The 72089-nt window shown below is 34.5% G+C and overlaps 7 protein-coding genes across 7 annotated transcripts; all 7 read left to right on the top strand.

Moving 5' to 3' along the window:
• The first annotated feature begins 25198 nt into the window (after window positions 1–25198).
• Window positions 25199–26065, top strand: LOC131599708 (disease resistance response protein Pi49-like). The gene is made up of 2 exons (XM_058871980.1): window positions 25199–25463; window positions 25584–26065. Exons 1-2 carry the CDS (start codon window positions 25283–25285, stop codon window positions 25877–25879), a joined length of 477 nt encoding a protein of 158 aa, XP_058727963.1. The 5' UTR covers window positions 25199–25282; the 3' UTR covers window positions 25880–26065.
• An 8038-nt stretch (window positions 26066–34103) lies between these two features.
• On the top strand, window positions 34104–34939 carry LOC131595243 (disease resistance response protein Pi49-like). The gene is made up of 2 exons (XM_058867546.1): window positions 34104–34368; window positions 34463–34939. Exons 1-2 carry the CDS (start codon window positions 34188–34190, stop codon window positions 34756–34758), a joined length of 477 nt encoding a protein of 158 aa, XP_058723529.1. The 5' UTR covers window positions 34104–34187; the 3' UTR covers window positions 34759–34939.
• A 70-nt stretch (window positions 34940–35009) lies between these two features.
• Window positions 35010–38522, top strand: LOC131597901 (uncharacterized). The gene is made up of 4 exons (XM_058870561.1): window positions 35010–35081; window positions 36030–36188; window positions 36311–36382; window positions 37743–38522. The coding sequence occupies exons 1-4, from the start codon at window positions 35010–35012 to the stop codon at window positions 38265–38267; spliced, it is 828 nt and encodes a 275-aa protein (XP_058726544.1). The 3' UTR covers window positions 38268–38522.
• A 426-nt stretch (window positions 38523–38948) lies between these two features.
• Window positions 38949–43621, top strand: LOC131595242 (pto-interacting protein 1-like). The gene is made up of 5 exons (XM_058867545.1): window positions 38949–39200; window positions 39950–40161; window positions 42755–42859; window positions 42938–43126; window positions 43232–43621. The coding sequence occupies exons 1-4, from the start codon at window positions 39124–39126 to the stop codon at window positions 43093–43095; spliced, it is 552 nt and encodes a 183-aa protein (XP_058723528.1). The 5' UTR covers window positions 38949–39123; the 3' UTR covers window positions 43096–43126; window positions 43232–43621.
• A 3971-nt stretch (window positions 43622–47592) lies between these two features.
• Window positions 47593–48558, top strand: LOC131597900 (uncharacterized). The gene has a single exon (XM_058870560.1). The coding sequence runs from the start codon at window positions 47593–47595 to the stop codon at window positions 48556–48558; it is 966 nt and encodes a 321-aa protein (XP_058726543.1).
• Window positions 48559–54843: 6285 nt separating this feature from the next.
• Window positions 54844–56154, top strand: LOC131597899 (uncharacterized). Its single transcript, XM_058870559.1, has one exon. It carries the CDS (start codon window positions 54844–54846, stop codon window positions 56152–56154), a length of 1311 nt encoding a protein of 436 aa, XP_058726542.1.
• A 7262-nt stretch (window positions 56155–63416) lies between these two features.
• On the top strand, window positions 63417–64275 carry LOC131599707 (disease resistance response protein Pi49-like). The gene is made up of 2 exons (XM_058871979.1): window positions 63417–63687; window positions 63782–64275. The coding sequence occupies exons 1-2, from the start codon at window positions 63507–63509 to the stop codon at window positions 64075–64077; spliced, it is 477 nt and encodes a 158-aa protein (XP_058727962.1). The 5' UTR covers window positions 63417–63506; the 3' UTR covers window positions 64078–64275.
• The last annotated feature ends 7814 nt before the right edge of the window (window positions 64276–72089 follow it).

Raw genomic sequence — 72089 nt, 5'->3', positions numbered from 1 at the left:
CGTTCTTTTTTTTCAAAAAATCCTTCGAAAGGTAAAAACACTTTGTATACATCGGCACAAGGATCATTATAAAGTCAATTTACAAAAAATGAATTTTAAGACCACATACAAGCATTTCAAGGCAAGACAAATGATTCAAAACAAGTGAGCTAAGCAATTAAGAGCCCATGGATAACCATGGATACAAAGGGTGCTAACACCTTCCCTTTGTATAACCTACCCCCTTACCCAAAATCTCTTAAAGGTCTTTTTCTGTTTCTTTTATAAACCTTTCCTTAATTGGATAAAATAAAAGTCGGCGGCGACTCTCTGATTTTCAAAACTCAAAAACAAAAGAAGAGTCAGTTCGTATCTCTCACACGAGAGGTGGTAAAAAACCGAGCGCACGACAGAACTGCGACTCTGCTGGGGACTTCAGAAAACAAATGTTTTCAAAAGGGGTTACCTTAGAGTGTAGATCACTTCGATGTTTTCAATTGCTTGTCTTGATTGATCTATTTTTCAAAGGTTTGTTTGGGTATTTACTTGTGTGAAAGATTCTAACCCGAATCTCGAGATACCTTAAGTATGTGACAATAGACCAAGGAAACTGTACGGCATGTACCGATACGGTTAATCTGGTGGTCACCGTTAGTGCGACACTTTGGTTTATACTGATATCCCTTGAAAACGATCAAGGAGTATGTTAGGCTTCCGAAATGTCATTAAACACTAATTTTTCTTAGAACCTTTAGTTGAATTTGACTTGTGGCCTATTAAGTGACTAGCTTTGAAATTGATCGAAGTTAGTTATCCTCGAGGAATATTTTGATCGGTCGTTCGAGCGCCGTATTGAGATGTTGTCTCCAAGGATCATAGAACCCGAATACTATTCTAGGACAGGTTTTAACCAACTCAACTTCAGTAGGGGAGGGTATCACCTATCAACCTCATGCAAGCCTTTAAACCTAAGGCTATTTGTTTGATTTGTTTGTGTGTGCCACATGTTTTACATCATGACATCATAAGCATCATAAACATATCATTTTCTCACTAATCATTTCAAGGATCAAAGAGTTTACCTTTGTTCTGTTTTTACAGGTAATGGCTCCTGCTACCAGAGATTATATCCGAATCAACATCTTGACAGTACCATCTGAATTAAAGGATTTAATATCAGAATTTCCCAGAAATGCTCAATTCACTGAAAAGCACGGTCACCTACTCCATTTGGTTACCTCAAAATTTGAAGAAGACATGATACGGGTCCTTTTCCAGTTCTTTGATCCCGAACATCATTGTTTTACATTTCCTGATTACCAGTTAGTACCCACTTTGGAAGAGTTCTCTGAACTGATTGGGTTACCTGTTCGAGATCAATTACCTTTCACTGGCTTAGTAAAGATTCCAAAACCTGAAATCATTGCTGCTGCCTTACATTTGCGAAAGTCAGAAATCGAGTCCAATTGGGAAACAAAGAGTGGAGTCCAGGGTTTGCTTGCTAAGTTCTTAATGGAAAAGGCTCGATTACTACTAAAAAACAGAAGTTACCTAGCTTTTGAGGAGGTTGTGGCTCTTTTGATCTATGGGTTGGTTTTATTCCCTAATCCCGACCAGTTCATAAGTATACACATTATCAACATTTTCCAAACCCGCAACCCGGTATCTACCTTGCTGGGAGACATTCTACATTCTCTACACACTCGTACCATGAAGAAATGAGGAACTCTTATGTGCTGTATACCACTACTGGCTAGATGATTTACATTACACCTTCCCCGATCAGTGTTGAGAAATGAACAAAGGATGCAATGGTCTCGCAGGATTATGTCTTTGTCTCATTCAGATATCCGGTGGAACAACTTCTTTCAAAGAGACATTACTATCATTGACCATTGTGGAGAGTACCCTAATGTACCACTCTGTGGCATTAGGGGAGGCATTACTTATAACCCCTCTTTAGCTTTGCGCCAATTCGAATATGCACGAAGAAACGGTCCTCACGACATGATTATCCGTGGCATTGTGTTCGACTACGAAGATGATTCCCAAAGATATCGACGAAGGTTTATACATGCTTGGGGCAGTGTCTACAAAGTAGAAAGAAAAACTTTAGGACAATGGAACTCTATTCCCATGGAACCTTACCTCAAATGGGTGCGTGCTCATGCTCAGAAACTCATCATGCCATATCCCGCTATTCTACCTGTGACTATTGAGCCAGAAGTCGAAGGGAGTGAACCTCGAGTTATTCTATATCCGGACATGCCAACTGACCTGGAAGAGCTGCAGAAATCTTGGGTTCAACTAAGAGAAGAAAGAGACACCTTCAAAGAACACTGTCAAGACTATGAGAGGAAAGTGTTGGAGCTCACCAGACAACTCCAGGAAGAACAGCAGATCAACACGTTCCTAGGTGCGAAGAGAAAGCGTCCATGGGAGGCTTGAGGAATCCTTTATTTTCTTTATTTTCACTACAACACGGAACAGCTTTCACAGCGCTTTTTTTGGCCTTTAACAGCGCTTTAAAGCGCTGCCATAGCCAGCGCTGGCGTAGGCTACGAAAGCGCTTTTAAAAGCGCTCTGGTAGACCCCCCCTTTAAGAGCGCTTTCCTGGAAAAAGCGCTCTGGTAGGACCCCCTATTAGAGCGCTTTCCTGGCAAAAGCGCTCTGGTAGACCCCCCTTTAAGAGCGCTTCTTAGTAAAAGCGCTGGCAAAGACCAGTAAAAAAGCAAAAAAAATTAAAAAATTACGCAGCATACAAAAGCGCTTTTGGAAAGCGCTCTGGTAGGCCCCCCTAAGAGGCAAAGAAAAAAAGAGAAAAAAGAAAAAAAAAGAAATAAATTGTTTGACTAATAAATGTTTGTTTCTCTTTTGTTTTAACAAATCTAAATTCTAAGATCCTTGAAAACATTGCATATGCATTTCATTCATAAACATTGCATAACAGGTTTACATGATGGGTTTCTCATCTCCTCGCTGTTTATTGCAGTTAGAAGAGATGGATTCCGAAACAAGCGTCAAGAATCTCGAAGCACAGAACGCCCAAGTTCAGGTGGCAATTCTGGAGCTAGCAAAGGGGCAACAAGAACTGAAAGCCCTGATAATCAAAAAGAAAACGAAGCCCAAAGGATCTGTAGGCTTAAGTCACCTCGCAAGGAAGGTCAAAATCCCAGTCAAAAGGTCCAAAAAGGCACCGATCCCTGAAATAGTCGGTGAAGGTGATCGAGAAGACAATCACAGCAACCAGGGTTCTGCCAAACCCTCCCTCTCTTCTAACGAAGAAGATTATCATTCTGAAGACGAGCAGGGTGATGACAAATACCAGCAGTTGGAAGAACGCATGAAAGCTATGGAGATACAAAAAAATACCTGGTTTAGACTTCAATGACCTTGGGCTAGTCTCAGATATTATTATCCCTCCAAAATTCAAAGTTCCTGTCTTTGCAAAGTATGATGGAGTTTCTTGCCCAAAACTGCATCTGAGGTCCTATGTAAGGAAGATACTACCTCATACAGCAGATAACAAATTGTGGATTCATTTCTTCCAGGAAAGTCTATCGGGTACACAACTCGAGTGGTACTACCAGCTGGAAAGTACAAAAGTTCACACCTGGGAAGATTTGGCTACTGCTTTCTACAAACAATATCAATACAACGCTGACCTTGCACCAACCCGTACTCAACTGCGGGGCATGTCTATGGCACCAAAAGAAAGTTTCAAAGGGTATGCACAAAAATGGAGAGATCTGGCTGGAAGGGTTCAACCACCCTTATCTGATCGCGAGCTGGTCGACATGTTCATGGGCACTTTAACTGGCCCTTTCTACAGTCATTTGCTGGGAAGCTCATCATCAGGTTTCACTGACCTGATATTAACTGGAGAGCGTGTCGAAAGCGGTATTCGAAGTGGAAAAATTCAAATAGGCTCCTCCTCTGGTACTACAAAGAGGCCCATCAGTGGGAGAAATGAAGTCAATACAATGCATAGTCAGAAAGGTCGCAAAAGTGAGCATCACCAATCTGTAGGGGCAGTTCTGATCTCCGCACCCGCACCTCAAAAAGATCAACCGCCGAAGTATACGCGTCGACCAGATGCACCAAGAAGAAACTTCACCAGAATCAATATGCGAATCTCTCAAGCATTGCAGCATTTGTTAAAAGCAAATATGATTACATTGAAAGATCCTCCAAAGAATGTCAACACTTCCTCTCCGAGTTATCGCCCTGATGCAACATGTGCATACCATTCTAACTGTCCAGGACATGACGCAGATCACTGTCGGACCCTAAAAAATAAAATACAAGACATGATAGATCTTGGGGAAATTGAATTCGATCCTCCAGAGATTCCAAATGTCATCACTGCACCTATGCCAAAGCACGACAAGACCGTTAATGCTATCATAGACACTGTTTACATCTATGATGTGAGAGAATTGTCAACTCCGCTCCTTGAAGTCAAAAGAAAGCTAATCCGAGCTGGTTACTTTCCAGGTTGTGACCCTGATTGCTTTTATTGTGCACATCTACCCAATGGTTGTGAGAACCTGAAAATAGGAATTCAAAAATGGATTGATCGCCGTATCATTATGTTTGAAAGGCTCCCTTCTATGGACGTTTTATGCGAAGTCTTTTCAAATGGGATGAGAATAGAGGATGTCTCAGTGGTTTCTAACATACAGTTGAAAATCCCTACCAAAACTCCTTTCAAAATTTCTGCTGCACCCAAAGTGGCATCGGTAATCATTACCAGTCCGACTCCATTTCCATACTCCTCAGACAAAGCTGTCCCGTGGAGTTATGAAACTAATGTTTATGTCCATGGAGTTAAGCAAGACACCTTGACTGAAGAGGCCATGAATTTTACTACTCCAACTGTTGATAATATTGTGGGTACTAGTAAGATTACGAGAAGCGGAAGGATCTTTTCACCAGAAATTTCTCCAAAGGTTGCTACTAATCCAGTCCAGGTCCCAGTTCCTAATCAAGATATCAACGCTCGAGGCAAAGAGCCGCTAGTTGAACCAGTTCAAGTACCGGTGGAAGTCACTGTTGAAGATCCAAAAATGGAGGAAATATTGAAAATCATCTGCAAAAGTGATTACAATATTGTCGAACAATTGGGGCACACTTCTTCAAAGATTTCAATGCTGTCTTTGCTAAAATATTTAGAGGCTCAAGCCAAGGCCCTGATGAAGTTCCTGAAAGCTGCACATGTACCACAAGAGATTTCAGTCGATCAATTCGAAAATTGTGTTGCCAGTCTAACAGTGAACAATGGTCTCGGTTTCTCTGATGCTGATTTAACCCCTGCTGGGAAAAATCACAATAAAGCCCTGCACATCTCTATTGAATGTAACGGCACCATGCTGTCTCATGTGCTGGTAGATAACGGTTCCTCTTTGAACGTGTTACCAAAAGCAGTACTGGAAAAACTTGACTTCGAAGGAGTTGTGTTACAACCAAGCGATGTTGTGGTAAGAGCCTTCGACGGGTCAACAAGAACAGTATACGGAAAATTAAAGCTCCCAATTAGAGTGGGCTCTCAGATCTTTGATTCTATCTTTTACGTAATGGAATTTCACCCAGCATATTCCTGTTTACTAGGACGCCCTTGGATACATGGGGCAAATGTTGTAACTTCTACCCTGCATCAGAAGTTAAAGTATCCGGTAAAAGGTAAGGTTGTCACAATTTATGGCGAAGAAGAGTATGTGGTTAGCCACCTAAGTAACTCCAAGTATGTTGAGATGGATGGTGAATTCATCGAAACTCCCTGCCAATCTTTTGAGGTGGTCTTTCCAGATGTCTCTACTGCTAAACACATTTCTGTTACTCCTGCTACAAAAGTAACTCCAACTATGGCTTCTCTCAAAGATGCCAAAGCTGTGATCGAAGAAGGTGGTTGGACAGTATGGGGACAACTCCTCGATGTACCTTACAAGTTCGATAAGCTAGGCCTGGGCTATGCTAATGGAACTCAAAAGAACGATCAAAGTCCTCGTTCTGGAGGATTAATGTCACATTTCATCAGCTAAGGAGTGAATGCTATTGAAGACGATGGAGTGATCTTTAACCATATTCCACCTGTTTCCATGGAAGTTTGGGATACTTTGGGAGAACCAAGCGGCGGGTATGATTTTCTAGTAAAGTACACTGCACCTCAGAGTTCTTTTATTGCTATGGAAGACATTACCCCAACTGGATGGGATGATCAGTTTGAAGATTGCAAAAGTTTCACAAGTTCCATCACTGAGAAATACCAAAGTCCACCTAGTCCAAAGGAAGTTTGGGATACATTAGGAGAACCAAGTGGCAAGTATGACTTTATGGTGAAGTATTTCGCTCCCCTGAGCTCGCAGATCGCTATTGAAGACATCACCCTAACTGGATGGGACAATCATTTCGGAGACAATATGACATTCACAAGCCCTGACGCTCCTGAACAAGCATGGGAAACACCAAATAATGAGAATGATTTCCTAATGCAGTACACTGCTCCCCATAATGCTCAAGTCTCCCTTGAAGACATCATTCCAATTGGATGGGACGATCTTATCGGGTATCTCGCTCAGCCAACAGAGGTATCTCAGCCTGGGCTCTCGTACCCAGCAGAGTATCTTGCCTATCCCGAAGGATCAACAACTCATTTCTCCACCAAAGAAGTCAATGCTGTGGAAGACGAAGAAGATAACTGCAACTGGAGCAGCTGGATACTCCCTGCTCACAACAATGGATTGAACAAGTGGGAAGCTGAGGATGTGATCTCCTTTGATCAGGAGTAAATGCAATTTCCTATTTTCGTTGTTTATATGTGCAAAGATAAAAATGGTTCTTGTACTATCGAACCATGAACTTGAAAGCAGTGTGCCTTGCCCGAAGCACACTGGTCCTTTTTATAAGGGTTTGTCATATCATGATCATGTTCATTCAATAAAATCATGGGACGTTTGCATATTCAAATTTTGTGATCCTTTTTCTTTCTTTGCTTTATTCATTTTCAAATAGCTATGTGTTCTTACACACACCCACTTAAATAAATGCAGATTCACATTCACTCTGGATCCTGTTGATAACGATTCTGCTATTGCCAGTCATGACTTCGAAAATCCGATTTACCAAACTGAGGACGAAAGTGAGGAAGATTGTGAAGTACCAAGGGAACTTGCAAGGCTATTAGAACAAGAGGAAAAGACTATACAGCCGCATGAAGAACCAATTGAAGTAATTAACTTGGGCAGTGACGAAGAAAAGAAAGAGGTCAAGATAGGGGCTGGTCTAGAAGACAGTGTCAAGCAAAGACTGATTCAAATGTTACAAGACTACGTTGAGATATTTGCCTGGTCCTATGAAGATATGCCTGGCCTTGACACGGATATTGTGGTTCATCGCCTGCCGATCAAAGAAGGTAGCACCCCAGTTAAGCAGAAACTGCGGAGGAGTAGGCCCGATATGTCAAAAAAGATCAAAGACGAGGTTGAAAAGCAATTCAATGCTGGCTTTCTGAAAGTTGTAAGTTATCCTCCTTGGATAGCTAACATCGTGCCTGTACCTAAAAAAGACGGGAAAGTCAGAATGTGTGTAGACTACAGAGATCTGAATCGGGCAAGCCCCAAAGATGATTTCCCTTTACCTCACATCGATGTACTGGTTGACAATACCGCACAATGCCAGGTATTCTCCTTTATGGATGGATTCTTAGGGTACAATCAAATCAAGATGGCGCCCGAAGACATGGAAAAAACAACTTTCACAACACCCTGGGGAACCTTTTGTTACAAAGTAATGCCCTTTGGTTTAAAGAATGCATGAGCAACATATCAGCGTGCAATGGTAGCCCTGTTCCATGATATGATTCATCAGGAAATAGAGGTTTATGTTGATGATATGATTGCAAAATCCAACACCGAAGAAGAACATCTGGGTCATCTGCACAAGCTGTTTGATAGACTCAAGAAGTACAGGTTGCGACTAAATCCGAACAAGTGTACCTTTGGAGTAAGATCCGGTAAACTCTTAGGTTTCATCGTCAGTAGCAAAGGTATTGAAGTTGATCCTGCCAAGGTCAAAGCCATTCAAGAAATGCCCATACCCCGTACCGAGAAACAAGTCAGAGGATTCTTGGGACGTCTGAATTACATAGCCAGATTTATTGCCCATATGACTACTACTTGTGTGCCAATCTTTAAACTGCTGAAGAAAGATCAAGTGGAAAGATGGAATGACAAATGCCAATTAGCCTTTGATAAGATCAAGGAATATCTTCAAAAACCGCCAATCTTGTTACCACCAGTGGAAGGACGACCTCTGATAATGTACCTAACTGTGTTAGAAGATTCAATGGGGTGTGTACTGGGGCAACATGACGAGTCTGGCCGAAAGGAGCATGCAATCTACTATATTAGCAAAAAGTTTATCGATTGTGAAACAAGATACTCACTGCTCGAGAAAACTTGCTGTGCCTTAGCATGGGCGGCTCGCCGACTAAGGCAGTATATGCTAAACCATACCACTTTCTTGATCTCCAAAATGGATCCTATCAAGTATGTGTTCGAAAAACCTGCTCTCTCTGGAAGAATAGCAAGATGGCAAATGATCTTAACAGAGTATGACATCCAGTACACTTCACAAAAAGCAATCAAAGGAAGTGTGGTAGCTGATCATCTGGCTCATCAAGCAGTGGATGATTATCAAGCGTTGAACTTTGACTTCCCAGATGAAGACATTATGCTAGTTACTGACTACAAACAACCAGGACCGGAGGAAGGACCCGAGCCAGGATCCCGATGGACTATGGTTTTTGATGGAGCTTCTAATGCACTTGGCAATGGCATCGGAGCTATAATCATTTCTCCTACGGGAGGACATACACCATTCACTTCCAGATTATGCTTCAACTGCACTAACAATATAACCGAATATGAAGCATGTATTCTGGGTCTCAAAGCTGCAATTTATTTAAGAATCAAGTTCCTGGAGGTCTACGGAGACTCGGCGCTTGTAATTTATCAAGTCAAAGAGGAATGGGACACGAAGCACCCGAATCTAATTCCATACAAAGAATACGTGCTAAGTTTGATTCCCTACTTTGAAGAAATCACTTTTGAACATATTCCGCGTGAAGAAAATCAACTAGCTGATGCCCTAGCTACCATGTCATCTATGTTCAAAGTCAGGTGGGACAATGAAGCGCCAATGATCACCATTTACAGACATGATAAACCAGTCTATTGCAATGAGATTGATACCGAAGGAATGGAAGAAAAACCATGGTTCCATGAAGTAAAAAGATATCTCGAAGCTCAGGAGTACCCTGAAGAGGCATCCATTAACGATAGAAAGTTTCTAAGAAGATTTGCTGCTAAATTCTTTCTAAGTAATGGAATCCTGTACAAACGCAACCATGACTCGACTTTGCTTCGTTGTGTAAACAAGAAGGAAGCAGAACAGATTATGGAAGACATACACGATGGTGCCTTTGGTACTCATTCAAGTGGATATACAATGGCTAAAAAGATCTTAAGAGCAGGTTATTACAGGTCTACCATGGAGATAGACTGCCATCGTCACTCCAGAACCTGTCACAAATGCCAGATATATGCCGACAAAGTACATGTACCTCCAGTCCCGTTAAATGTCTTGACGGCTCCTTGGCCTTTTGCAATGTGGGGTATTGATATGATTGGAAAAATCAAGCCTACTGCCTCCAACGGACATTGTTTTATCCTGGTCGCTATCGATTACTTCACCAAATGGGTAGAAGCAGCTTCATTTGCTTCTGTCACCAAGAGCGTGGTGGCCCAGTTTATCAAGCAAAATCTCATTTGTCGGTATGGCATCCCTGAAAGGATCATCACAGACAATGGCACAAATTTAAACAACAGAATGATTACTGAACTCTGCACACAGTTCAAGATCAAACATCATAATTCCTCTCCATATCGACCAAAAATGAATGGCGCCGTGGAAGTTGCCAACAAGAATATCAAGAAAATCATACAAAAGATGACAGTAACCTACAAAGACTGGCATGAGATGTTACCTTTTGCTCTTCATGGTTATCGCACATCAGCGCGTACTTCAACAGGGGCAACTCCATTTTCCTTAGTCTATGGTATGGAGGCAGTTCTTCCAATTGAAATTCAGATTCCTTCCCTAAGGATTATGAAAGAAGCTGATCTAGACGAAGACGATTGGATTCAGACTCGGTTGGACCAGATAAACTTGATTGATGAGAAGAGGCTCGCAGCTATTTGTCATGGTCAGTTGTACCAGAAGCGTATGATCAAAGCCTTCAACAAGAAAGTCAAAAGTCAGGCATATCAAACCGGTGATTTGGTTGTAAAACGCATCATCCTACCACAAGGTGACCCCAGGGGCAAGTGGACTCCCACTTATGAGGGACCGTTTGTAATCAAGAAAGTATTCTCCGGCGGAGCCATGTTGCTTACCACTATGGACGGCGAGGATTTCCCACACCCTGTAAATGCGGACATAGTCAAAAAGTACTTCGCTTAAAGAAAAGCTCGCTAAGTTGAAAACCTGAAAGGGCAACTTAAGCAAAAAATGAGCGTCTCGGTGGATTGAAAACCTGAAAGGGCAATCCAGGCAAAAATTAGAGACTAAAAAATAATTATCCCTGTAGGCTGAAAACCTGAAAAGGCAGCCTAGGCAAAAGTTAGGGAATAAAGCGTACGACTATGTCCCATTTAGCTACCTAATCACCTTCGAGGTTCAACACATTAAAGGCACCGATCAGTCCAATCACTTTCTTCCAACAAGTGAGGGATGAGATACTCAAAGACAGATTGGCAATAGCAGAATTGAAACTTGACTGGATTGTTTTCACATAGCTATTTCTCTTTATAAGTACTTTTCAAAGTTTTATGACAATTTCCTACTACTAGGATTTTTGTCTCCTTGTACTAATCCGCCTATTATGGCTCTTTTTCAAAAATCAATGCAGATCATGCTCAAAATCAATGTTTCCACTTTTTCTGTTTTGAATACGTAAACGTCCCAATGATAATTTTGAATGAACATATGCATTTGAATATGATTGATGTTTATAAGAAAAACAGGAATGGCATTCAGGTAATGTCCCAATCATCTGGGCATCATCCCGAAACCAGCTTCAGAGGAAAATTCCCCAACAGAGACGTATTTCTCAGCAAATTCCTCAATGAGATTTTTCTCTCCAACAAAATGATTCGAGAAATCTTATTCCCCAGCAGGGCTGTTCAAGATCACTATCCCTAGAAGGTGTGGTCTCCACACCAAGGCTTGGTCAAATAGTGCATCGGAGGATTATGCATCTTTCTCATTCCCATTCAAGGGGCATCAAAATCAGAACTTTCAAAATTACCTTCATCCCCAAGCGGTAATCAAAGATCCGTCAACAGAGTACTCTGGTCCGTGAGGAATTTCTCCAGCCGAGTATACTCGAACAAGATAGCAAAAATCATCAACGATCACAATGCTTTCGTTTCCAAAATAGCAAGCAGGGATTTATTTTCCCAACCAGAAGTTTGATACGCTCTAAGTTGCATAAGTCATACATCATACGCATATTCATACACAGCATATAATGTTTCATGACAAACGCATACATAACATGCACATTTCTCACTTAGTTTGAGAATCTCAACATATACATGCATCATGACATTGCATGTCACTAATTTGATTTTTTCAGGTGGACGAATATCCTCAAACAAGTTGTTCTCAATCACATGCAGTGTTCCCCTGAATTCTATTCAGAAGAACGTTCCTTTCAGATATAATCAAGCCAAAGATTCATCCTGAAGAGATCTTTCTTTTCAAAACACCTATCAACTCAAAAAAAAAAAGCAACACAGATCTAAGTCGATACCTTGGACGGTTCCTTAATGATCTACCTTCGGATCTAAGTCGATACCTTGGACGGTTCCTTAATGATCTACCTTCAGATCTAAGTCGATACCTCAGATGGTTCCTCATAGATCAACTTTCAAAATCTAAAACGGAAACTTTGGACAGTTCCTTAACGATCAGCCTCCCAGACTTAAAGCGGTAACCTTGGACGGTTCCGAAACGGTCAACGCAGAGGTTTTCAAATCCTTCATCAAGATATAATCAAAGGATTCATTCTGATGAACAAACCATCAAAACATTCAATAGATGGCATTTGAAAGCCCATCTCAGGTAATGTTATGATCTGCCAACATTATCTCTCAGACAACACTCAAATGCAATTTCCAACATCACTCCGATGGAGGTAAGTGCAAATTTTCAGGGCATCTAAAATATTCAATCATCTTCTACCTTCAGATTCCAAACAGTCTCTTCAGGTTTAAGAAGATTGAATAGGGGCAACTGTTATACCCCAAAATTTGCCCGCATCTTTTTCAGAAAGAAGGCAACAAACTTCTATCTAAAAATTGAGAGTTTCATATAATCTTGGATTTTATTTCCTGATTTTATGAACACTCGGTTTTTAGAATTTTTCTTATACGGTATTTTGGTTCGCTGTTGAATTTATTCTTACACAAACGCCAATTACTGTTTATCACTTCACACACGCTGTTTATTTGAGATTTATTTACAGATAAATAGTACTGACGCAATTGGTACAGAATTAAATCTTTTTGCAGGCGCAGAGTCCGGGGATTCAGACTGTACTGGTAACAAGTAAATTATTATTAGTTTTTTGTTTCCCACTAATTTTTGTACTATATTCTATTATTTTCAAAATCTTTTCCTTTCTTTTCAAATCTCTTTCTTTCAAAATCAAATCCTAACTTTATTCTACACATCTCTCTTTTTCAAACCCTACCATACACTTTCTTTCAAACCCTACTACCACTCAAATTTTCCTTTTTTGTACGGAATCACTTCATTCCCCAACGTCTCTATCCTTCTTTTCACTCTATAAATACCTCTCATTTTTTCCATAAATTCTCACATCAAATTTCAACTCATCCCTCAAATTTATACCTCCTATTTATTTTCTCTTCTTCCCCGGCAAAATGGCAAAGTGGGTGGATACACTGTTTCTTATAGTCATCACTGTTTCTACGGTGATCATGTCTTTCTTCTGTCTACATAGTCCTGAGAAATGCGGACCTGCGATGTTTACACTTCCGATCATCTATATGCTGTTGTTTATAGCATGGATTTTTAATCGTCATTTTTAAAGTTTGTCGTATCTTTTGTTTTCAAATAATGTACCGTTTATTTGTCGTACTGTTCATTATATTATGTAATATTTGTACTGTCAGTATAAAATGTCATACTATCTGTCGTACTGTAGTTTAATTATCCAGATAATATTGTGTGTTTTCTGCCAGTTAAATATTTATTTTTCTGTGCATTAAATATTTTTCAGGGTTATTATCGGTAATTTTGTTTGCGTACAGTATATATATTATTTATTTATTATGTCTGTGTTTTTCTAACAAAAAAAAAATTAACTTTAACTTTTGAATTTTCACTTTAACTGCTACGTTAATGCGTGAACAGTCAGTTGACAGTCAAACCCGCTGACAGTGCAATTCTCCGTGTTTTGTACCATCAATCAAATCAAATCAATCTTTTGCATTTCAAAATTCCAAGATTTTTGTTCTAGAAGTCTTCTGAACATCACATGATCAACAGAAACTCAGCACTACACAAAAATCAGGTACGCTCAACTGTCTCCTACACGAACAGTCCTTAACTAGGGTTTTTGTTTTTTTCAGGAGAACAAGTTTTTTGAGACTTCAAATGGATTTCATGGACCTCCATATATCTCAAAGTACCACCATACAAATTTTCAAATTTCAATTCGCTCAGACGCACAGTCAACAGCTCAAACAGTCAACAGACGACCAGTTTGACCGAAAAGTCAACAGACAGTCAAAAATGAAATTTTTTGTTAACATCCATATTTTGTCAAAAGATTCATCATTTGATCATTGGTTGATCATAATTCATCAAGGAAAGATAAAAAATCAGCAAAACCCTAAGTTTCAAAATTAGGGTTTTCTCCTAAAAAGTCAACTGAACTTTGACTGGTCATAACTCTCTCATCATTCATCCAAAAAATTCCAACCAAATCTCATTTTGAAGGAAATTCAATTATCTTTCAAATGCAATTGGTCTCATGGTCATTAGATTCACCATTTGGAAAATATGAGCCAAGACATTACAGGTCATTTTCAAAGTCAACAAAAAGTGGTTTTTTGTAAAAGGCCATAACATCAAGATAAATTCTCCAAATGAAAAAAAGCTTCCAAAGTGGCTTGTATAGGACATCTTGAGGTTTCTAAAAAGTACAAGAACTCCTTCATATGATAAAAATTGAGGGATTTATGCCTTGTTGAAGTTGGCTATTTTTTGGGAAAATGCATGAAATCAACATTGATCAAAAGTGTTTTTTTTTTCAAAAGGGGCCAAGTTTCTATAATCCAAACATGCTTCTAACAATGCTAAGGGCCTCCCACGACCAACCTAAGGCCCATAACATTTTATTTCTTTTTTTGGTTTAATTTTATTTCATTTAAAATTAAATTGAAAAAGAAATGGTGAAGGATAATGTTATGTAGCTTTGTTCTTAAGCATGAGTCACCAAGAATCATTCAAAGCTCCGCAGCATGAAAGGGTACAGCAGGCCTAGGGCAAGAGGGTGAATAAAAATCAAGCCATGGTTGCTTGAATTCAAAGCTTTATATATTATAAAATTCAAAGATTCAAAGAAACATCAATGCTTGGTAGCTTAGTTTTTAAGTACTTCTATGGTCAATAAATGAAGTAGAACACTTCATTAATCAAGAGACACGAATTCAGAACCATACTCTTGCTTGTATCACTCTTGTAAACAACTTGAAATATTGGAAACAAATTGAAATTCGAATTTTAATTTTAAGCTCAATTCAACCCAAACTAAATACTCAAACACGTTCCCCAAGCAAAACCTCAAAAAACGCGCATCTAAACCTCACGGTTTGCTCAAACATAAACCTACCAAAATATAATCATACATGCATATTTAACACGATGTAATCATATATTTGAGTTTGGTTTGTTGTTCTGATCGTTTCTGGAGAGTTAATTGAAGTTTGGTCACGTATCCATGAAGATACCATTTTAGGGTTCTTGAACTCTATTTTGGGGTTTTTCGTTAGAGGCAAAATTAGACAAAAATAATGACATGATTGAATTCAGTGGATCATGGCGAATAGAATGGATAGGTCGCGAAATTTTTTTGTGCATGTTTACCCCTATTCGCTATTTTGCAGGGATGAAGCTCATCTATTACAGCGCTTTTTGGCAAAAATGCTGTTAAAAGTGGAGGCTGGAGGTAGAAGACGAAGACGTGGTGCATCCCTACTGGCCAGAGCGCGCGCGTTTTGTTTTTTTTAAATTCTCTTATTCAGTGCTTTTGCAGGTGATACACGTGCCATGCTCCTCAAAATCTGAACCAACAGATCCATTTATCAGCCTATCCAACGCTTGTCACACGCAAGTCCATATTATGGACTCTTCAGCTAACCACACATGATCCAGATTTAATATACTTATATATATTCCATTTTATTTTATTTTCTTTACAATATTAATTTAAAATAGTTTAAAAAATCAAAAAAATATAATAAAAATATTTTTAGGCTTATAAAATAATCTATTATTTTTTGACATAAAAATATTTTATTTTTCTTAATAATTAAAATATTTTTTTTAATTAATTAGTATATATTTATATATTTGCTTTTTAATTATTTCAACCAATCAAAAAAATCAAAAAAAATTTGTTCTTTTTATTAAATTTAGTTTATATATTATAGAATAATTTTGTACATATTTAGAATATTTTTCTCTTTAAGTTTTAATTATTTGTATAATTGTTTATATAATTATATGTTAATTTAACTTATTAATTTTCAAAACAACTTCAAAAAATCCAAAAAAAAAATTAATTAGTTTTATTTTAAAATTAATTAACAAGCAATATGAACATATTTTAAACTTAATTTTTAGGTTTAAATTTTATTTCTACCTTTTTCTCATTTTAATTAAATTAATCATGCATTAATCCTAATTAAAATCAACCATACAAAAAATCCAAAAATATTTCTTTTATCTTATTGCAATTTAAATTCCTAGATAAAGTGTATAGGTTTTCAAATTCATGTAAATAGCGTAGTTTACATTTCCCGCACAATCGATGTAATAGCGTAGATTTACCTTCCGCATTTTACATTCCCGCATTTTTTTCCCGGTACATATAAAACTGCGTGTATGACAAAGATAAAAAACTGAAGCGTTAGATCACTAACTTCGAAGATAAAAATATCTGAATCAAAACACAATCACACTTGCACCTCTTAGGGTAATCCCTCTGTTACTCTTTTCAAAAATCAAATTCTATTGTTTCAAATGCAAAATCGAACTTTGTTTACATCCGGTAAAAGGAGAATTTTCTAAAGGAAATAGGAAAGGACCTTATAAATTTAGGGTAGATCTCCTAATTGCTTGCTCAAATCAAAACAAACAAATGTCTCATATATCATTGTTTTTCAAAATAAAACTTTCAAAAAAGACAATACTTGGTATATATCCAAACAAGGATCATTACGAAGTTAACGTTCTTTTTTTTCAAAACATCCTTCGAAAGGTAAAAACACTTTGTATACATCCGCACAAGGATCATTATAAAGTCAATTTACAAAAAATGAATTTTAAGACCACATACAAGCATTTCAAGGCAAGACAGATGATTCAAAACAAGTGAGCTAAGCAATTAAGAGCCCATGGATAACCATGGATACAAAGGGTGCTAACACCTTCCCTTTGTATAACCTACCCCCTTACCCAAAATCTCTTAAAGGTCTTTTTCTGTTTCTTTTATAAACCTTTCCTTAATTGGATAAAATAAAAGTCGGTGGCGACTCTCTGATTTTCAAAACTCAAAAACAAAAGAAGAGTCAGTTCGTATCTCTCACACGAGAGGTGGTAAAAAACCGAGCGCACGACAACAAGGTTTATAAATCTTTTCAGATTGAAGAAGCAGAACGGAATTGGTTTGGTCTATTATTTACTTAACATCTTGTATTTAACAATATTGCAGAATTTTTCAAAGAACTTCCTCAATTTGTTGTTAAGGCTGGTCCGATTTTAAGCAATCTATATGGTCCGTATTGGGAAAACAAGCTTGAGGTATTTGACTAGGCAATAAGAATTGTATTTTCGTCAAGTCAATTGTGATGATCTGATTTTAATGTGGAAGAAGAACAAGGAGATGATCAAGAAGAATATTGAGAAGTTGTGTTTTATATTATCTAGCTAGCTAGTTAGAACTTTTGTTATTTTGGGACGACTCTTTGAGAGAAACTTGTGTTTAATTTAGCTTTTGTTTTGAATCCCATGGTTGTTTTGAATTTGGGATGACATCAAAACTTAGTATCCAGCTTATTAGTGGCACTACAAAAAAAACTTACTTTTGACGTTAATGTTAATTTGCTTGTAATTAATTAGATTCTAATCATCAACATTATTGTTAATTTTATATTGATCAATATTATTGTTAATTATATATATATATACTCCCTCCGTCCCAAATTATAAGAGAAAATCACTTTTTAGATTCAGTAAAGAATTAATGTATCTGGTCTTTATATAGACCAAATACATTAATTATTCAATGAATCTAAAAAGTAATTTTCTCTTATAATTTGGGACAGAGGGAGTATATATATATATATATATATATATATATATATATATATAAAATGACATATTTATGTAATGATACAGAAATAAACCGTGGCAAGATAAATGGTTTAGAATGCATAACATATAACCACGGTTTTAAATTTGTGGTCATAACCAAACCGTGGCTATATCTTGAACCAAAATTGTATGTTAAACGTTAAATTGAAACCGTGGCTTTACCATATGGCCACAGTTCTGTAATCATGGCAAATATAAACCGCGGCCTTAATCAAACTACCTAAACCGTGGCCTATAAAAGCCACGGTTGTCAAAAAAACGTGGTATATACCAAAAAACCGTGGACTATACTTTAGGCCACGGCCGCATATCCCACAGTTGGATTTTCGTGGCCAAACCGTGGCCTCAGCGTTACGCCACGGTTATTTTGCATATAGCCTCGGTTTCTTGGGCGTGGCAGGAGACCTTTTTTTTTGTAGTGAACTCGTCTAAATCTTATGTTGAGGCAAATTTTTCTAAGTGTTTTAACCTAATTTTTTTCCAACTTCATGGGCATTTTTCACCAAGATCCAAGATGAATATGAAGGAGAACCAAAGACCAAAGTTGAAGAACATTGTTAGAGATTTCCAAAGAGTACTAGAACACCTCCATAACATATGTAGATTGGAAGTTTCAAATTAAAGAAGATGGCACCATAAGACTTGAAATTCAAGTCATGAACAAGAAGGAACCAAGTTATAAAACCAATTCAAACTCACAAAATCTGCAAAGACAGTTCGTATAACTTGTTTAACACCCCATAATCATAGGATTACACTTGCTTTTAAGCTATAATCCAAGTGTTCCAAGCATTGTCCAAGTGATCATTCCATTTTAAGACTAAAGTTAACACTTCCATTTTGAAAAATAGGCTTTAATCACCAAGTCAACTTGTCTTGAGCCTCTACATTGTTTCTTCTGCACCAAAAGAAAATTGAAACCAACAAGCAAGCCAACTATCTGCAGAAGAATCTCTCTCAAGCATGCCTAAAGTTGGTACTTCACCATGGGACCCATAACTTTCATGTTCCTTCATCAAGAAGCAAAATGAGATAACTTGAACATGTGACCTTCAATTTATCTGATTCCATCACCCACAAATCCTAGTTTTGGCCTATAAATAGGAGGCTTTGCCTCTAAAAATAAACACACCTCAATTCTCAAAGTTACCCTCTCATCCAAAATCTCCAAAAATTGTCACTTTCACAAACTTAGTCATTCTAATCTCTAAGAAATTTCTCTGTCAAACAATCACTCAAATAGCTTCTAAATATCATTTTGAAGCTGTTCATCATATCCACTCATCCCCAAAACACCTCTAACTCCGAATCACTATCAAACCTCTATTGTTGCACATTTTTTAGCCTTAACCATCAAACTTCTATTTGGCTTGAGCATTGTTCAAATATCCACTTCATACACCTCATATACATCACATAGGAGTTGTCCAAACACTCAAACAACTTCTGTAACACCTGAAACAAAAACCTCTATTTCCAACTTTTGCTATTTGCAGATGCAGTCGGGTAGACCATTCCCGAGGTGTTCAAACTCAAGTAGGAATTCAGTTAGCTTCTATAAGGTGCCAGGAAGTTTCCTAAGTCATCAATTCTTTTCTGGAAGTTCATTAGAGCACATTTCGAATTCCAGTTTGCAGAGGTAAGCTCTTGGACTTGAGCTTCCTCATTTGGGCATCATTTTGAATAAAACTTGATACCATTCTACTCAGCACAATGTAGGGATCACAAGCCCTCTATTTGTGTTCATTTATTCACTATATACATCATTTAGTTTTATTTTCAAATATTTAGGGTTCATATCTGGAAATTCTGGTAAGACAGACTCAGAATGTCATACACAATGTCACGACACCTTTTCTATCATCAGCTTAGCTGAGGTAGTACATACAGATCCCCCGTATTTTGATTACTTCTTGAATTCAGAAGTCCATAAGTGTCGAGATCATATTAGTTCAGTTAACACAAATAACTCTGCTTAGCAGAAGTTCTGTGACAGCACAGTCATTAAACCAAACACTGATGTCATGCATGATGTTATGACATCCAAGCTGAAAAAACAAATAAACAATGCAGAAACATAAACAACACACAAAATTGTTCACCCAGTTCGGTTCTAACTAACCTACTATGGGGGCAACCAAGCCAGGAAGGAAATCTACTATCAGTAGTCTTAATTTGAAGCTAAACTCCCCCGTTTACAACTTCTCACTTAAACCCTACCCAATGCAATCTCTACCTAGCTTCTCCCTAGATATGGAATATCTCAATTCCACTCCCAATCATAGCAATGATGTCTAGCAGTCAACAACTCAGCCACTGCATCGACGGCCTAATTCCCAACACTCTAAACACAAATAAACACAATATTAACTTGAAGTTTCTTACAAGCTTCCTCCAAGAACAAACATTTACTCATTGTTTCACATCTTCTGAGTGATTACACTAAACCTCTCACCTACAAGTTTTGAGGCACAAATCAGTGACCATCCCACACACCGGGTGGTTCACCTACACGGCTAACCCTAGAGACTACATCTTCCTAGCTCTGGCTATTAGCACTACAAAATTAGGTTACAAAGATTTCTATTTATAACCTGATCCCAAATTGGACTTGGGCTTACAAATTGCAGCACTCTGGCTGTTACAAATATGCAGAAAATATTCTGCTACAAATAAGTTCTTTTAATCCTGAGTTTCCTAAATTAGAAACTGCTGAATCCAATCTTCTGATCTGATTCTTCCTGAATCTTCAATCTTCTGATCTGATTCTTCAATTATTCTTTTGACCTTTAAATATGCGCCACATAGGATTACATAATATTCATTGAATATTCTGTATCTGTTTTAAACCAAACTGAATCTTTCTTCCTTAGTTCTGCATGTGCGATGTCATGGTTGAAGTCATGACATTCCATATCACATCTTGATTTAGTACCTGTTTTGATCTTTTCATATTTGCAAGACTTATACAATATTACATTCAGCTGCTATTAAGTTTTAGCCAAGCATAGATGCCAATAAGACAATTCTACAGAGCAGAACATTAACAATATCTTTTTCTGAGAAATTCATGAGCCACATATTAAATTAATTTACGAATGATACATGGTTGAGTTCGTATTTCAATTTTGAACATGTTAGGTCTTTACTTCATTAACATTGATTGCTTAAATCCTGAACATGATTTCTCTAAAAATCTCTGATCAAAGGTTGAAGATGAAGTTGAGTTGAACTTTGAAATGTGTTTTATTTTATATTTTAGGGAAATGCTAACTAGTGCCCTCAGGGCAATGGTTAAAATTTTAAAATAGTAACTTTATCTCGGTAATCTGCGAATGTAATGTCTTGGTAATTGAAATATTAAAATTTCTTTAAAATATTTTGTTTTTTAGAAATGTTTAACCATTTCCCTGAGGGCACTGGTTAGCAAGACCCTATATTTTATTAAGCGTGTGTTACTTACAAACGAAGAGCTTTGGCTCAGTGGCTAAGTTTTGTGTTGTTAACCATTAGGACGCGGGTTCAAACCTCCATAGGGCCAAACTTAATTTTTACCACTTGTTTCTTTTAATTTTTTTTACAAACTTTCACATTTTTATTAAAAATAGCAAAAGTATTTATTTGAACCTAATTTTTTGCACACTCTTTATTTGTCTTGTTTATTTTGAGAATATATTTTAAAATCACATAAATATTTATTTATTAGTCATTTAAAAATTAAATCAAAAACAAGTCTTTTATGTTTTAAAATATTTTAAAATCAATTTATTTTTAATATTTTCACCATGTAAATTGTATGTCTTTTTGTGTGAATTAATTAGGGCTAGGTTAAAATCAACTTTGATGGTAACATGTTCCCTTAAACCAATCCTCTTTTAGGGTTTGACTCTTAAATCAACTTTTGGAATCAATTAGGTTTAGGTGTACATAAACCCTAAAAATCCTAACTTTGTGATCTCTTGATCTTTTGATCTGTAGCAATGCCATGTTGGTATAACTTGTTGCCTTGATCTCTCCTTACTTGTATACTTGTACATACACTTGTTGATCCATCCTTGTACATCTATAACTTGGTTATGTTATTGTCTTTGTATATATATACATTATCTACTAACTCACATACATGAGACATTTATCCATCATCACATCATATTCATTCATACATGAAATGATCTTGAGGTATATCATCCTTTTATCCATTCAACTTTTATCTTTGAGTTTATACATTGACATATTGTTGATCTCACCCTTGATTGTATCCATAATTCACATGTTATCACACACACACACACACACATACACACACACACTTGAGATATTCACCATGAATGGTTGCTTAAGATGTTTCCTAAATTTCAAAGAAATGGGAATGGTATTGACTAAAATTGTAAAGGTACTAAATCTCTTTTCCAAACTCTTTTACTTTGTGCTTAGTATTGTTAAAGCTTTGCACCCCACATAACCTTCCCCTTGCATAACAAAATCCCTATACCCAAATCTCTGATAAGTTTATTAGTTTTGATTTTAAAAACTTTTGTGGGTTTTATTTCGCTCTTTCTCCCATTTCCTTTGAAAACAATAAAGCGCAGTGGTAACTCTGTTAAAACATATGAGCTAAGTCAATCAACGGATTTAGTCCCACAAATTTCACCGCTACAAGTGGTTCAACACACTTTTTCACTGTATATCTTCATGTAAATTGCGAATTCGGAGATCTTCCTCAAAGAAACAATTTTCGACCCCAACACATGAACTGTAGTAAACCTCGAGACGAAACTTTTGACATTTGGATAGCCTCAAACGGGCTCAGTGGGCGAAAGTTATGAATTTTCGAACATCCGGAAGACAAATGAACATCAAAACCGGAATATCAAGAACAATTAATTCGCACTACTTTTCTTAATGAATTGACTTTCGATCTGAACACAAAAGATGTAGAGAAATCCGAAATGTCCTTACTACGCAGGAATTGAGCCCATACGACCTTCCAGTCGGAAGTTGTGAATTTTGCAGTTGTACCGTAAGAACGGACTTTTGAACCAAATTGTCCCAAAACAATGGAAACTCTTAACCTCTTTTGTAATTCAAAGCACATCGGAGTGCGAGGGCACTTGCTATGAGAGGGATTTGATGGATCCCTAATGAGAGAGCTTGAGAACATATGCGGATCATACCACACTTCAAGAAACCTGAATTCTTGATTCACTGTATCAATTGACAAAACAGTCATTTCTGATGTAGCTTTAGAAGAATGGAACCTTGTTCCCGTGATCATAGAGCCAATGCCATGTATGTATACATATGGTCCAATGCAAAGCCTAAGCTAGTTAGAAAGATAGGAGGGTAAATTTTAGGGTGCAACAATTATGCAGTAGAAATACACATTGTTGTATAATGAAATTAAACAAACAAATGATTGTATATGTAGGAGCATCAACTAGATAATGGATGGACATGTCGATATTATGTCATGAAAAATATGTTTGACATTATTGATGTTTGTAATTTTTAAAGATTCAATAAGTAGTATAACTTAAAACATTTTTCTATTACATATATTGAATAAAAAACATGTAAGTTATTGTTTTAAACACATGAATTTGTTACATGTTAAACTTGTAGAAATTCACAGACACCTCATCATATTGAAAAGAGTCAATTGACTACATACGACAACTTTGGACTCAGTTTTTTTGCATATGGTTGAAGAGTAAAATCTAAAAGAATGTTTAATCCAAATGGTTAAAGAGCAAATGAATTAAGAAATAGTCACAAAACGAAAGCCATTGAAAAAAACACATACACACTTATATATATATATATATATATATATATATATATATATATATATATATATATATATATATATAAATGAATGTTATGTTGGTACTAGATACATGAAAAAAGCGATTTTTTTTTTTACATATGGATATAATTTTTGTTTGATGTATAACCTGTTGGTACGATTTAAAAATATTTGGTTTAATAAATTTTTAAATAAATGTTACAATAAAATTCGGATATTTTACACCCATTCTATCTAATACAGGATGTAAATTCATTGTATTTCAATGTAATTATCAAATATTTTACATACAATATATATATATATATATATATATATATATATATATATATATATATATATATATATATAAATATATATATATATATATATATATATATATATATATATATATATATATATATATATATATATATATAAAGTAGGGTGTAAATTAGTTTACATTCTTTGTCAGTATCATTCATTTTACACTCGATTTAGTTAAATTAAGGGATAAATGCATTTAAATTCAATGTCAATATTTGATATTTTACACCCATTTTAGTTAAAATATGGTGTAATTTTTCGCTTTCTACACACATTTTTAAACAAGTGTAAATTCTTCCCGCATATCTCACCCTTTGAATTTACATTCAATGATAACAAGTGTAACATGTCTAGAAAATGGGTGTAAAGTTCTCTTTCTGCACTATTGTAAAATAAAATAGCAAACCAACAACTGAGAGATATGTCTCAATTGGTGGGTTGTGTTAGAAATTGAGAAATATAATTTTGAGAAAGACAAACTAGAAAGAATTAGTGGCTTTTATGAAAGTGACGACTTTTAGGACATTTTGAGTTTGAATATTCAAATAAAAAGTTATACAATCTAAAATCACAAATGATTTTAAAATATGGTAAATTATATAACATTAAATATTATTAAATGTGTTTGGATGTTTCTTTTTTAAAATGAGTTATTAAAAACCTTTGATTATTATAAAATAAATAATATTTAAACAAAAAATTCATACCAACTATAAAATCACAAACCATTTTTCAAAATATATAAAACTATATAAAATTAAACATTATTAAAAAATTAAATATATAAATATATTTAAATATTATTTTAAAAAATTCGATATTTAAATGAATTTTTAGTCAAACATTCTTTTTAACATTTTCCAAGAGTCATTATTATGACAAAAAAGAAAAATGAATCATATGACACTTAAAAATATAGAAAATTATTGTGTTAATAAATATAAAATACGCTTTGATCCCAAAACTTTATATTTTAAAATATAATTAATTTAAATTTTAAATTTGTTAAAAATAAATAATTAAAAGAATATATTAATACCCTAATTTTTTTACTATATTTTATCACATTGAACTCAAACGCTGTATTTTATCATATTTAATGCGTAGGCCCATATAAAATAACTTATTTTCTTAGCTATACTTCAAAGCCCTCTATTAGCAAATAGTCTCTCTAGGATTTTTCTTAAGCATTAATATTTTCCAACTACACTTGTTCAAGATTGAAAAGTATTATCCAAATTCATGTAGCATGTGAAGAAAAAAATTCCCAACGACCTGATATTAGTCATTATCTTCATCTATTGGCCATCTAAATTCTAAGCAATACATCTTCAGTTCCTATAAATACTAAACATAACTCCACTCATAAATCACACAGCTAGCCAAGCATCTTCTAAATTATTAATTTGTTATTTCTCATACTAGCTAGCATTATAAATCATGGGTGTTTACTCTTTTGATGATGAAAAAACTTCTGTTGTAGCACCTGCTATACTTCACAAAGCTCATGTTACAGATGCTAACACTCTTATCCCAAAGGTTATTGATGACATCAAAAGTATTGAAATTGTTGAAGGAAACGGCGGTGTCGGAACCATAAAGAAAATCACTTTCGTTGAAGGTCAGTATACGTACATATATACTCTCAATATGTTCTCCATATATAAAGTTATAATTGCAAGTTTCATTCTTTTTTTAATTCATTTTATTAAAAAAAAAACTCCATAATTATTATGTGCAGATGGTGAAACCAAGCATGTGTTGCACAAAATAGAGTTAGTAGATGCTGTTAACTGGAATTACAACTACAGCATAGTTGGAGGTGCGGGACTTCCAGACACATTTGAGAAGATCTCGTTCGAGGCTAAATTGTTTGCAGGACCAAATGGAGGATCCATTGCAAAGCTGACTGTGAAATACTTCACAAAAGGTGATGCTGCTCCTAGTGAAGAGCAACTCAAGAAGGATAAAGCTAAGAGTGATGGTCTTTTCAAAGCTCTCGAGGGTTACTGTGTGGCTAATCCTGATTACAACTAAACTATATAGTCATTAAGTGTTTGCTTTATACATGGTGTGTTGTGATACATTATACTAAATATCTAGTGTGCTTAATTTGGGTTCGAATGTAATGTTTTTTTCCTTTTCCATATGTTGCAGAAGTGGGTGTGAGATTTTAAGTCATGTTTCTACCTATCCAATAAATGATAATAATACTTCATCTAATTCTGTTTACTTGGTTTTTTATATAGTTGTTCTAATTTTCTTTAGCATAGCTTCTCAGGATGAATGAAAATTTCATTTATGTCATGCTTGACTTCAACGCCTAACATATACGACATTCTTCCAAGATCATTCATGTTGAACTTCTTCTTAATAGATTGCTTGAACTCCTCAAATATGATTTGACCATTTCTTGTTTATATCAAAAGTTATTTCAAGGTCAAGAGTCCGAAATCGCGTGTGGAAGTGATGCTCATAGAATTCCATTAACTCTGCATTTGCACAAATATTTCATTATTCTCTTCTCAAAAAAACATAAGCCATGTTCAATTCACATTACAGTAAAAATGTGACATTACGATATAGAAAAGCAAACTCAAATGAAGTTCTAGAGAAGTTTGCACTAGCAATCACAATTTCTTTTCATTTAACTGAGTCAAAAATCTCGTGTGAAAAGTGCCAGTAATAGCACTCAATAAGTGTTGTGTTTGCAAAGATAATTCATCATTATCATAAATTGAGTTTTTTGAACATATAGCAAAAATGATTTTTTTTCAAAATATAGTAAAATCGATTTTTCTTAAAACATAGCAACATCGAGTTTTTTTAAAATATAGTAAAATCACGTTTTCTGAAAAATCAATAAAATCGAGTTTTTTTTTTTAAATACAGTAAAATTGGGTTTTGCTGAAAATACAGTACATTTAGTTTTTTTTACTAATACAGTAAAATCGCGTTTTTCTAAAATATAATAAAATCAGGTTTTTTGAAAATAAGGCAAAATCGAGTTTTTCCAAAACTACAGTAAAATCAAGTTTTTTCTGAAAATATGGTAAAATTGTTTTTTAAATACAGTAAAATCGATTTTTTTTAAATTACATTAAAATTGGGTTTCTAAAAACAGTCGATATTTTTTCGAAAATAAAAAAAATCAATTTTTTGTGGAAAACAAAAAAAAAATTATTGAAACCAAATATAACAGTTTGGTTCTTTAACAAATGGTTTAGTCTAAATAAATATGACTTAATTCTATCTGAAAATTTTTCTTAAAAGTTTTCACTATCTTGAAATTTACATTAGTAAAAAAAAAAATATATGATTAAGAGATGTAATACATATTTGATTTTAAAAGTTTACTTTTATATATGTGCACATCACTTACGAGAGTAAATTACTCTACTTTAACAAGGGTAGCCAAAAATTAATATTCCTTCACTAACATAAGTACTATTTCTAACTAATTAATAGTATAATTAAATTAAGCATTCTAGAATGGCGTCTTGAGATTGCAATATTTCTGATATAGAAAGATACTAGAGTGCAATATTTCGTACAAGTTGAATAGTAGTAGTAGTACGAGTATTATAAAAGCAAGACTCTTAAATTTAGTCTTATTTTGAAAATGTGAATCAGAAAGAGTAAACATATTTTGAATATATGGAATACTTCCAACTTACTTTGACTTGTTTACAAAATTTGTTATTTTCTAAACACCAAAATGTGAACTTTGTGGTACTCCTAAATATTTTATATTTTATTTTATATTTTTTTAAGAAAAATTTCTTTTAACAAATAGTTTTTTTAAAATTTTTCATCCACATTTTTTTCCTCTACCTAAAATTAATCGTCGCTAATTCAATCGTTAAGTAGTAAATAGTTGTTAAAACTGTCGCTAATTTTTTTTGTTAAGTTGTAAAAAATCGTCGCTAAATTGCAAGAGGGACCAAAAATATGAATGCAAATATTTAGAAAGACCATTCCTTGAAAGAAATATTTTGAGGAACTAAAAAGTGAAATGTGCATTATTTAGATAACAACAAACATATTTAACCCTTTTTCAAACATATTTAGTATAAAAAAATTATTTATCATCAAAAGACATTGTTTAGAGTTGTAAAGCTTTGATTTGGAGATGGTTTTTTATTGGGAAAATTATACAAACCAAATGCAGTTTCTACGAGTTTAACAAAAACCAGTCGCTTTACTTATGTTAGGCTTTATTTGGTCGTGTAATTTTCTTTTTCGGAACCGCTTCCTTCTGCCTTGTATTTGTATTTGTTTTGTGAGCTTTGGCTCTTATTAATAGCATCTTGCCTTCAGAAAAAAAAAAACAAATTTACTCTTATATGACAAAATTGTATTAGTGCACATCACTTACGAGAGTAAATTACTCTATTTTAACAAGGGTAGCCAAGAATTAATATTCCTTCACTAACATAAGTACTATTTCTAACTAATTAATAGTATAATTAAATTAAGCGATCTTGAATGGCGTCTTGAGATTGCAATATTTCTGATATAGAAAAATTCTAGAGTGCAATATTTCGTACAAGTTGAATAGTAGTAGTAGTACGAGTATTATAAAAGCAAGACTCCCAAATTTAGTCTTCTTCTGAAAATGTGAATAGTAAACACATTTTGAATATATTTAATACTTCCAACTTACCTTGACTTGTTTACAAAATTTGTTATTTTCTAAAAACCAAATTGTGATTTTTTTCAAAGTGTTAAATATGATTGTGAAACTCCTAAATATTTTATTTTTTATTTTCTTAAAAAAAATCCTTCAATAATTCAATCGTTGAGTAGTAAACAGTCGCTAAATTTGTCACTAATTTTGTTGCTAAATTGTAAGAAGGACCTAAAATATGTGAAATTTTTTAGGATAACCATTCCTTAAAAGAAATTTTTTGAGGAACAAATGTGAGATATTTAGAGAACCACAAACATATTTAATCCTTTTTAAAATAATCATCTTTTTCAACTTAATTTCTATAAGGTTTAAATTCACTTTTGATCCCCATATTTTCTATTTTTTAAGTTTTAATCCCCTTATTTTAAAAGTCGGCTTTTTGATCTCTAAATTTTAAGGGATTTGAAATTTTCATAGCTCTCCTCCATTTAGAAATGGAGCCTCATTAATTAATGACATGATTAGGATAAAAAATATTATTTATAATCACTTTAATTAAGTTAATATTATTTTAATTAATTATTATTATTTTAATTAACTGTTTTTAGACTTTTGGTTGAAAGTTATTGAATTTGGTCCTCTATTTCATTCCTTTGCAAAGTCTTTTGATTACTGCTCGCAATCTTTTTACTAGTTGAGTTTATTTAACCAGTATATACACCAAATGTTTCTATACAGAAAACAATGTGGGACTATACTATATAAAAAAATATAAGTTTCATGACTTTCACAGCATTTGGATTGGGAGCATAATAATGCAGAGGAAATAGAAAATAACAAAAACCCTTACGTCAAAAACATATAAGTTAAGAAATGAAGCTTTCTCGTGTTTTCACAACTAGAGTAATAATTCATACTATATTATAAGCAACTTTTTTAAGTTAGTAACTTCAATAATAAAATCAAAACTCAACCACAGCATATGAGAATTGAGAATGTTTCCACCCTTTTAAGTGCAACAAATCCCATTTCACTTTTAGTTCGCAAGCCAATTTATATTGTAAAAAGGATGTGAAATTTAAGACATTTAAATTTCAATAAAACTGATAGAAATTCAGAGAGAGAGAGAGAGAGAGAGAGAGAGAGAGAGAGAGAGAGAGAGAGAGAGAGAGAGAGAGAGAGAGAGAGAGAGAGAGAGAGAGAGAGAGAGAGAGAGGAGAGAGAGAGAGAGAGAGAGAGAGAGAGAGAGAGAGAGAGAGAGAGAGAGAGAGAGAGAGAGAGAGAGTGGCGCTCCCAGCGATAGTGTTAGTAGATGTTGTTAACTGGAATTACAACTACAGTATAGTTGGAGGTGCCGAGCTTCCAGACACAGTTGAGAAGATTTTATTTGAGGCAAAATTGTTTGTCAGGACCAAATGGAGGATCCATTGCAAAGCTGACTGTGACATACTTCACAAAAGGTGATGTTGCTCCTAGTGAAGAGCAACTCAAGAAGGACAAAGCTAAGGGTGATGGTCTTTTCAAGGCTCTCAAGGGTTACTGTGTGGCTAATCCTGATTACAAGTAAAATATATAATCTTCAAGTGTTTGCTTTATACATGGTTTGTTGTGACACATTATACTAAATATCTAGTGTGCTGAATTTTGGTGCGGATGTAATGTTTTTATTTCCTTTTCCTTATGTTGCGGATGTGTGAGTGTGAGATTGTAAGTCATTTTCTACCTATCCAATAAATGATAATAATATTTCATCTATTTCTGTTTACTTGGTTTTTTATATCGTTGTTATAATTTTCTTTAGCATACTTCTCATGATTAATGAAAATTTAATTTATGTTATGCTTAACTTTAACTCTTAAGAAATACGTCATTCTTCCAAGATCATTCATGGTGAACTTCTTCTTAATGGATTGCCTGAATTCATCAAACATCATTTGATCATTTCTTGTATAAATCAAGTCATTTACATGTTAGAACAACAACCAGTGTTGAAGAGTAAAGAGAAATGAAAGTTAAAGACAACGAACATGATTGATCATTGTTAACGGAGTTCGACCAATGGTGTTTACCTCTACAACACTAGAGAAACTATAGATTCCTTGATCTGTGTCTAATAATTAGAGTTAATTAAGGTTACCGTGCTACAAGCAATATTAATACTACGGCTCAGTTTATAATAATACCCTAAAATCCCCTAAACCCCTGTTACCTACCCACTACAAACAGTTGGACCTAAGATTTGTTTCGAGTTTTCACATAATATGTGTCATACTTAATAATCTCCACCTTGTCGAATATCAAATCCCTATGAAGACTTCACGAAAGACAATCACGTATTAGAAACTAGGAAGGTACACCTGCAGCTTGCTTAACAGTGAGAAACACGTAACAAGTCCAAGCAATGATTGAACTTGTCATTTATGATTAACTTGATTAACATGTTAGTTGTATTCTCTGAAGCATGAACCTTTTCAAGTAATATTTCTCCAGTGCAAGTAACACACTGATCTTGTGAAATCTCACATCAATATGCTTTGTTTTGGTACAGTACACTTGATTGTTAGCCATATAAATGACACTCCAACTATGACATTGTGAAAAAACTCCACCTTGCTCAAAGTGTCGTGGTTCAGTTAACTACGTTATGTTTCTATCTTAATCCACGTCTCCTAGTAAGACAGAATCGAGCATCTAAGGGAGCAGACAACGAACAAGCAACGTCCCAAAGATTCTAGCAAACATCAAGTAAGCATGTGAATAGGTATCACAAAAAGTCTGTGAACAAGCATCACATATAAGCATGGTGAGCATATGGCAAGTATGTGAACAAGCTTCACAAATAAGAACATGTGAATAGAAATCGCAAAATATGACATGTAACAGGCATACATGGATATGACATGTGAACAAGCATCACCAATAAGAACATGCAAACAGGTATCGCAAAATATGACATGTATCAGGTATACATGAATATGATATGTGAACAGGCATCACAAATAAGAACATGCGAACAGAAATCGCAAACATAACATGTAATAGGCATACATAAATATCACATGTGAACAAAAATCACGGATAACATGCAAACATGAATCTCAAACACAACATGTAACAGGCATACATGTGCAGGTGTGTGAATAGGAATCACGGATAACATGCAAACAGGAATCGCAAACACAACATGTAACATGCATACATGTGCGAGTGTGTGAACAGGAATCACGAATATCATACGAACATGAATCACCGATAAAACATGCACGTAAGAGGAACACACGCATGGAAAAGCCAACAAGTAAGGCAAACATGTAACAGGAATACATGTAATGTGTGTGAACACGAATCACAATATGAACATAAATCACAAATATCATAGGAACATGAATCGTAGATAAAACATGCAAGTAACAGGAATACACGCATGGAAAAGCCAACAAGTAAGGAAAACATGTAACAGGAATACATGTGAAGTGTGGGAACATGAATCACAAATAAAATGCAAACATGCAAGTACATCACAATAACACACAATCTAGCGCCGCTTGTAAAGCAAACATCTATCGAAGTAGTATCCTGGGGACAGGGGGAAGTGTTTTAGCCAACGAGAAAGGTCCTCTGAGGCAAACAAGAAAAAGACAGTAAAAGAGGTGCTTTGGCCAACGGGGAAGGTCCTCCGAGACAAAGAAGCTATCAATAAAAGGGGATCTTTAGCCAATGGAAAAGGTCCTCCGAGGCAAACAAGCTATCAATGGAAAGAAAGGGGAATAATAATTTGTGCGTTCGTGCAAAAAGCATCAACGTCGGGCAACGCGAGCTAGACAAAGCGTGGGGATCCGATTGCCAGATCCTTGTCCACTTGACATACTCAATAACAAGATCGGGGGGACAGTTCAAAAGCAACAACATGTAACACGGGCTAACTGAATAGACTCGATGGAACGTGACTGAGGTCGATTACGAACCCTATCCCCTTGCCTACCATGAGGATATGAATGTTTAGTTGGTACTAGATACATGAAAAAAGTGATTTTTTTTCTTTTACATATGGATACAATTTTTGTTTGATGTATAACCTGTTGGTACGAGATACATGAAGATGATAGAATCTATTTGTTTTTTTTAGCTTTTTTTTTTTAACGAATTTTCATAAATATATAAAAATATTTGATTTAATGAATTTTTAAAGAAATGTTAAAATAAAATTGGGATAATTTACATCTGTTGTAACTAATATAGGGTGTAAGTTCATTGCATTTCAATGTAATTATTATTTCACACCCAATATATCTAAAGTAGAGTGTAAACTCGTATACATAAGAATCATTCAATTGACACTCGATTTAGTAAAATATTGGCGTAAATGTGTTTAAAGTCAATGTCAATTTTTGATATATTACATCCATTTTAGCTAAAATATGGTATAATATACCGCTTTTTACACCCATTTTAAAATGATTATAAATTCTTCCCGCATATCTCACCCTTTGAATTAACACTCAATAATAACATGTGTAACATGCCTTAAAAATGGGTGTAAAATTCTCTTTCTGCACTAGTGTAAAACAAAATAGCAAACCAACAATTGAGAGATATGTCTCAGTTGAGTGCAAAACAAAATAGCAAGCCAACAATTGAGAGATATGCCTTAATTGGTGGGTTGTGTTAGAAATTGAGAAATATTATTTTGAGAAGGTTAAACCAGAAAAAACGAGTGGCTTTTATGAAAGTGACGACTTTTAAAACATTTTAAGTTTAAATATTCAAATAAAAAGTCATACAAACTAAATTCACAAATAATTTTAAAATATGGTAAATTATATAACACTAAATATTATTAAATGTGTTTGGATGTTTCTTTTTTAAAATGAGTTATTAAAAACCTTTAATTATTATAAAATAAATAATATTTAAATAAAAAATCATACCAACTATAAAATCACAAACCATTTTTCAAAATATATAAAACTATACAAAATTAAAAATTATTTAAAAATTAAATATATAAATATAATTAAATAATATTTTTAAAATTCGATATTTAAATGAATTTTTAGTCTAACATTGTTTTTAACATGTTCCAAGAGTCGTTATTATGACAAAAGAGAAAAATGAATCATATGACACTTAAAAATGTAGAAAATTATCGTTTTAATAAATATAAAATACGTGGACCATTCTTAGCCTCCTAGGGATAGAAAAGGTTGGTGTTTGAAACCTTTTGATCCCAAAACTTCATATTTTAAAATATAATTAATTTAAATTTTAAATTTGTTAAAAATAAATAATTAAAAGAATATATTAATACCATAATTTTTTTTGCTATGTATTATCACATTGAACTCAAACACTGTATTTTATCATATTTAATGCGTAGGCCCATTAAAATACCTTATTTTCTTAGCTATACTTCAAAGCCCTCTGTTAGCAAATAGTCTCTCTAGGATTTTTCTTAAGCATTAATATTTTCCAACTACACTTGTTGTTCAAGATTGAAAAGTATTATCCAAATTCATGTAGCGTGTTAAGAAAAAAATTCCCAACGACCTGATATTAGTCATCATTTTCATCTATGGGCCATCTAAATTCTAAGCAATACATGTTTAGTTCCTATAAATACTAGACATAACTCCACTCATAAATCACACAGCTAGCCAAGCATCTTCTAAATTATTAATTTGTTATTTCTCATTCTAGCTAGCATTATAAATCATGGGTGTTTTCACTTTTGATGATGAAAAAACTTCTGTTGTAGCACCTACTATACTTCACAAAGCTCATGTTACAGATGCTAACACTCTTATCCCAAAAGTTATTGATGACATCAAAAGTATTGAAGTTGTTGAAGGAAACGGCGATGTTGGAACGATCAAAAAAATCACTTTCGTTGAAGGTCAGTATACGTACATATATAAAGTTTTAATTGCAATTTTCATTCTTTTTTAATTTCATTTTATTTAAAAGAAACTCCATAATTATATGTGCAGATGGTGAAACCAAACATGTGTTGCACAAAATTGAGTTAGTAGATGCTGTTAACTGGAATTACAACTACAGCATAGTTGGAGGTGCTGGGCTTCCAGACACAGTTGAGAAGATCTTATTTGAGGCTAAATTGTTTGCGGGACCAAATGGAGGATCCATTGCAAAGCTGACTGTGACATACTTCACAAAAGGTGATGCTGCTCCAAGTGAAGAGCAACTCAAGAAGGATAAAGCTAAGGGTGATGGTCTTTTCAAGGCTCTCGAGGGTTACTGTGTGGCTAATCCTGATTACAAGTAAAACATATAATCATCAAGTGTTTGCTTTATACATGGTTTGTTGTGACACATTATACTAAATATCTAGTGTGCTTAATTTGGGTGCGGATGTAATGTTTTTATTTCCTTTTCCTTATGTTGCGGAAGTGTGAGTGTGAGATTGTTAGTCATTTTCTACCTATCCAGTAAATGATAATAATTCTTCATCTATTTCTGTTTACTTGGTTTTTTATATTGTTGTTCTAATTTTCTTTAGCACACTTCTCATGATTAATGAAAATTTCATTTATGTTATGTTTAACTTCAACTCTTAAGAAATACGTCGTTCTTACAAGATCATTCATGGTGACCTTCTTCTTAATGGATTGCTTGAATTCATCAAACATCATTTGATCATTTCTTGAATTCATCAAACACAAGAGACTCTTAAAACCTAAGCTTTCTAACACTACTAGAAAATGCTCGTTTAGCTGCCAAGAATTAGTGTCGGCCCCCGACACCGACGCTAAATTTACAACGTAGCCTCGGCTTGACCGACGCTATCTCGAAGCTACGTGTATCTTTGGAGCAGAATTCATTTTTTTTCTTTGAATTACTATTAGTGTCGGTCTAGCCGACGCAAACTATTTATTAAATTATTTATTTATTTAATTTTTCTCTATTCTTTTTCATTAGTGTCGGTCTAACCGACGCTACGTGCGTATTGTTTGAGTTTTTTAATTATTTTATTTATTTATTTATAGTTAGCGTCGGTTCGGCCGAGGCAATAGATTAGTTATTATTTATTTATTTATTTATTTATTTTGTTTCCCTCCTCTTCGTTTTCGTTTGGCGCTGTAATTATTTTATTTTTTGGTTTACTTATAGTGTCGGCCTAACCGACGCTAAGGTTTAATGAATTTTTATTAAAGGATTTTAGTTTCCCTCTTCTATTTTGGTTTGGCGCTTTTTTATTTTACTGGTAGTGTCGGTTGATCGACGCTAATGTTTTATTAATTAGTTAATAAATCATATTTTCTGTTATTTGTGTTTCCCTCTTAATTTGTTTTAATTATTAAATTAGTTGGAGAACAATATATATATTACTAAATTTTATTATAATATTTACTTAATTAATTTATTAGTTATTATATATATTATTTTCTGTATTTAAAGAGAATGTATAGTTATTAAATTTTATTATTATTCAGTATTTAACTTTTTAATAATAATAATAATTATTAAATTATTATAATATTGAAATTAATTTGAAATTAATAATTATAAAGAGGATAATAACAATTGGGGAAGCAGAAAACCCTATTTCGTTCATCGTTTCCCCTTCCATCATCAACGAGCTGTGAATCGAAAACCTGCATCGAGCGAAAACCTTTCCTTCATCATCGAGCGAAAACTTTTCCTTCATCATCGAGCGAAAGCGAAAATGAACGGGGAAGACGATCGTTAGCATCAGTTACCGCTTTCAGTTTTGAAACTTTTCTCTTAACATATAAACTTCTCAACAACTCTTTCCTCTAATTCTCGATTTCCACTCAGTTTCTGATTTAGGGTTTTTGTTTAATCTCATTTTTCAGCCTTCACACAAGACATTCATCATCAAGAATAAGCTCGCCAAGAAGCAGAGGCAGAACAGACAACACCATCAGGTGAATTTTCTCTCTTAACAAGTTGTACTGGTGTCGTACCAAGCTTGGATTCTGAGGTTTTATGCTTATGGTTAATTTGTTTGTGTTGTTTTTCTGATTGGGATTATGATTTATCCATTTTTCAACTTGTAGGGTTAATATATTTGATTGATATTATGTTGGTATTATCTCATTTGAGAAATTGTTTGTTTGTTTGATTCTGTTTACTACTAACTCTGCAGTGTTGAGTTTTTGACCTATATTTGTAGGAAGATTTAAGCTTGAGACTTTCTAGTTCATATTCATCACATTCACTTCACTTCTTTACTTACTCTTGTTATTTTTCCCTTTTCTTTTATAACACGAACACCAGGCACGACACCGATACATAAATGCTAACAATAGTTTTGATGAATGAAATAAGGATTACTTTGGTAGTTTTCTGTTGAATGAAATAGGAACATTGATTTTAACTTCCTAAGCTTTTTTTGCTAGTTTTCTGCAATACAATTGCTTTGCAATGATACCAAAGTTGAGTAATATGCTAAAATTCAGTTTTTGATTTTTTTTGTTGCAGGGTAGTTTGTGATATTTTGTTCTTCAGGATTAGGTTTCTGCTAGGCTCATGTTGATGTAGCACTTGAGCTTGTAAGTAATAAAGTCATTTTGTGTGTCAATCTTTAAATGTTTAAGTTGTCCATGATTTCCCGTGTCTTATATTACTTCTTAACATTTGTAGTCCCAAGAACTTAAAAGGGATGTGCGTCCAGATGAGTTATTTTTAAAGACCCATAAGAGGAAAAACAGAGATTGGGTTGATAAACGTGTTGAGTCTACTTATGTAAGATTTTGTTTATTCTCTTTTGTCTTCTGCTGCATAATTTGTTTCTGCTGCATAAATTGTTTTCTGCATGTTTTGAGTGTCTAACATAGCTGAAATTGATGTCTTTTAAAGTAGATTTACATAGTGAATAGAGATTAACCCAATTAGTCACTACCTAAGTATTCAATTTGAATAAATTCAACAAGTAGGATTCATCAAATTTGCTTGAAATTTACGAGCTGTAATTTACTTCGCTCCCGTAGGATTTTGATAGTAAAATTGCACAATATGCTTGACATGTTTATAAAGGAGAGTAAAAGTGAGACTGATCGATTTGAATAATCACACAATATGCTTTATGGTTGGAGGTGCTTATATTTTATCACTATTGTGTCATTGTATTTGGAGGTGCAACATTCCTGAACTATTATGATTTGTGTAATATAAATGTATGGGACAGACTGCATTTAAAGAAAAAGCTGCAATATAACTGAGACTGAATTTTTAAAATATAAATGTTTACAATGTCATCTCATCTCATATTTTTCTTCCTTACAGACTGCATTTAAAGAAAAGGCTGGAGATGGTGTCGAGACGTTAGATGGAGGGACGATTAATGAGATATGGACAGATTGTGCTGGGGGTCGTAGTCGTGGTCGGGTCTATGGAACGACTGATTTAGCTATCAATCTGAAGAAAGGATCCACAAACTTTGTCAAACCAGCTAAAAGTTCTCGTGGATCGATGTTTAGGACATCCTTGGAATCAGAGAGAGCAGCTAGAGTTAGAGCTGAACAAGTGGCTGAGGCTACCGCAGCTCGACTCCAAGAGGCAACCGAAGCTATTCGGGTTTCAAATGAGGCTGCTCGGAGGGCAGAAGAACAAGTTAAAATGGCTACCGAGTTTGCTAAGAAGATGGAGTCTGAGTTTGATAAGAAGATGGAACGTGAAACCAATGCTTTTAAGGCATTTATTATGAAAACAATTGGTACTAGACATGGTGGATCCACTAGTGGCGTCATTCCACCGTCAAATCCTCACTATGATGAAGATTTGGATGACCAATTTTTAGACGAACCTTGATCATGCAGTGCTTAGTAGAAGTAGTTTTTGGGGCTGTTTTTTTGTTGTAGTTTGATCGTTTTTGGGGCTACAAATTAGAACTCGGATGTATTTTTATAGGATATGATCTTTAATGTATACCGAGTGTTTGGGGCTGTTTCTTGTTGTAGCCATGACTACGGTATTTTGTAGTTTCTATCTACTTTGTAATAGTTGGATAATTGTTACTTTGAATATGCTTATGATGTCAAAAAATTATATCGTTTTGCATATAAATTTTATGTTCTATTGCTCTTTGAGTTTCATTTGCTTATTATCTATATTTTGTTGATGTCCACTCATATTTACTATCGCTTTGCTCTTTGCATGTCAATGGTAGAAACAACAAAAAGGTAAAGCACAATTTTCCTTATCCTTTCTTTCTTCAAGATACCTTATGAATATGCAACTAATCAATTGATCTTGTCAATCTTGTTTCTAGGTATTCAATTGTTACATGAGCAAACAAAGGAAAATTGTTTGGTTTTTTCCTTCAAACGCGGCCCTACTATTAAGGCTTAGACCAAGGTGCAACCTCAAAGCTGTAGATCCCAAAGCTAAGTTGTTGTAGTATATTTATTTTTGTAATAAGGAGTTTGTGTAATAGGCAACACTTAATAGATGATTTTTATTGACTAAAGTGTTTTCTGATTTTGTAGGGATCAAATATTATAGTGTTTTCATCCAAATGTTATAGTGGTTCGTTGCTTCTAATCTTGTTTGCTTACTTTTTTTACTTTCTTTCTGGATTTTGTAGTAAAAATTATGTATACTTTCAATGTTTTTGTATGTGATTTAACAATGTTTATATTGAAACTTACCTTCAGAATATAGGATTATGGGTTGCTTTGGCTTCTGCAAAGAGAATGATTCTTATACTACTGCTGACAGAGGAAACTTCATGCAAAACAATCCTACTTCATGCAAACTTCAGCGCGCGCTCACATGGAATCTCCACATCAAGAAACCGATACAAAAATGGAAGGAAAAAAAGCCATGAAAATTGCGAGCGAGTTCCGATCAGAGTTCCTGCAAATGCTCCGTAAGAGACGAACTCCTCAAGGTACACAATCAAATTCAATCGTTATGTATTGAATGTGTGCGTTGATTCTCTGTTTCTTTCTCTTTTAGAAATGAAATTCGTTTGTTAATTATTTTCAGTTTCGTTAACCGTTGAAATGGTAAAACCCATGGCGAATGCTTGGTATCAGAATAACTCTCCTTCATCGATAATCGATGAGGTTAAATTAAAGTTTCAACACTCATTCGATTATCTTCTTCATCTGCTTGTTCAAATTCAATCTACTAACAATTTTATAACAAGAGATTATGAAATCTTGTCCAAAGAAAGACATTGAGAAGGAGATTATGAAATCTTGCTCAAGGAGGAGAATCTGTATTTAAATACAGAAGTAAGTATTCGATTTCTCTGGGATTTGAATTTCAAATGATTCTTTTGTTATTCATAATTGAATTTTAGGTCTAGAGAATAATTGATTGAAATGATCCTTGATTTTGTAGAAAGGAGAACAAGGAAAGTTGCCTCTGTTGATTTTGAGTTTGAAGGAAAGTGATAAACAGATAAAAAGACCTACAGTTGTTTTCCTTCACGGTATAAACAAGTATAAATAATTTCTTGTTTTCGTTTTAATTCTGCTTTCGTACAATGCAGGGAACTCTAGTTATCATGGAAGACACACGACAGTAACCATTCCCCAGCCTATAAATCTCCAACCGATTTCTGTTCCTTCCATTACAATAGATGAATTGAAGTCTGTCACTGATCCGCTGTCGCACGCGGATCAAAAACGAGTTGTTTTGAATAAAACTGTAGATAGCGACAAGCGACTCGAATATCGTCTCTCAAGGATTCTTAGTTATTACTAACTGAAATCGAATTGGGGGTTGTTTTAGATTTCGATTAAACAAAATAGTGAAAATAAGTGATTATCAAAATAAGCTGAAACGATTAATCTACTGTTTTGGCTTCCTAACTTATCATCGATCCAAATAATTTCCAACTCACAAGCGGATTCTATTCCCTTTTCGATTATAACAACAATTATACAAGCGCAATTGATATTATGTGATGTATGTTCCTAATTCCCGAATTAAGCAAACGGATTATATATAGCAATCGTGAATTAAGCAAACACGACAAACATACGCGGATTAAGCAAACGCGATTAAAGTATAGGAACATGCAACCATCGAAATAAATCAATTCAACCTTAGATAATATCGAATTAAGCAAACAACATATCAAAGATTAGAATTGAAAGGAAATAGATTAATTGGAAAATATAAGAACCTCAAAGTATCGGCGATTATTAGAACGCCTCAATCAGATTCCCGGAACTCCAGTTATGATCGTTTTAGTGCAGACTGCTAATGCTGAAAATAAAGTGCGAAAATGAAATTAAACCAAAAATAAACTAAATTAGAAAAACATTATAAAATATAAAAATAAGCAAAGCAAATCAAATAAATGCCTAAGTACAAACATAAAGGAATGTGCATCAAAATGCACTGATCAAATTCCCCCACACTTGAACTTTTGTACTCCGAGCAAAATAAAATCAAAACAAAGAAAGCACAGATACATCAACAATTACTCATCCTAGGCTACAAATCTTCTTCGGGTAAGTTTGCATCTATTGGTACTAATATTGCACACTAAGGATATCGTAAGAACACTAACCACAGTTATGCAGACATAAGCCTCCTAAATACACAAACCAATTCAAATCACATTATTATACCGTAGCCTAACTTACTCATCCTTTTTGCTCTTTTTCATTCAGGCGCAATCACATTAAGCCCGTTATCTCCACACACTTATAGCAAGACGACCGGTTAGTGACTCTGATCCTTTTCTGCACGGGGTTCTGGTACTTACGTGGCATAACCCTTTGTTTACTCAATTGTAGTTGCGGGGGATCGGACCATAATCCTCCCTACCAAGTTCAGCACCAGAAACCGCTTAACCAACTAACAAAGAGTCTTATTTTCAACTTTTTCTTTTGAAGGTTCCACAACCGTTGGGTTAAGTGACCGGGTGAGGGTCACCAAACTTAGAAGGTGCATTCCCTTTTTCTTCTTATTTTTTTCCGGAACACTCACTTATATTCATCGGCTTCCCTGCGTAAAGTGTGTGAGAGATGGTGCCGACTGCTGAAATAAACTACTCAGAGCTGTCAAAGAATGAGAATTTAAGGCTAAAACATAATAAAAAATTCAAATCAATTTCCATATGCATGAGACTTACGGTGTTAAAACGATACTGATCTTGTGAATTTTTCCCAAGTCTCCGCAAACTCGACTCAAATCAGTCTATAGCCTAAAACTTTCAAAACGATGCATATTTATTTATTTATTTTAACTGAAAACAAAACAAGAAAACAAAACAAAATAAAACAAAGAATTAGCGATTTTGAGGGTCAAAATCTTTTAGAATTCTATTCTAAAAGAGTATTGTTCGTCGATTTTTTTCTGACTTTGTGGAAAAAATTCGGAACGATTCGAAACAGTAGCTTTCAATCTTACCTGATAGGCTGGAAAACTTATCACTGTACACCAACCGGAATTGCAACCCTGAAAATCAACAAACACAAAAAAAAAAAAAAACACTAAACCTATGACTCTAATATCAGTTAATAACAACAAGAATCCCCGGCAACGGCGCCAATTTGATCCGCTGTCGCACGCGGATCAAAAACGAGTTGTTTTGAATAAAACTGTAGATAGCGACAAGCGACTCGAATATCGTCTCTCAAGGATTCTTAGTTATTACTAACTGAAATCGAATTGGGGGTTGTTTTAGATTTCGATTAAACAAAATAGTGAAAATAAGTGATTATCAAAATAAGCTGAAACGATTAATCTACTGTTTTGGCTTCCTAACTTATCATCGATCCAAATAATTTCCAACTCACAAGCGGATTCTATTCCCTTTTCGATTATAACAACAATTATACAAGCGCAATTGATATTATGTGATGTATGTTCCTAATTCCCGAATTAAGCAAACGGATTATATATAGCAATCGTGAATTAAGCAAACACGACAAACATACGCGGATTAAGCAAACGCGATTAAAGTATAGGAACATGCAACCATCAAAATAAATCAATTCAACCTTAGATAATATCGAATTAAGCAAACAACATATCAAAGATTAGAATTGAAAGGAAATATATTAATTGGAAAATATAAGAACCTCAAAGTATCGGCGATTATTAGAACGCCTCAATCAGATTCCCGGAACTCCAGTTATGATCGTTTTAGTGCAGACTGCTAATGCTGAAAATAAAGTGCGAAAATGAAATTAAACCAAAAATAAACTAAATTAGAAAAACATTATAAAATATAAAAATAAGCAAAGCAAATCAAATAAATGCCTAAGTACAAACATAAAGGAATGTGCATCAAAATGCACTGATCAGTCACATATAGTTTTGGTACAAAGTCGTTCCTTCCATTGTCGAGCTTCTTACTTACTGTGTTTACTGCCCTTTCCGTGCCCTTGCTTACGAGTATGTTCCAAATGGATCCTTTCATGACATTCTACATGGTTAGTTATTCCTAACACCTTATCAATCTTCATTTCACATGAGTATGTTATATAATTTTATAATGATTTTTGATATAGGACGCAAAGGTGTAAAGGGTGCAGAACCTGGTCAAGTTTTATCATGGGCTCAAAGAGTTAAAATCGCTGTTGGAACAGCCAGAGGACTTGAATATCTTCATGAAAAGGCAGAAACATGTTGCTATGAATGTCAGTTCATGATGGTGGCAGTCAATTGATAACATTGAGGCTGACTCAGATGCTGAACAGGTACGAGAATAAGTAATTGAAGGTTTGAATTGAAATAGTATAGAGCACATTATTTTGATTTGTTCTGAAGGTTAATTTGATTCTTTATTGTTTGTTCTCTTCTAGGTGGCAAAAGAAAAAAGCTTCCATGAGATTTTTTTCAATGGGTTGTTTGGGAGATTGATTCGTAAATCTAAAACAGCAAAAGGAGAAAGGGAGTTTTTACTGCAGAAAGACACGGGTCTGCAATCAGTTCTTGTTCTTCTGCTATTGAGTTTGTAAGGCATAAATTTTCGTTGGTTGCTGAAGATTGTGATGATACCAGTTCATCGGCTATGGAACCCGAAAGCACTAACATGTTTCAATTCGCCAATTAATGATGTCACCAATGTTAGTAACATTAAAGACACAATAACTTTCTATACATGCTCTTATTCTCTCCATGCTCTTTCTTATTGTTATGCTTTCATTTGCTTTCTATACTGATACATATTTATAAGAAAGATTTGTTGTCAACTTCAGCATACCAAAGCTTTATTCTTGCTACTCTTCTCAGATCAATCAGCGCGGTATAATTTCATACATCAATTGACTAACATTTGTAGGTCTGCCTTATCCATATAAGTTATTTGTATATGATGAGAAGGGACATGCTTTTACAACCTTTGATCCCTTTTGGCAGAGATGTTTGCACAAGCAAATGGAACTTGTTTCATCTATTCCTCCATGGCAATTAGTTCCAGCTAAACGTATGCATAATACTGTGCTTTTATTGTTTCTCAATTATGATATGATTACTAGAATTAGATTTTTGCTGGATGCGATAAGACAATGTGTTTCTAAGTCTAGACTAGTCTGGGGCGTGAGGGTTTGATGACTGCATAAAATTTGACTTTTAAAAATTGACTTTAGCGTCGGTCAAGCCGAGGCTACACATTTTTATTGAGACTTACAAATTTGGCTCTAGCGTCGATCTAGCCGAAGCTACAGGTTTTGTTGACTTTTGTAAATTTGACTTTAGCCTCGGTTAAGCTGACGCTACAAGTTTTTTGACTTTTGAACAGTTGACTTTAGCCTCGGTTAAGCCGAGGCTACAAGTTTTTTTTGACTTTTGAACAGTTGACTTTAGCCTCGGTTCAGCCGACGCTAATGTTTTGGTTGACTTTTTAAACTTTTCTTTCTTTAACGTGGGCTGTAGTGTAGCCTCGGTGTAGCCTCGGTTAAACCGACGTTACCTTAGACACGGCCATTCAGCCAACGCTAAAATGTTAACTTCGAACCATTTAACGTGCCCCCGACTCCGACGCTAATCCGACATTAAACAGCTTGTAGCGTCGGTTTTTGACCCATTTAGCGTCGATTATGGCCGAGGCTAATTTCTGTTTTTCTAGTAGTGTAACCTTCCCCTAATTTTATAATTGTGAAAGACTTGGTTACATTAGGTCTAGGGATCTCTTTAAATAGTCTTCAGCAGTTCATGGGCTTCAAAACACTTTACATGATCCACAAGCTAAGAGTTGCAAAACTCTGCAGAGAAATCTTTTTGAATCTTGAAAACAAATATTGTCTTAATCATCTAATTTTAAAAACTTTAATTCTGGTGGAGATTTGATTCCTTTGCTCCAGATTAAATCTTCTTGACCTGCGTAAATCAATGAGATTTATCCAAAGGAAATATCACAGAATAAATTTAAACAAATTAAATCTATCAAGATTTCAAACAGCATGTACTGATCTTCTGGTTCAATTGTCACAACATCAGTCAAGACATCTTATTTTTAATGTAAGTCCATACTCAGTTGTATCAAGAGATCAAGATATTATGACCTCTGGCTTAACATCTTTCAAGCACCATGTTTTAGCAAAATTCTGCCAATCCCAAAATCATGGAGCTAACAGTGAAACTCTACTTATAGCGAGAAAAAGAAAACTAGGTTTTTTTTTTAGTTTATTGAGTCTGACGAGATGTTGGGTCCCGCTCCTACGTATCGTTAGCTACAATAGGAATTTAAAGACCACACAGTTCATAATAAAAAACCATGTGTTGGTTGATTGCTTTTAAAGAATGATGCGTTAGACATTTTGAGCGTTCAATCTTTTGATTACTGCTCAATCTTAGAGGTTGAATCCTTTGTTTGTTTCGCGTCTAAATGGTTCAAAAACACTCATTTCTGAAAAGGTTTTCAAGGTCACACACCGCGAAGAAACAAGTTTGATTGGTTAAGTTGATTTTATAGGATACGAGTGTCAAATATCTGAGTTTTACAGCTCGTATTCAACACTTAGGGAAAGATTGTAAATACTTCCATCCCGCCCATTTAACCCTTTTATTGAAAAGAATGAGATGATTCCTGTCTTAACTCGTTATCAGCATATGAGTATCATGGCCAAACTACTTAACTCGTATTCAATTACTTGTGAGAAATGTAGGAAATACTTCTCACTTGCTCGTTTGTCGTTTCTTTAGTTAAACTAAACTTACTTATTTAAAAGTACTTTAGTTGGATCATAATTATTTGAATGACTAAGTCAAGAAACTCGTATCTAATTAATTTAGGAAGAGTTAGGAAATACTTCACGCTCGTCCATTCAATCCTATTTTCTAAAGAAAATGATTTTCACGTAGATAAATGATTTAACATTGAATCATGCGTTTGAATTTATTAAGAAATCATTTGAGGTATATAGCAGAGATACTCGATGTTAGATCAAGAACTTGCGTTGCATTCATTTTTTGTATTTAATTTAGAAAAAATCCGACGTTGGATCAAATTTGTTTTTATCTTTTTATGAAAATGATTGATTTTAATATATCATAATCTTGATTAACAAACAAAAAAAAATGAAAATCGATAAAATTATTACAATGTCATGTGGATGAGAGTACACTTTGTCGAATGGGGATATTGTGGATAAATGTAAAGAAATAAAGGTAAAATCAAACTACCCCAATAGATCTAAGTGTAAAATAAGAAATGAAAATAACCAAATTGCAAAAGAAAATAAGTAATTAATAAGATTAATTGAAATTACTTAGTAAAATTCATTAATTAATATCAAATAACTAAACTAAATAACTCTAATTAAAAAATTAACTAAATAAACTATACTAAAAAGTATAATTATATTACACTTTATAAACTAAATATAAAAAAACTAAATATAAATAAACTAATTATAACTCTAATAAAAATCTATTTTATTTTATCAAATTTAACTTAAATCGTGTATTTTATCATGTTTATTAAAGTTTGATCTAAAATCAATAAAACAAATTATAAAATTAGATACGTTACTATATATAATTTATTTTCTAATTTAATGTCTAATCAATATTAGAGTTTAAAATCTTTTTTATATTGGGACCGTTTGTTTTGGTTTTTTAAAAAAATAATTTTTATAGTGTTAAATAATTTTGTGTAAAAATATTTTACAAAGAAATCTTTATAAAAGCTTCAAATACAAATTTAATTTGAATGATTATTCTTAAAACATGATTTTAGGTATTTCATTTATGAATAAAAAAAATTGGATATCAAAATTTCAAAAAATCACTTAATTTTAAAACTATTTCAAATAGATTTTTATAAAAATCATTTTTTAAATATAGCACTTTTTGAAAAAATTGAGATTTTGACTAAATTTTAGTCTTCAATAATGTATGTTTATGTTATAAGATATCAAAATTAGTGTTTCATTTTAAAAAAAAAAAAAAAAAATTTAAAAAATTTGCAATATTTTAAAAAATGATTTTAGAAAATCTGTTTTAAAAAATATAAATAAAAAAAAAAACTATTTTGTTAAAGCTGAAACAAACAGACTCATTAATATTTTACGGTTATATAAAATAACAATATTTTACGGTTATATAAAATAACTTATTTTCTTAGCTATACAATAAAGTAGCAAATAGTCTCTCTAAGAAATTTCTTAAGTAATTAATATTTTCCAACTACACATGTTGTTCAATATTGAAAAGTATTATCCAAATTCATGAAGCATGTGAAGAAAAAAAATTCCCAACGACCTGACATTAGTCATCATTTTCATCTATTGGCCATCTAAATTCTAAGCAATACATGTTTAGTTCCTATAAATACTAGACATAACTCCACTCATAAATCACACAGCTATAAGTTCTTCCGGCAAGCGATTTGAAATGCGATTCCCAGCAGGTTCTTCGACGGTGCTTTTTCGTGCTCTCTCTGGTGGATCCCTATAGTGGCTCTTAGAAAGGTACCTTCCATCTTCTCAATTTTGGTTTAAACTCCTGGCTTTAGGGCTCAGTGACCTTGTTGGGGGGGGGGGGGGGTGGATTCAGATACTGATTTAAGGCACTTAGGGTTCGCCGGTCTTCTTCTGCACGGCGTCGTCACCTGGTAGGTTTGTGTCTCTTGGATTTTGTTTCGCTCTGCATTTTCGCTTTTGCGGTCTACGGTGGAGGTTTTGAGATTCTGATTTAGGGTGGTCCGCTTTTGGGTTCTATCATGAGAGAGTATCGATATGCTGTTAGAGGGGGAGGGTGGATGGAGGTCAAAAACAGAAGACTATTTCACAGTTGGAAACCTCGGTGGGATACGGTTCCCTATGGTGGAAAAAATTTGAACTTTAAGGGGCTGAAGGAGAAACTAGTGAATTCTATTTACTTTTCTAAAATTCTTGAATTCTCTGTGTCTAAGGAGTTGTTCGAGTTGTTTGGGTGTATTGGTAGAGTGGTAGAGGTTTCAATTTCACCAAGGAGGAACAATATTGGGAAGAGGTTCGGCTTTGCGAGATTCGTGGAAGTGGAGGATGAGCGTTTGTTGGCGGTGCGGATAGATAATGTGATCATTGATGGTAAGAAAATTCATGCTAATATACCGCGGTATCAGAGGAATGTTGCTGTTGGAGGCTCTAAGGGTAAGGAGAAAGAAGTGGTTTTTGTTAATCACAATGTGGTCAGGAAGGAGATGTGGAGGGATAATCGGAGTTTCGCTGAGGTTGTCAACAAGGAGAGGGAAAACTGTAGTCGTAAGAAAGAAGAACAAGGGCTGAGTTTCTGTTACATGTCGAAGGAAGAGGATAGGATGAGGTTAAACAAAGCTTACGTTTGTAAGGTTATTGTACCGGGTTCGGCATATAATATTCAGACTCACTTCGAGATGGAAGGCTTTTTCGCGATTAAAGTTTCTCTGATGGGTGGTAATTTGTGTTTGCTGGAGGAGATGGAGGAGGGGTATATTGAAGACCTTATCGGAGAAGGCGAGACGTGGTGGAGGACTTGGTTTACAGAGATAAAGAAATGGGAGGATGCTAAAGTCGATGATAGTAGAGTGGTGTGGATTCGAATCTTCGGAATTCTGGCTCATGCTTGGTCTTCTGACTTTTTTATGGGGATAGCTGACACGATGGGAACTTTTGTGTGCATAGATGAACATACTTCGAAAGGCAATTTCTGGACGTTGCGAGAATAATGGTGAAAGTCACTTCTTCGTTCGTTGTACCGTCTTCTTTTCAAGCTATTATTGATGATAAAGTGTTCCCACTTGTTCTAAGGGAAGACATTTATGGTGCTGTTCGGCTTAAGACAGTTTCATCGAATTGTGTCAAGTCGGTGGGTTCCTCTGTTTCAGAGGACGATTGGGTTATTGGTTCGTCTGATGAGGGAGTAGGGTCTGAGTTTGCTATGTCGTCCGACAGCATAGAACAATTTTCAGAAATGGGAGCGGGTATAGTCATAGGGCAGAAGGAGGTTGGAAATTCTGATAGGATTTTTGAGTCTGTCTCTGCTGAACAGGTTCCGCCTATCCCTGCAGTAGCTACTAGTCATGACGGTGTTTTTGACAAAGCAATTGAAAGTGTTAATGGGTGTTTTATGTCTGATATAGCTGCTACTAGGCGTGTTCCAAGTAGCGCTGCGACAGTGGTGAAGGATGTGTTTGGATTTGTTGTAGAGCAGGGCATCTCTAGGGCTGGTATTGAGCAATCTATGGAGGGTATTTCCCCTAAGAATTCTCAGAATGATATGCAGGGTCAGACTATTTCGGTGTTCAGGTCCGAGGACACCTGGGTCGCTGACTCAGTGATGGAGAAGATAGATTTGGTTGCTGGCAGTGGAAGGGGCATAGAGCTTGATTCTGTTATGATTTTTCCGGTGAAGTGCGGGGTTGTTGGCGGAGAAAGCATTACCGGTAAGCATAGAAGGAGACGGAGAGTGTCTCTGCTAGCAGGCCATTCGAGAAACAGTAAGTCCAGGGGGTTAAGAAGAGGTTAGGGAAGGAAAAAGGAGTTGTGGTTGAGTTTGTTGGAAAGGAAGGGCATCGGAGACAGGATGCTGCTGTAACACCCGGTATTTAGTTAATTATTTAATTATATACATTCAAATTATTTCGAATTTAATTATTGAATTTGTGGAGTGTTGAGAATCGTTGACATGGGTTTTTATGATTAATTAGTTGATTAGTTAATTGATTAAGTTGTAGAAATAGTATTGAAGAAATACTAAATTTACTATATGGACTTAATTAAGTGATGGTGGTAGTAAAAGGTGGGGTGTGAATGTTAGGCCCAATAGGTTTAATGAAATTAAGTTAAGATAAGGATTAGGCTAATTAGAAGAGAAAAAGTTTTGGGGAATTGGACATGGGAAGTTGTAGAGAAGAGAGAAAATAAGAGAGAAATTCATTCCCGTTTTTCTTGCAGCAGCCTCACTAAATCGAAGATCCCCGATTCGTTAACCGTTGGATCGTTGTCAAATTTTGTGGGTAGGTTCGCAATACACGTATCTAACTTTTGACCGTTGGGATCTTCAAAATAAGGTTTGAGTTGTGAGATATCATCATCGCACTTAAGCTGCATATTTGGGAAAATTTTCAGATTTTGATTCTGATTAAAAGAGGCAATGGTTGGGAGCTAAGGCTAGATGGCTTCGATCGGTAGAATTGTAGAGCGGACTCCGAATACAAGGTAAGGGGTGGGGTTCTAACTCTATAACCGAACTCATGATGAATGATATGCGGGGGTTAATTTCGTAGGAAATTATTCCGGTTTATTTGTGTGTGATTTATGTTGCAAAACAATAATTTTTATGCTATTGTGTCGAATCTTGTTGTTGTTGAATCGATAGTGTAGTTAAATTTGTAGTGCAAAATAATTATTGGAATACTTGGAGATAGGAATATGATGATTGTATGTGGGATTATGGTGTATTTAGTTATCCGGAATTAATTGAAAATTGTAGATGTAGTTCGTATATGCTAGTAGGTGATTGTGATCGGCTTGTTTTGTGAATTATGATGAGTACGTTGTGTTGTTATTTCTTTGTGATTTCTGAGTGATGTGTATATTGTTGTTGTTTTATGCGAAGTTGCAGGATGTTTCAGTGACGATGTATACCTCTATTTATTGGTATAGCGACGATATAGGCTTATGCCTTTTGTGACGATAATGTTGTTGTTGTATGTGTTTGTTGCATTCATATACATATGCATTTTGGCGACGGCCTGGATTGGCAAATTAGTGAAGAAGGCTTATGCCTTGATGCCTCTGTTAACTGGCAATTGGCGATGGGGGCTGAAGCCCTGGGTACCACATGCATGTGCATTTGTTAGAGTCTCGTTATATGTGGCATGAGTGTGATTTAATTGTGACGTGATGTGACTTGAGTTGTTGAATTGTGATAATGTGAATTTGTAATTATAAGTTGTTATACTAATGACGTGTTGTGGTAGGTATTGTCTGGAAGATGAGAAATAGTTGTTATAACTATTAATACGTTGTTGTTGTTGATTTTTGTTATTATAACTGTTCAGGTTAATTGTTATTATAACTGTTGTCTGAAATCCGTAACGTGATAATTTTGTATGATTTAATTCTAATATATTATTTATCATGCGTTTGTTTATATTGGTAGATATCTCACCCTTTCTGAATGATGTTTCCCTACCATGGGAAATTGACAGGTACTCAAGATAGCGGTGGAAGTTTGAAGTGATTTTATGAAGTCTTTAGTTGCTGTTATTTGAGTTGGTGTCTTGCTCTGATACGTAGCACTCGGGGGGATAAAGAGATTGTTTTATTTATTATGTTGTTTGCTGAATTTTAAGTGAACTATGTTTTAAATTGTAACTTAAAGTTACCGTGCAATGATGCTACGACTTGAATTGAATATTTATAAAGTTTGTTGATTCCGCTGCAAGTTAATTATTGAATTTAAACAAAGTGATTTTTAGTAATGATTTGATTATCGTTTTAAATTTTTGTGCTATGTATCTATGAGGGAAGGCAAATAAGCCGTAACTGTTTTTGAAATGACGAATATGTGATACCTCAAATGAACTTGTTTGAAATTTATACTCTGATTTTATTATATTTTTCGGGTAGAATTTGGGGTGTTACACAAGTGGTATCAGAGCAGGTCGGTCGGTCCGGCCAAGTTGTCTAATGTTGTTTATTCCTCTGTACGCGACAAGTGTGTGAAACACTGTCGGTACTTGTTGCTTTCTGGTTGTTGCAGGAATTAGCTTGAGCGAAGTGGGGGAGAAGCTTTGCTTCTCGGATGTGGTTCAGTTGCAAGTTCGCAAAGAGGATTGTTGTCTGGGTGTTTCAAAAACTGAATTTTGGCGAAAGAATGTGCCTCTCGAGTTATAAAAAGTTTGGGAGTGAGGAGATATGTTAAGAGTTATTGGAATATGTTTAAGTTGAAGAAAAACAGGTTTCGGAGTGAAATTTCCGTAAGCAAAACGCAGGAAATTGCTGAATTTTTTGTGAAACTTCAAAAATTCATAACTAGAGTTCTGGACATCCGATTTGAGTCCCGTTTGAAGCGTTGGAAAGCTAACGAAATGAAATTTATTTAAAAAATGGTTCCAGCAGCTTTAATAGAATTATTTGTAACAAGATGATGTTGGAAAGAGATGAAGTTTGCGGTTACGCTTGTCCTTGGAACTGGACTTGTTTGTTGGTGCCGCACAGGACGTCAGTGTCAAAGTTAAGTGAATTTAAGGAGTAATTAATAGGTTTGTTGAAAATAAATTTTAAGAATTAGTGTACCATTTGAGAAGTTTTGGAGATACCGTAAAGAGTGTCGCTGCATGGCGTCGATGTTCGCACTTTCGAATAGCGTTGGAATAGTTTACAAGTTAGTAACGATTATGTTGAAGAAGTACCGGAATGGTCGACATATGTGTAGTCGATTTGAGATGTGTTAATGGGTTGTTATGTTGGATGGTTGGACATGGAAGTGTAGTCGATGATGGTTGTATCGGATAAATTTTCGAGGACGAAAATATTCTAAGTGGGGGAGAGTTGTAACACCCGGTATTTAGTTAATTATTTAATTATATACATTCAAATTATTTCGAATTTAATTATTGAATTTGTGGAGTGTTGAGAATCGTTGACATGGGTTTTTATGATTAATTAGTTGATTAGTTAATTGATTAAGTTGTAGAAATAGTATTGAAGAAATACTAAATTTACTATATGGACTTAATTAAGTGATGGTGGTAGTAAAAGGTGGGGTGTGAATGTTAGGCCCAATAGGTTTAATGAAATTAAGTTAAGATAAGGATTAGGCTAATTAGAAGAGAAAAAGTCTTGGGGAATTGGACATGGGAAGTTGTAGAGAAGAGAGAAAATAAGAGAGAAATTCATTCCCGTTTTTCTTGCAGCAGCCTCACTAAATCGAAGATCCCCGATTCGTTAACCGTTGGATCGTTGTCAAATTTTGTGGGTAGGTTCGCAATACATGTATCTAACTTTTGACCGTTGGGATCTTCAAAATAAGGTTTGAGTTGTGAGATATCATCATCGCACTGAAGCTGCATATTTGGGAAAATTTTCAGATTTTGATTCTGATTAAAAGAGGCAATGGTTGGGAGCTAAGGCTAGATGGCTTCGATCGGTAGAATTGTAGAGCGGACTCCGAATACAAGGTAAGGGGTGGGGTTCTAACTCTATAACCGAACTCATGATGAATGATATGCGGGGGTTAATTTCGTAGGAAATTATTCCGGTTTATTTGTGTGTGATTTATGTTGCAAAACAATAATTTTTATGCTATTGTGTCGAATCTTGTTGTTGTTGAATCGATAGTGTAGTTAAATTTGTAGTGCAAAATAATTATTGGAATACTTGGAGATAGGAATATGATGATTGTATGTGGGATTATGGTGTATTTAGTTATCCGGAATTAATTGAAAATTGTAGATGTAGTTCGTATATGCTAGTAGGTGATTGTGATCGGCTTGTTTTGTGAATTATGATGAGTACGTTGTGTTGTTATTTCTTTGTGATTTCTGAGTGATGTGTATATTGTTGTTGTTTTATGCGAAGTTGCAGGATGTTTCAGTGACGATGTATACCTCTATTTATTGGTATAGCGACGATATAGGCTTATGCCTTTTGTGACGATAATGTTGTTGTTGTATGTGTTTGTTGCATTCATATACATATGCATTTTGGCGACGGCCTGGATTGGCAAATTAGTGAAGAAGGCTTATGCCTTGATGCCTCTGTTAACTGGCAATTGGCGATGGGGGCTGAAGCCCTGGGTACCACATGCATGTGCATTTGTTAGAGTCTCGTTATATGTGGCATGAGTGTGATTTAATTGTGACGTGATGTGACTTGAGTTGTTGAATTGTGATAATGTGAATTTGTAATTATAAGTTGTTATACTAATGACGTGTTGTGGTAGGTATTGTCTGGAAGATGAGAAATAGTTGTTATAACTATTAATACGTTGTTGTTGTTGTTGATTTTTGTTATTATAACTGTTCAGGTTAATTGTTATTATAACTGTTGTCTGAAATCCGTAACGTGATAATTTTGTATGATTTAATTCTAATATATTGTTTATCATGCGTTTGTTTATATTGGTAGATATCTCACCCTTTTTGAATGATGTTTCCCTACCATGGGAAATTGACAGGTACTCAAGATAGCGGTGGAAGTTTGAAGTGATTTTATGAAGTCTTTAGTTGCTGTTATTTGAGTTGGTGTCTTGCTCTGATACGTAGCACTCGGGGGGATAAAGAGATTGTTTTATTTATTATGTTGTTTGCTGAATTTTAAGTGAACTATGTTTTAAATTGTAACTTAAAGTTACCGTGCAATGATGCTACGACTTGAATTGAATATTTATAAAGTTTGTTGATTCCGCTGCAAGTTAATTATTGAATTTAAACAAAGTGATTTTTAGTAATGATTTGATTATCGTTTTAAATTTTTGTGCTATGTATCTATGAGGGAAGGCAAATAAGCCGTAACTGTTTTTGAAATGACGAATATGTGATACCTCAAATGAACTTGTTTGAAATTTATACTCTGATTTTATTATATTTTTCGGGTAGAATTTGGGGTGTTACAGCTGCCGTTGAGAAGTTGTGTTCGAAGGATTTTGGTGCTGTTTCCGGTTCTAATGCAGGTGCCAATGTGTTGGCTAGTGGGGCTGTTTGCTGTGTAGACAGTGCGACAGACTCGGACTTTATTAGATGTAACCAAAGGATCCTTAGTAATTTCGGTATTGTCTCGGGGGATAAACTTTGGAAGGCCATATCTAATTTAGGGGTGGTATCGAGTGAACTAAAAAATAAGGAGACGCGGAGTTCATTAGGAGGGAATGCGAATCATACCTCTTTGCAATGATTGTTGGATCTCTTAATATAAGGGGAAGGGGTAGTGGGATTAATAGAAAGAGGATTAGTAGTATTATTCAAAGGGACAAGGCGGACTTGTTTTTCATTCAAGAAACTAAAATGAGTCATATTTCGGAAGTGGTGGCGAGAAGCTTTTGGGGCAATTCGGATTGTGATTTTTCTTTTTCTGAGTCGGAAGGTATGTCGGGCGGAATCCTTACTTTGTGGAAAGCTAGTTCCTTATCGGTGGTGTTGAGTTTTCGTGGGCCGGGTTATCTTGGTGACAAGGTTAGTTGGAGGAATAAATTTTATTATTGTATTAATGTTTATTCTTCTTGCAACTTGTCCTTGAAGCATTCATTCTGGAAGGATTTGGTAAATATAAAGGATAAATATAATGATGGGGATTGGTTATTTGAAGGCGATTTTAACGCTATTAAGAAGAGAAGTGAGAGATTCAGAACTTCTATTTCGGCTAATAAATTGGAATGGAGGGAGTTTTCTAATTTCATTGATGATTGTGGCATGATAGATGTTCCGTGCAAAGGAAAAAAATATAGTTGGTTTAGCGCGGACGGAAAATCCAAGAGTAGGTTGGATCGCTTCATTCTTGATGGAAACATTGTTTCTTCTTGGGGAGTGGTGGGTCAATTAATTGAGCAAAGAGATGTGTCGGATCATTGTTCGGTGTGGTTGGTTGTTGATAAGGAGGATTGGGGTCCGAAACCGTTCAAGTTTAATAACGAATGGTTCCATAATAAAGATTTCATGCTTTTTGTTGAGGTAGAATGGAAGGCGATTATAGTTAGTGGTAGAGGAGATTTTATTTTAAAGGAGAAATTTCGTATTATAAAGGATAGACTCAAGTGGTGGAATAAAGTGGTTTTTGGAAAATATGATTTGGAAGTGGAGGAGGGGATTAGAGAATTGAATGAGGCGGATGATTGTGATGATGTTAGTAATGAGGTTCAAGCTATCAAAAGAAAGGCTAGTAGTAGATTTTGGTTAAATCTCAAAATTAAGGAGAATATGTTTATTCAAAAATCTAGATTAAAGTGGCTTAATGATGGAGATTCTAATAGTAAATTCTTCCATAGGGTAATGAAAGAAAGGAGGAGGAGGAATCATCTTAGCTCCATCTCCACTAGTAGTGGAATCTATGTTAAAGTAGATGAGGTTAAGGAAGAAGTTTGGCGTCATTTCAATGACAAGTTCAAGGAGGATTGTGTTAGTAGGCCGGTTTTAGAGAACGTTTCATTCAAATCTTTGAGTAGGGAGGATAGCGCTTCTCTCGAGTTTCCGTTCTCCGAAGAGGAATTAAAGGAGGCGGTGTGGAATTGTGAAGGTTCGAAAAGCCCGGGGCCAGATGGTTTTACTCTCCTTTTTGTGAAGAATTGTTGGTCTTTCTTAAAGGATGATTTGGTTGCTTGATTCAAGGAGTTACATTCGGGAGGTGTGTTTTCTAAAGCTATTACCTCTTCGTTTTTATCTTTGATTCCTAAGTCTTCTAACCCATTGAGGTTGGACGACTATCGCCCAATTTGTTTGGTGGGTTGCATTTATAAGGTTATTTCGAAAGTGTTGGCCGGTAGGATTAAAAGAGTTTTGCATTCTATCATTTCTTCTTGCCAAAGCGCTTTTGTTCTGGGTCGCCAATTGCTAGATGGGGTTCTTGTGGCGAACGAAGTGGTTGATTTTTCCACAAAGGAAGGGAGGGATTGTCTTCTCTTTAAAGTGGATTTTGAAAAGGCGTATGATAAGGTGAGTTGGAATTTTATTAAATTTATGTTGATATGGATGGGCTTTGGGGATGTGTGGATGAAATGGATGGACGTATTAATCTTCACTAGTAAAATGTCGGTTCTCGTTAATGGTAGTCCCACAAAAGAGTTTGTGGTGGAACGGGGACTCCGGCAAGGTGATCCCTTATCTCCTTTCCTTTTTGTGATCGTAGCGGAAGGTCTTAAAGTTATGGTTAACAAGGCGGTGGAAAATGGGAATTTTGTTGGTTTTAATGTTAAAGGCAATTGTTTTATAGATGTGCTTCAATTTGCGGATGACACTTTATTGGTTGGAGATGGTAGTTGGAAGCACTTATGGGACATTAAAGCGGTGTTGAGAGGTTTCGAGATGGTGTTGGGTCTTGGAATTAATTTTAATAAGAGTAAGCTCATTGGTATAAATATTAATGCTAGGTTCTTGGAGGTGGCAACTTCCTTTCTTTCTTGTAAAAGGGAGGAAAAGGAGTTTTCTTTTCTTGGTATTCGCATTGGTTCTAATCCTAAAAGGATTAATTTTTGGAACCCTTTGGTGGATAATAGTAGGAAACGGTTGAGCACGTGGAAAGGGAGGTGGCTTAGCTTTGGGGGAAGAATGACTCTCTTGAAATCGGTGTTAGGTAGTTTACCCATTTTTACTCTTTCATTTTATTTGGCTCCTAAAAAGGTGATTCGGGAGATTAATAGAATTCAAAGTAATTTCCTATGGGATGGTGTGAAGGAGAAGAAAAGTATTCATTGGGTGCATTGGGAAGATGTTTGCACTCCGATAGATAACGGAGGGTTAGGTTTGAAGAGTCTTGAAGTTTTTAATTTGGCTCTCCTTTGTAAGTGGAAGTGGAGAATTTTGGAGGAGTCTAATTCTATTTGGTATATGATGCTTAAAGCTCGTTACGGTGATATAAAGCTTAGGATGATTATTGAAGGAGGAAAACTGATAAGTATAGTTCGAAGTCGGTTTAGTGGTCGGATATCTTGTCCTTGGATAAAAGGTTGTCCGGGGACTTTTTTGCTAATAATGTTTCTTTTCGCCTTGGTTATGGTTACTCTACATCTTTTTGGCATTCCTCTTGGTTAGAGGAGGGAATTTTAAATTTGTTATTTCCGTCTCTTTTTGCTATCTCTCTTTTATAGGATGTTTCCGTTGCTTGCATAGGAGCGTGGGATGGTTATGTGTGGGTGTGGAATGACTTGGGGATTCCCTTAGTCCCGGAAGGTTTGGAAGGCAATTTGATCGCCTTGTGGGATATGTTGGATTTTCACCGGCTTGATGCGGTTTTTTCGTCGGATTATGGTATGAGAGACCGAGCGGTTTGGCGTCCGTTGGGACATGACTCTTTTTCCGTCTCTTCTTGCTACGGTGCCATCCGTAACGGGGTTTTGATTTTCAGACCTCCTAATCGCTTTGATTTTGTTACTTATCTTCTTTGGAAGGGAGACATTCCTTTAAAAGTAAAAGCGTTTGGATGGAGATGCTTCAAGTATAGGATTGCAACAAAGGATTCCTTATTGTCTCGAGGTATTTTATCTTCTACCTCTATTCTTTGTTGTGTTGTTTGTGAGGATTATTTAGAATCTACCCTTCATCTTTTCTTGAGTTGCCGAAAGGTGGATGAGGTTTGGAAGGAAACGGCTTCTTGGATAGGTTTGTCCAATTACAAAGGGGCGGATATTAAGGAGAGTTTTTGGATTTGGTTTTCTTTTTGTAAATAAAAGAAACTTAGCAAAAGTAAGATGGGGTGTATTTGGATGGCTATTATTTGGAGTATATGGCTTGTCAAAAATGGCATTATTTTCAAGAATGCGGTGTGGAACACCCGTGATGTCGTTTGGAGTTGTAAAGCGCTGTTATGGAGGTGGTCTTTTATTGGGAATATTCTCCATACCAATTGTAACTTTATGAGTTCGACAAAAACCCTTTGTATTACTTAAGTTAGGTCTCAATTGATGGGTAATTTTCCTTCCGCGGCTTTGCCCGTGTCTTTTGTAATCTTGTTCCGTGAACTTTTATTCTCATTAATGAAACTTGCTTACAAAAAAAAAACAGCTAGCCAAGCATCTTCTAGATTATTAATTTGTTATTTCTCATTCTAGCTAGCATTATAAATCATGGGTGTTTTCACTTTGATGATGAAAAAACTTCTGTTGTAGCACCTGCTATACTACACAAAGCTCATGTTACAGATGTTAACACTCTTATCCCAAAGGTTATTGATGACATCAAAAGTATTGAAATTGTTGAAGGAAACGGCGGTGCTGGAACTATCAAAAAAACCACTTTCGTTGAAGGTCAGTATACGCAAATATATAAAGTTTTAATTGCAATTTTCATTCTTTTTTAATTTCATTTTATTTAAAAGATACTCCATAATTATCATATGCAGATGGTGAAACCAAGCATGTGTTGCACAAAATAGAGTTAGTAGATGTTGTTAACTGGAATTACAACTATAGCATAGTTGGAGGTGCTGGGCTTCTAGACACAGTTGAGAAGATCTTATTTGAGGCTAAATTGTTTGCAGGACCAAATGGAGGATCCACTGCAAAGCTGAGTGTGACATACTTCACAAAAGGTGATGCTGCTCCTAGTGAAGAGCATCTCAAGAAGGATAAAGCTAATGGTGATGGTCTTTTCAAGGCTCTCGAGGGTTACTATGTGGCTAATCCTAATTACAAGTAAAACATATAATCATCAAGTGTTTGCTTTATACATGGTTTGTTGTGACACGTTATACTAAATATCTAGTGTGCTTAATTTGGGTGCCGATGTAATGTTTTTATTTCCTTTTCCTTATGTTGCGGAAGTTTGAGTGTGAGATTGTAAGTCATTTTCTACCTACCCAATAAATGATAATAATACTTCATCTATTTATGTTTACTTGGTTTTTTATATAGTTGTTCTAATTTTCTTTAGCATACTTCTCATGATGAATGAAAATTTCATTTATGTCATGCTTGACTTCAACTCCTAACAAATACGACATTCTTCCAAGATCATTCATCGTGAGCTTCTTCTTAATATATTGCTTGAACTCATCAAGTATGATTTGACCATTTCTTGTAAAAATCAAGTCATCTACGTGTTAGAATGGCAACCATTTCTTGTTTATATCAAAAGTTATTTCAAGGTCAAGAGTCTGAAATCTCGTGTGTAAGTGATGCTCATAGAATTCAATTAACTATGCATTTGCACAAATTTTTCATCATTCTCTTCTCAAAAAAACATAAACCATGTTCAATTCACACTACAGTAAAAATGTGACATTACAATAAAGAAAAGCAGACTCAAATGAAGTTCTAGAGAAGTTGGCACAAGCAATCACAATTTCTTTTCATTTAACTGAGTTAGAAATCTCGTGTGAAAAGTGCCAGTAATAGCACTCAATAAGTGTTGTGTTTGCAAAGATAATTCATCATTATCAGAAATCGAGTTTTTTGTACATATAGTAAAAACGAGTTTTTTTCAAAATACAGTAAATCGATTTTTCTAAAAACACAGTAACATCGAGTTTTTTGAAAATATAATAAAATCACGTCTTCTGAAAAATTCTGTAAAATCGAGTTTTTTTTAAAAATACAATAAAATTGGGTTTTGCTGAAAATACGGTAAATTTAGTTTTTTTACAAATACAGTAGAATCAAGTTTTTGAAAATATAATAAAATCAGGTTTTTTGAAAATAAGGCAAAATCGAGTTTTTGAAAATACTGTAAATCGAGTTTTTTAAAAAATACAGTCAAATCGAGTTTTCCAAAAATACAATAAAATCAGGTGTTTTTAGAAAATAAGGTAAAATCGCTTTTTAAATACAGTAAAATTGATTATTTTTTTTGAAATTACAGTAAAATTGGGTTACTAAAAAAAGTCAATATTTTTTCGAAAATAAAAAAAAATCATTTTTTTTGCGAAAAACAAAAAAAAGATTTTTTTTATTTATACTAAATATAACAGTTTGATTCTTTAACAAATGGTTTAGTCTAAATAAATATGACTTAATTCTATATCTGAAATTTTTGTTGAAAGTTTCCACTATCTCAGAAATTTACATTAGTAAAAAAAATTATGATTAAATGATATAATAAATATTTGATTTTAAAATTTTACTTTTATATGAGAAAATTGTATTTGTGCACATCACTTACGAGCGTAAATTACTCTATTTTAACAAGGGTAACCAAAAATTAATATTCCTTCACTAACATAAGTACTATTTCTAACTAATTAATAGTATAATTAAATTAAGCATTCTTGAATGGCGTCATGAGATTGCAATATTTCTGATATAGAAAGATACTAGAGTGCAATATTTTTCGTACAAGTTGAATAGTAGTAGTACGAATATTATAAAAGTAAGACTCCCAAATTTAGTCTTATTTTGAAAATGTGAATCAGAAAGAGTGAATATATTGTGAATATTTTGAATACTTCCAACTTACTTTGACTTGTTTACAAAATTTGTTATTTTCTAAACACCAAAATCTGAATTTTTTTCAAAGCGTTAAATATGATTGTGGTACTCCTAAATATTTCATTTTTTATTTTTTAATTTTTTTAAGAAAAATTTCTTTTAATAAATTGTTTTTCTAAAATTTTTCGTCCACATTTTTTTCCTCTAACTAAAACCGTCGCTAATTCAATCGTTAAGTAGTAAATACTCGTTAAAACTGTCGTTAATTTTGTCGTTAAGTTGTAAAAATCGTCGCTAAATTGCAAGAGGGACCAAAAATATGAATGCAAATATTTAGGAAGACCATTCCTTGAAAGAAATATTTTGAGGAACTAAAAAGTGAAATGTGCAATATTTAGAGAACAACAATCATATTTAACCCTTTTTCAAAATAGGATGTGGAGAAAACCAAATCTTAGAGGAATGATTGCTCCTTTCTTTCTATGATATGGTTGTAGATTTTGTTCTTTAGTAGTTGTTTGTTGGACCCTATGGATCGCTTTGTATATAACTATTTTTGGAAATATATAGAATTTTTTATTCTTCCAAAAAAAAGATAGACACAGACACCTCATCATATTAAAAACAGTAACATGACTACATCCAACAACTTTGGAATCATTTTGTTTTGCAAATGGTTGAAAAGCAAAATCTAAAAGAACATTTAATCCAAAACGAAAGCCATTGAAAAAAAAACACACACTCACACACAAACCTACTCACACACACACCTATGATAGATGAAAAAAGTGATTGTTTTTTCTTATGGATATAATTTTTGTTTGAGGTATAACTTGTTGGTACTAGATACATGAAGATGACATAATCTGTTTGTTTTTGTTAGCTTTTTTTGTTTATCGAATTATCAGGAATATCTAAAAAAATTGGTTTAATGAATTTTCAAAGAAGTGTTAAAAGTATATTGGGATATTTTACACCCGTTGTATCTAATATAAGGTGTAAATTCATTGTATGTCAATGTAATTATCAAATATTATACACCCGACATATCTAAAATAGGGTGTAAAGTCGTTTACATTCTTTGTAAATATCATTCATTTTACACTCGATTTAGTTAAATTATGACGTAAATGCGTTGAAATTCAATGTCAATATATGATATTTTACACCCATTTTAAATAAAATAGGATGTAATATATCACTTTTAACACCTGTTTTAAAATTAAAATGAAATTTTTTTCGCATATCTCACCCTTTGAATTAACACTAAATAATAACAGCTGTAATCTGTCTAGATAAAGGGTGTAAAATTCGCTTTCTGCCACCAGTGTAGAACAAGATCGCAAGCCAACAATTGAGAGGTATGTCTCAATAAGTGGGTTGGGTTAGAAATTGAGAAATATAGTTTTGAGAAAGACAAACTAGAAAAAATGAGTGGCTTTTATAAAAGTGACGACTTTTAGGACATTTTAAGTTTGAATATTTAAATAAAAAGCCATACAGACTAAATTAACAAATGATTTTAAACTATTGTAAATTATATAATATTGAATATTATTAAATGTGTTTGGAAGTTTCTATATGTTATTAAAGAGAAAAGGGATGGTGCATTGACAGTGTAAAGTTTTTTTACACTGTCAATCAATGACGACCATGTAAAGCACCAAGTCACACTGTAAAATTTACAAATCATTTATGATTTGACACTTTAAGATATTCTAATTGAATATATGTGTAATTTTTTTTATACTGGCAGTGTACTATTATTAAACTCTATTATAAAATAAATAATATTTAAATAAAAAATCATACTCACTAAAATCACAAACCATTTTTTAAAATATATAAAACTATACAAAATTAAACATTATAAAAAACTTAAATATCTTAATATAATCAAATATTATTTTACAAAATTTGATATTTAAATGAATTTTTAGTCTAACATTCTTTTTAACATGTTCCAAGAGTCATTAATATGACAAACAAGAAAAATGAATCATATGACACTTAAAAATATAGAAAATCATTGTGTTAATAAATATAAAATACATGGACCATTCTTAGCCTCTTAGGGATAAAAAAAGGTTGGTGTTTGAACCCTTTTGATCCCAAAACTTTATATTTTAAATTTTGATTAATTTAAATTTTTAATTTATTAAAAATGAATAATTAAAAGAATATATAAATTCCATAAAATATTTTACTGTATTTTATCACATTGAACTCAAACGCTGTATTTTGTCATATTTAATGCGTAGGCCCATATAAAATAACTTAATTTCCTAGCTATACTTCAAAGCCCTTTATTACCAAATAGTCTCTCTAAGATTTTTCTTAAGCAATTAATATTTTCCAACTACACATGTTGTTCAAGATTGAAAAGTATTATCCAAATTCATGTAGCATGTGAAGAAAAATATTCCCCACGACCTGATATTAGTCATCATTTTCATCTATTGGCCATCTAAATTCTAAGAAATACATGTTTAGTTCCTATAAATACTAGACATAACTCCACTCATAAATCTCACAGCTAGCCAAGCATCTTCTAAATTATTAATTTATTATTTCTCATTCTAGCTAGCATTATAAATCATGGGTGTTTTCACTTTTGATGATGAAAAAACTTCTGTTGTAGCACCTGCTATACTTCACAAAGCTCATGTTACAGATGCTAACACTCTTATCCCAAAAGTTATTGATGACATCAAAAGTATTGAAGTTGTTGAAGGAAACGGCGATGCTGGAACGATAAAAAAAATCACTTTCGTTGAAGGTCAGTATACGTACATATATAAAGTTTTAATTGCAATTTTCATTCTTTTTTAATTTCATTTTATTTAAAAGAAACTCCATAATTATATGTGCAGATGGTGAAACCAAACATGTGTTGCACAAAATTGAGTTAGTAGATGCTGTTAACTGGAATTACAACTACAGCATAGTTGGAGGTGCTGGGCTTCCAGACACAGTTGAGAAGATCTTATTTGAGGCTAAATTGTTTGCAGGACCAAATGGAGGATCCATTGCAAAGCTGATTGTGACATACTTCACAAAAGGTGATGCTGCTCCAAGTGAAGAGCAACTTAAGAAGGATAAAGCTAAGGGTGATGGTCTTTTCAAGGCTCTCGAGGGTTACTGTGTGGCTAATCCTGATTACAAGTAAAACATATAATCATCAAGTGTTTGCTTTATACATGGTTTGTTGTGACACATTATACTAAATATCTAGTGTGCTTAATTTGGGTGCGGATGTAATGTTTTTATTTCCTTTTCCTTATGTTGCGGAAGTGTGAGTGTGAGATTGTTAGTCATTTTCTACCTATCCAATAAATGATAATAATTCTTCATCTATTTCTGTTTACTTGGTTTTTAATATTGTTGTTCTAATTTTCTTTAGCATACTTCTCATGATTAATGAAAATTTCATTTATGTTATGTTTAACTTCAACTCTTAAGAAATACGTCGTTCTTCCATGATCATTCATGGTGACCTTCTTCTTAATGGATTGCTTGAATTCATCAAACATCATTTGATCATTTCTTGAATTCATCAAACACAAGAGACTCTCAAAACCTAAGCTTTCTAACCTTTCCCTAATTTTACAATTGTGAAAGACTTGGTTACATTAGGTCTAGGGATCTCTTTAAATAGTCTTCAGCAGTTCATAGGCTTCAAAACACTTTACATGATCCACAAGCTAAGAGTTGCAAAAACTCTGCAGAGAAATCTTTTTGAATCTTGAAAACAAATATTGTCTTAATCATCTAATTTTAAAAACTTTAATTCTGGTGGAGATTTGATTCCTTTGTTCCAAATTAAATCTTCTTGACCTGCGTAAATCAATGAGATTTATCCAAAGGAAATATCACAGAATAAATTTAAACAAATTAAATCTATCAAGATTTCAAACAGCGTGTACTGATCTTCTGGTTCAATTGTCACAACATTAGTCAGGACATCTGATTTTTAATGTAAGTCCATACTCAGTTGTATCAAGAGATCAAGATATTATGACATCTGGCTTAACATCTTTCAAGCACCATGTTTTAGCAAAATTCTGCCAATCCCAAAATCATGGAGCTAACAGTGATACTCTACTTATTGCGAGAAAAGAAAACAAGGGTTTTTTTTAGTTTATTGAGTCTGACGAGATGTTGGGTCCCGCTCCTACGTATCGTTAGCTACAATAAGAATTTAAAGACCACACAGTTCATAGTAAAAAAACCATGTGTTGGTTGATTGCTTTTAAAGAATGATGCGTTAGACATTTTGAGCGTTCAATCTTTTGATTACTGCTCAATCTTAGAGGTTGAATCCTTTGTTTGTTTCGCGTCTAAATGGTTCAAAAACACTCATTTCTGAAAAGGTTTTCAAGGTCACACACCGCGAAGAAACAAGTTTGATTGGTTAAGTTGATTTTATAAGATACGAGTGTCAAATATCTGAGTTTTACAGCTCGTATTCAACACTTAGGGAAAGATTGTAAATACTTCCATCCCGCCCATTTAACCCTTTTATTGAAAAGAATGAGATGATTCCAGTCTTAACTCGTTATCAGCATATGAGTATCATGACCAAACTACTTAGCTCGTATTCAATTACTTGTGAGAAATGTAGGAAATACTTCTCACTTGCTCGTTTGTCGTTTCTTTAGTTAAACTAAACTTACTTATTTAAAAGTACTTTAGTTGGATCATAATTATTTGAATGACTAAGTCAAGAAACTCGTATCTGATTAATTTAGGAAGAGTTAGGAAATACTTCACGCTCGTCCATTCGATCCTATTTTCTTAAGAAAACGATTTTCCCGAAAGATAAATGACTCAACATTGAATCAAGCGTTTGAATTTATTAAGAAATCATTTGAGGTATATAGCAGAGATACTCGATGTTAGATCAAGCACTTGCATTGCATTCATTTTTTGTGTTTAATTTAGAAAAAAATCCAACGTTGGATCAAATTTGTTTTTATCTTTTTATGAAAATGATTGATTTTAATATATCATAATCTTGATTAACAAACAAATAAAAATAAATGAAAATCGATAAAATTATTACAATGTCATGTGGATGAGAGTACACTTTGTCGAATGGGGATATTGCGGATAAATGTAAAGAAATAAAGGTAAAATCAAACTACCCCAATAAATCTAAGTGTAAAATGTGAATACAAGATTACAATCACAAAGATGTTTTTGATTCATGGCAAACTCAATAAGCATACAAGCAACAAGGTGGAAGCAGAAAACTCAAAGAAAAGCAAGCATTGATCACTCATGTCAGAACAGGTCGACCTATTATGCTTATAGGTTGACTCAACACAAGCAAAACAAGAAGAATGCAGAAAAGCAGCAGTTAGGTCGACCTACTGTCAACCTAGGTCGACCTAAAATGGAGAAAAATCCATATACTTCTGCTAGGTCGACTCACACATCATCTAGGTCGACCTAAATTGATGAAATTTACATACCAGTCTGCTAGGTCGACCTACACAACAACTAGGTCGACCTAATCTGAGAAAATGTCCCCAGAATGCATTTGAAGAGGATTCTGGTCGACCTACTCCTTAAACAGGTCGACCTAACTGGGAGCAAAATTCTGCAAGCACTGCTAGGTCGACCTAAGCTCTACAAGAGGTCGACCTAACTGATCAAGAATGCCAAAAATTCTGTTTCTCTCATCTCCAACTGTTAAGCTATCATATATATTATCAAAGGTTCATTATTCAAAGCAACACCAACGACTGAAAGATACACAAACGCTTCTCATCTTCGTTCTTCATCATCTCCAACACAATTACACATAATCATTCTTGCGTTGCGGGTTAGTGATGAGTTCGATAACGTCCATGGAACGGAATTGAAGATTCCTAGTGGGTGAAGGTTTGTGGGGTTTGTTGGTGAATAAAATCTGCGGGTTTTGTCCTCCACGACGGGTGGTTCTTGGGGGTTTTTATCAAGAGACGTTCATTGAGGATTCGGCTGAGTGTAACGATTGAGGAACGGGGAGTTCAAGGAATCAAGACACTGCAGAAGGGAATCAAAGTGAAGCTCTTGGATAACCTTGATCTTGCACAAGATTAAGGGGGAAGAAGATTCAAAGGATCGACATAATTGGTTTATCGTTTATCGCTTTGTTATCTTCTTTGTATATACTACTTTCAACATTAATGAAAGATTACCCAATTTCAATTTGGAATTGGGGGCAGACGTAGTCGTAGCGAGGACGATCGACGAACTGCCTAAACAAATATCGTGTTCTTGTCGCTTTTACTTTTTCATTTACATTCTGTTCATATTTGGTTATAATAGCAAATTGATCAACGATTCGAGTGTTAAGATTGTGAATTAAGAACCTATATAAACATCACAATCCATCACATATTGAATCACCATCAATTTGATCATTATCACCAAGTGTTTGTATATTTGTTTCTATCACTCTTACTGCATTGCAAACATTGTCCATCATACAAGAAGTTAATCTGATTTTCAATAAGAGCAACGCTTTGATTCTGCAACATATACTCTTATCACTTATCTCAAGTCTTCGACTGGTTTTAAACACATATACAATCGTTTCGATAGTGGTTCGGAATAGACGCGAGTCGATTCAGAATCACTTCCGCTGAAAAGTCGTTTAACTCCGCAAAACTGTGAACGATCTATTCACCCCCCCTCTAGATCCTAAGGCCAGCGTCTAACATAAAATGTAACACCCCAAATCTACCCCGCAAATATAATCGGAAATCAAAGTGCATTTAAAAATATTCATCAAAGATGGGATGTCACAATTCGACTTAAACAAACAAACATACTCATATTGTAATCAACAAAGATACATAGCATTCGGAAACAAAACTTTATCCAATAACTTCCAATTTCAACTCATAGACATCTTTCAATTTAACTCAACACAAATACCGTCATAGAATACAACAATCAAGTGATAACTACTAATCCCCCCGAGTGCTACGTATTAGAGCAATGGACACCAACTCGATTTGCCATAAACCAACATAAAGACTTCACATCAATAACCTCGAACATCCACGACTAATCTTGAGTACCTTCCCATTTCCCATGGTAGGGGAAATATCAGCAAAGGGGTGAGATATCTTACAATATAAAGGAATGCATGATAAATAATATAGGAGATATAGATCATACATAATTTCACCACTTCGCAATACAAAACATCTCACAACAAGTTTCCTCATAAAACAACTTATCAATATAATACAACTTTCAAAACGGAAACGATGTCATTAATCACAAATTCAAATATACAAGTATGATATCAAATACGTCACAACAAACATATCATTATCACATCACAACAAACACCTCGTCATCTCAACAATCCAAACACAATTCAAATGCAATTCAAATGCGACCCGAATGTGACTCAAACTTATGCATATGCATGTGGTACCATTGGAGTAAAACTCCCGTCTCAAACAGTTTGCCATTGGGCCGTCTTAAACATTTGCCACAAGGGCCGTCTCAAACATTTGCCACAAGGGCTGTCTCAAACATTTGCCACAAGGGCCGTCTCAAACAATGCAATGGATGCGACTCAAATGATGCACATCCACAAACACAACTTAAACCACTTAATCAACTTAAACGACATAATCAACTTGAACGAAATAATCAACTTAAACAACATAACCACATCAACTAAACAACATCAACTCAATGCCAAGGTTCTATGGCAATAACCGTATAATAGTAATTTACCACATCTCAATCACATCATCACATCATATCGGCATACAACATCTATTCAACTTCATTCTTATCAACATAATACAAATTATCATTAGTGACCATAGGGTCTACGACAACAACAACAATTTCCACATACTAGCGACAACGACAACAAATTCATCATGTTAACAACAACCACAAATTCATCATATTATGACAAACATCAACAATTCATCATATTGCCAACAACATCAACACATTCATCATATTCCTTAATTCAAATAATCATCATAATACATTATATTCAATTTCATATATATATTGTTAAGTCATCGCATGGCATCATCGTCGACTCATACATATCAAATACGCACAATTAATCGCATATAGCATACAACATCTTTATTAATCATGCATATCATCATACTTATCATCATCTCAATAACATTGTATCATCATAAGAAAACATACATCAAGTTATACTACAACATAGTCATGTCAATTCATCGCAAAGAGCATACTTCATATATTAACACAACATAGTTCACCACTTAATCCTAATAAACATAATAGGAAACTATATCATATGGATCATTTTATTGCATCATGCTATAGTTCATTGCGTTAGCTTTCCAACGCTTCGAACGGCGCCTAAAACGGAGTTACGGATCAAAAGTTATGGTCTTTACAAAATCTGCTCAAAATTGAACCCCTAGGTCGACGCAAACATCTCCCAGGTCGACGTAAACTTCTTTAGGTCGACTCAAAACTCCTCTAGGTCGACCTAACTGAAGGAAAAATAGATTTTTGGCTTTCTGTACTGTTTGGTCGACTCAGGTTCTGCATAGGTCGACCTAAGATGCGTGAAAACTCAGATTTCACCATTTTTCTTCCCTAATCCCCTCATAGAACACCCATTAACCCATACACCATCCATACATCATTTGAAAGCAAATTTAGCACACATGTAAGGTTCCTAAACTTATTTCTAGTCATGGGCTCACACACAAACATCAACAACATGATTAATGACACAATTTCATGGATTCTATCATAAACCCTAACAATTTCAAACTCACACATACATGGAGAATAACATACAATCTAACCCACCATAAACATCATCATGCCAACCCTTAGAGAGTAAGAACCCCACCCTTACCTTAGCAAAGCCTCATCTTCAATGGAGTCATCCCTTTCTTCATGCCATAACTTTCTTCTCTTCCTCTCTTCTTTCTCTTCTTTCTCTTCTTTTCCACAAAATGAGTTATGAGGTTTAATCTCTAAAACCCTAACTCTTACTATCTTTTCTCACTAATGGGCTTAACCCATAACCCACCCATTGTGTTATATTCTTTCCACTTAAGCCCAATTCATAACATCTCTTTAATCACTCAATTAATCCGAATAATACACGTAATTGAATAATCACATAACATAACGAATATTATTCCCAATAATATTCCCCAACTACAATTGCTCCTTAACTTAATTAATACCAACTCGCAATTTTACTTTTCTGACTAATCCGACTAATAAATCCGACCACAACTTAACTGCTCAAAATAACATATTAATCCAAATTACGCCTTTAGAATAATACCGATAAACCTCGACTCCAACTAATTCCAATGAATAAATCCTCGATCAATTTAATTAAATAATTAATTAAATTCGGGGCGTTACAACTCTCCCCCACTTAGAATATTTTCGTCCTCGAAAATCCATCCGACATAACCGTTCTCAACTTCGCTTCCAAGTCTCCAATTCTCCATTGCGTTAGACAACACTTCGACTACCAAAATAACTCAACCTGACTTAAATCCAGTGTCAATTATTCGACATCTCTACGACATACTCGTTAACAACTTACAAACCATCTCAGGAATCTCTCGACTTATTAATACTTATGGTAGCAACAACCTTAATTCGCTTATACATGGAGATACAATCTCACTTCATTAACTTAGCAACAGAGTCATCACTGCTCAACAATACCTTGACATATGATCCTTAAGGTAGTAACATGTTAGACGCTGGCCTAAGGATCTAGAGAGGGGGGTGAATAGATCTCACAGAGTTTTTCGGAATTATTTCGAACTAAGGCGAAAGCGGTTCTGAATCGACTTGCGTCTATTCCGGACCGTTATTGCAAGGGTCGTATATGTGACAAAACCACAAGATAATTGAGATTGACGATGAAATGATATGTTATCGAATCAATATGTTTTACTATAGAAAATCGATTAACTTCTGATTTGATAAACTTTGATTTGCAATGCAGAAATAGTGAAAGAAGCAAAAACACAAACACTTGGTGATAATGATCAAATTGATGGTGATTCAATGTGTGATGAATTATGATGTTTATGCAAGTTCTTAATTCACAATTTTAACACTCGAATCGTTGATCAATTTGCAATTATAACCAAATATGAACAGAACGTAAATGAAAAGATAAAAGCGACAAGAACACGATATTTGTTTAGGCAGTTCGTCGATCGTCCTCGCTACGACTACGTCTGCCCCCAATTCCAAACTGAAATTGGGAAATCTTCCATTAATGTTGAAAGCAGTTTATACAAAGAAGATAACAAAGCGATAAACAATAAACCAAATTTGTCGATCCTTTGAATCTTCTTCCCCCTTGATCTTGAGCCAGATCAAGGTCTTCCAAGAGCTTCACTTTGATCCCTTTCTGCAGTGTCTTGAATTTGCTTGAACACTTATTCTTCAATCTTCACACTCAGCTGGATCCTTGATGAAGCCTCTTGATAAAAACCCCCAAAATTCACCAATCTTGGAGGACAAAACCCTCAGATTTTATTCACCAAAAACCCCACAAATCTTCACCCACTAGGAATCTTCAATTCCGTTCCATGGACGTTATCGAACTCGATCACTAACCCTCAACGCAAGAATGATTATGTGTAATTGTGTTGGAGATGATGAAGAACGAAGATGAGAAGCATTTGTGTATCTTTCAGTTGTTGGTGTTAAGAAACTGCAATAATGAACCTTGGACAATATATATGAGAGCTAATCAGTTGGATCTGAGAAAACCAGAGATTTTGGCATTTTTGATCAGATAGGTCGACCTCTTGTAGTGCTTAGGTCGACCTAACAGAGCTGCATTTGCTTTGAGTAACATTTGTTCCCAGTTAGGTCGACCTGTTAAGGAAGTAGGTCGACCAGAATCCTCTTCAGATACGTTTTGGGAGCTTTTCATCAGTTTAGGTCGACCTAGTTGTTGTGTAGGTCGACCTATCAGAGGGATGTGTAAATTTCTCCACTTTAGGTCGACCTGGGTTGGGAGTAGGTCGACCTGACTGCTGTTTTTCTGAGTTCTTCTTGTTTTACTTGTATTGAGTCGACCTATATGTGTAGTGGGTCGACCTGCTCTGTCTTGAGTGACCAATGCTTGCTTTTCTTTGAGTTCTTCTGCTTGTGCCTTGTTGCTTG

Source organism: Vicia villosa, linkage group LG4, assembly GCF_029867415.1.
Source record: "Vicia villosa cultivar HV-30 ecotype Madison, WI linkage group LG4, Vvil1.0, whole genome shotgun sequence".
Lineage (NCBI taxonomy): Eukaryota > Viridiplantae > Streptophyta > Magnoliopsida > Fabales > Fabaceae > Vicia > Vicia villosa.
The sequence above is the reverse complement of the archived record's forward strand: the minus strand, read 5'-3'. Positions and strand labels throughout refer to the sequence as shown.

Coding starts and splice junctions, on each gene's coding strand:
- LOC131597899 (XM_058870559.1), top strand. CDS start 54,844: ATGAGTCATATTTCGGAAGTGGTGGCGAGAAGCTTTTGGGGCAATTCG.
- LOC131599708 (XM_058871980.1), top strand. CDS start 25,283: ATGGGTGTTTACTCTTTTGATGATGAAAAAACTTCTGTTGTAGCACCT. Junction 25,464..25,583: donor GAAAATCACTTTCGTTGAAG/GTCAGTATACGT, acceptor TATTATGTGCAG/ATGGTGAAACCAAGCATGTG.
- LOC131595243 (XM_058867546.1), top strand. CDS start 34,188: ATGGGTGTTTTCACTTTTGATGATGAAAAAACTTCTGTTGTAGCACCT. Junction 34,369..34,462: donor AAAAATCACTTTCGTTGAAG/GTCAGTATACGT, acceptor TTATATGTGCAG/ATGGTGAAACCAAACATGTG.
- LOC131597900 (XM_058870560.1), top strand. CDS start 47,593: ATGAGAGAGTATCGATATGCTGTTAGAGGGGGAGGGTGGATGGAGGTC.
- LOC131599707 (XM_058871979.1), top strand. CDS start 63,507: ATGGGTGTTTTCACTTTTGATGATGAAAAAACTTCTGTTGTAGCACCT. Junction 63,688..63,781: donor AAAAATCACTTTCGTTGAAG/GTCAGTATACGT, acceptor TTATATGTGCAG/ATGGTGAAACCAAACATGTG.
- LOC131595242 (XM_058867545.1), top strand. CDS start 39,124: ATGGGTTGCTTTGGCTTCTGCAAAGAGAATGATTCTTATACTACTGCT. Junction 39,201..39,949: donor AACTTCATGCAAAACAATCC/TACTTCATGCAA, acceptor TCTGCTTTCGTA/CAATGCAGGGAACTCTAGTT. Junction 42,860..42,937: donor CTTTCATGACATTCTACATG/GTTAGTTATTCC, acceptor TTTTTGATATAG/GACGCAAAGGTGTAAAGGGT.
- LOC131597901 (XM_058870561.1), top strand. CDS start 35,010: ATGAAAATTTCATTTATGTTATGTTTAACTTCAACTCTTAAGAAATAC. Junction 35,082..36,029: donor TTCTTACAAGATCATTCATG/GTGACCTTCTTC, acceptor TTGGGGAAGCAG/AAAACCCTATTTCGTTCATC. Junction 36,383..37,742: donor AGAACAGACAACACCATCAG/GTGAATTTTCTC, acceptor TCTTCCTTACAG/ACTGCATTTAAAGAAAAGGC.